At 45.5% G+C, this 72,089-nt stretch overlaps 2 pseudogenes; both read right to left on the bottom strand.

The window, feature by feature from the left end:
* Window positions 1–44,239: 44,239 nt before the first annotated feature.
* On the bottom strand, window positions 44,240–71,885 carry LOC104665587 (annotated as a pseudogene).
* Window positions 66,769–66,899, bottom strand: LOC115893820 (annotated as a pseudogene).
* Window positions 71,886–72,089: the final 204 nt, after the last annotated feature.

The raw sequence follows: 72,089 nt of genomic DNA, 5'->3' as shown, positions 1-72,089 counted from the left end.
GCCTTTGAGAGAAACCGGCTGTGCTGCTGCCCAGTAGCCACTGAGCTGGAGGAATTTGCCATCAGAAGATCCTAGGGAGGCCGCAGTCTCTCTCCAGACTTTTTCTCTCCAGGCAAACTAAACTGTGGGTAACTCGCTTCCAGAGGGCTGTTCCACTCTTCCCTCTCCAAGCTGGAGATCTTTGGTGGGAGTTTCCTATAGCCCTGCTAAAGGCAGGGAGAAGCGGCGAGGGTGTTCTCTTAACCCCATCAACGTACAAAACAGGCCAAGGCTTTGGGGTGTGTGACCTGGAGCCATGTCTCAGAGGGCCCTGGGAGCTCTCCAGGCCTTTCTCCAGCCCCTACATTTGTGTTTAGCTGGAGGCAACCTGAGCCTGCACAGGAAAATAAACAGTTTCGTTGTTTGGGAAGCTTTCATTAATAGTTACAGATTACACTTTCTTTAAAGGCTTTAAAGAAAACAACATGTAATCTGTAACTTTTTCTTTTTTTTTTTTTGAGACGGAGTCTTGCTCTGTTGCCCAGGCTGGAGTGCACTGGAGTGCAGTGGCAAGATCTCGACTCACTGCAACCTCCGCCTCCCCGGTTCAAGTGATTCTCATGCATTGGCCTCCCAGGTAGCTGGGATTACAGGTGTCTGCCACCATGCCTGGCTAATTTTTTTATATTTTTAGTAGAGACAGGGTTTCACCATGTTGGTCAGGCTGGTTTCAAACTCCTGACCTCAGGTGATTGGCCCGCCTTGGCCTCCTAAAGTACTGGGAATATAGGCATGAGCCACCCTGCCTGGCTTATAACTATTAATTAAAGCTTCTTCCAGCATAAAAAAAAAAATCTAATTACACAATATTTTCAAGTTAAAATATTTTTAAATTTAATAATTGTTAATTTTTTTGTTTGTTTTTTTGAGAAAGAGTTTTGCTCTTGTTGCCCAGGCTGGAGTGCAATGGCACGATCTCGGCTCATTGAAACCTCTGCCTCCCTGGTTCAAGCAGTTCTCCTGCCTCAGCCTCCCCAGTAGCGGGGATTACAGGCATGCGCCACTACACCTGGCTTATCTTGTACTTTTAGTAGAGACGGGGTTTCTCCATGTTGGTCAGGCTGGTCTTGAACTCCTGACCTCAGGTGACTGGCCCACCTCGGCCTCCTAAAGTGCTGGGAATACAGGTGTGAACCACCTCGCCCAGCCTAAATTAAAATATTTTTAAATTAAAAAATAATATTTACCCATTGTTTTTGTAAATGACTTCGCAGTAAAAGCCCTTTGATGGGGACTGTTCTGTGCACTATACAAAAGATAAAATTGGCCAGGTGTGGTGGCTCACTTCTATAATCCCAGCACTTTGGCAAGACAAGGCAGGAGGATTACTTGAGCCCAGGAGTTTGAGACCAGCCTGGGCAACATAGGACCTGTCTCTACTAGAAAAAGAAACCAATCAAACAAACAAATTAGCTGGGCATAGTGGCGCACACCTGCAGTCCCAGCCGGCTACTCATGAGGCTGAGGTGGGAGAATTGCTTGAGCCCAGGTGTTCAAGATTGCAGTGAGCCCTGATCGTGACAGAGTGAAGCATGAAAAAAAAAAGCATGAAAAAAAAAGGAAAAGGTATAGTTTTGCTTTCTTTTTTTCCTTTTTTTGAGACAGAGTCTTGCTCTGTCACCAGGCTGGAGTCCAGTGGTGAGGTCTTGGCTCACTGTGGCCTCTGCCTCCCGGGTTTAAGCAATTCTCCTGCCTCAGCCTCCAGAGTAGGTAGGTCTACAGGCACGCGTCACCACGCCCAGCTAATTTTTGTATTTTTTTTTTTTTTTTTTTTTTTTAGTAGAGACGGGGTTTCACCGTGTTAGCCAGGATGGTCTCCATCTCCTGACCTTGTGATCCGCCTGCCTCGGCCTCCCAAAGTGCTGGGATTACAGGCGTGAGCCACAACGCCCGGCCAACCAGGCTATTCTTGAACTCCTGACCTCAAGTGATCCACCCACCTTGAACTCCCAAAGTGCTAGGATTACAGGCATGAGTCACTGTGCCCAGCCTGCTTGCTTTTTATATGAAGGATATATTATTCATATTTTGGTAAGTTAACATTTTATTTTATTGTAGAATCAACATTACATATAATTGGAAAATTGTGGGAAAAATCAGTCATAATGTGATGGGAAGTAATATAACTTTGTCCACTATCTTTTTTCTTTATTTTATATATATATGTAGATACATAGTTTTTTTTTTTCTCAAGACAGGGTCTCACTCTGTCACCCAGGCTGGAGAGAAGTGGCATGATCATAGCTCACTGTAGCCTTGAACTCCTGAGCTCAAGTGATCCACCTACAAAATTATCCCAAGTAAACTAAATAAGAAGGCTTTCCAGCCGGGCGTGGTGGCTCACGCCTGTAATCCCAGCAATTTGGGAGGTCAAGGTGGGCAGATCACCTGAGGTCGGGAGTTTGAGACCAGCCTGACCAACATGGAGAAACCCCATCTCTACTAAAAATACAAAATTAGCCGGGCGTGGTGGTGCATGCCTGTAATCCCAGCTACTTGGGAGGCTGAGGGAGGAGAATCACTTAAACCTGGGAGACAGAGGTTGCAGTGAGCCAAGATCGTGCCATTGCCCTCCAGCCTGGGCTTTCCATGAACTGGACAATTATTGGAAACCAAGTGGATGTGGGGTTGCTAGCTGATTCCGATATGTGCCTAGAATGAGAATACTGATCCAGATTTTTACATTACCCATTCCTCTTGTTTCATCTGAGCTGCAGTCAGAGATCACTGATTGGTTCACAGGAATAAGCAGGTGAGTTTAAATTGCAGAAAAAAAGCTCAAAAACAACTGATAACACTAGAATCTAATAACAGATGTGCCATAGTTTCCGAAACATATTTTTTTCTCTCTCTCCAGTCTCCCATTTTTACTAAAGGAAAATCATGGTAAGAGCAACTTGCTTTATTATATTCGGTCTGATCATTTGTATAAAGTGCAACAAGAATAATTACTTTTCACATAGACTTTTTATAATTGACTTTGATGGAACTTTCTTCCATAAAAAGAATCTCAGATAATACCTTTTTAAAAGCCAAGCCCAGCTATGGGTTTGTACCATCAAATACCTATAGGAGTTGTGTAAATTCCTTTCCTCTTGAGGTCCCGAGATAACTTGGGGCTCCTGGGCCTGTCAGAAAGTGACATTTTTTATTTACCACAGGTCAGAAACCCTGTATAAGGACTGTGCAGACAAGGCACATGGCCAGTTTTCCCAAGGGGGCTTTTATTGCCTCTATAAGTCAAGTTTGATTCGTTAAAGGAAAGCACATCATTCCATTCAAAGCCTTGGTAAAATAACCAGTTTCTCCAATTGTGTGCTGTTGCAAAAAAAAAAACATTCTTATTGCACTTATGCAAATAATCATATTGCCATAAGTTAAGAATGCTCATAAATAGTGTCCAAATTCTGACAAAATCAGGAAGAAAAAAACCAATATGCTCCAAATTTTGTTCACAGGCGTTTACTCAATTGTTAGAAGCTGTCAATAGCTCAAAAGAAAAGTTTTCTTCACTCCGAAGTTGGCCAATTAGTGCTGAAGTCTATTTCCTTTGGGTTGGGGGTCTCCCCAGTACAATCCCTTCATGGTTCACCAAGAAGATGTTACTGGAAAGGGGCCCCAATCCAGACCTCAAGAGAGGGTTCTTGGACCCCACACAAGAAATAATTTAGAGCAAGTCCATAGAGTAAAGTGAAAGAAGTTTATTAAGAAAGTAAAGGGATAGGCTGAGCGCAGTGGCTCACACGTGTAATCCCAGCACTTTGGGAGGCTGAGGCTGGTGGATCATTTGAGGTCAGGAGTTTGAGACCAGCCTGGCCAACATGGTGAAACCCTGTCTCTACCAAAAATACAAAAATTAGCCAGGCGTTGTGGCAGGGACCTGTAATTCCAGCTACTCAGGAGGCTGAGGCAGGAGAATCTCTTGAACTCAGGAGGCGGAGGTTGCATGAGCCAAGATTGCAGCACTGCAATCCAGCCTGGGTGACAGAGCAAGACTCTGTCTCAAAAAAAAAAAAAAAAAAAAAAAAAAAAGTGAGGAATAAAAGAATGGCTACTTCATAGGCAGAGTAGGCAGAACAGCTACATTTTCATTTAGCATGTTCTTAAAAATATTGTTTGGAGATTTTCAGCATGAAATGGCAATATTTAAAATTTCTGCCTCTTACTGTTTCCAAAATGTCAAGATAATAATTAGAGTTAACATGTATTTATTATATTTAATCAACAATTATTATGAAGAACCTACTATGTGCCAGGTTGTGGTCTAGGCTCTGAGGATGTAGCAGTGAAAAAACTAGAAAGGATTCCTATCTTCAAGTCTTCATGGAGCTGACTTACTAGTGGGGAAAAACAGACTATAAACAAAATAAATAAGTAAATTAAATAATACACTAGTTAAATTGGCTGAACGCCATGGCTTATGCCTATAATCACAGCACTTGGGGAGGCTGAGGTGGGCAGATCACTTGGGCTCAGGATTCAAGACCAGCCTGGACAACATGGCAAGACCCTGCCACTAAAAACAATTACAAAAATTAGCCAGGCATGGTGGCGTGCACCTGTAGTCCCAGCTACTCAGGAGGCTGAAGTGGGAGGATGTCTTGAGCCCAGAAGGTGGAGGTTGCAGTGAGCCAAAGTCACTCCACTCCACTGCAGCCTGGGCAACAGAGTGATACCCTGTCTTGAAAGAAAGAAAGAGAGAGAGAGAGAAAGAAAGGAGGAAGGGAGGGAGGGAGGAAGGAAGGAAGGAAAGAGAAAGAAAGAAAGAAAGAAAGAAAGAAAGAAAGAAAGAAAGAAAGAAAGAAAGAAAGAAAGAAAGAAAGAAAGAAAGAAAGAAAGAAAGAAAGAAAGAAAGAAAGGAAAGAAGGAAGGAAGGAAGGAAGGAAGGAGAAAGAAAGAGAAAGAAAGAAAAAGAGAGAGAGAGAAAGAAAGAAAGAAAGAAAGAAAGAATACATTGGTTAAATAGTATACAGATAGGGCACATGTGTTCTTTTTTTTTTAAAAAAAGGTGACCCAGAAACAGAGGATAGAGAGGGCTGGAACTGTCAGGAAAGACCTAACATTTCCAAGGGGACTTTTTGGGGTTTTTGAGACAGGGTCTCGCTCCATTGCCCAGGCTGGAGTGCAGTGGCACAATCTCAACTTGCTGCAGCCTCAACTTACCATGCTCAAGTGATCCTCCCACCTCATACTCTTGAGTAGCTGAGACTACAGCCATGCACCACCATGTCCAGTTACTTTTATTTATTTATTTATTTTTATTTTTTTTATTTTTTTTATTATACTTTAAGTTCTAGGGTACATGTGCATAACGTGCAGGTTTGTTACATATGTATACTTGTGCCATGTTGGTGTGCTGCACCCATCAACTCGTCAGCACCCATCAATTCATCATTTATATCAGGTATAACTCCCAGTGCAATCCCTCCCCCCGTCCAGTTACTTTTTGTAGTTTTTGTAGAGACGTGGTTTCACCATGTTGTCCAGGCTGGTCTCGAACCCTTGGGCTCAAGTGATCCTTCCACCTTGGCCTCCCAAAATGCTGGGATTACAAGCATGAACCACTGCACCCGGCCCAGGGGGACTTTTAAGTGAAGACCTGAAGGTGTTAAGAACATGAGACATGAGGATATCTTGGTGTAAAAGTGTTTCAGGCAGAACAATGAGCAAGTATAAAGATTCTCAGGGGCAGGAACTTGCAAGGAGGCAAGTAGGCAAAGGGTTGTGTAAAGATGACAGCAGAGAAGTTGAGGCCAGAGTATGGAAGACCTTATAGGCTCTGGCAGAGACTTTGACTTTTACTGTAAATTGAGAAGTATTGAAGGGTTCGAGGCAGAAGTAACATAATGCAACTTCTGTGTAAATAGGCTCACTCCGGATGAATGCTATGTTGAGAAGAGGCCATAGGAGAGTATATTTGGAAGCAAGGAAACCAAGAACCTGTTTCATTAAGCCAACTAAGAGGTGATGGTGACTTGGACCAGTGCAGTTAACGGTGCAGTGGTGAGAAAGGGTATTCCAGGTATCTTTTGAAGGTAAAGCCAGGACCTTTGGATGAATGGATAACTCTGAGGACTTTGGCCTGAGCAACTAAAGGAGGGAGTTGCCATTAACTGAGATAGTTAATGAGATAAGGAAGACCTTGGAAAGAGCAGGTTTAAGGGTGGAGATCTTTTTATTTTAATTAATTTTTTCCTGACCACTAGACCACCAGGGATAGGGACAGAGATGGAAAGTTCAGTTTTGGGCTGGGCATGGTGGCTGACACCTGTAATCCCAGCACTTTGAGAGGCCGAGGTGGGAGGATTGCTTGAGCCCAGGCGTTCAAGACCAGTCCTGGGGGACATAGGGAGACCCCCCATCTCTATGAAATATTAAAAAATTAGTCTGGAGTGGTGTTACACATCTGTAGTCCGAGCCACTTGGGAGGCTGAGGTGGGAGGATCACTTGAGTCTGGGAAGTGGAGTCTGCAGAGAGCCATGATTGCGCCACTGCACTCCAGCCTGGGTGACAGAGACCTTGTATCAAAAAAAGAAATACAAGAAAAGTTCAGTTTTGGGAAAGTTAGTCTAAAGATACCTACTAGGTATCCATGTGGACCTGTCCATCAGGCAGGCTGCTATATTCCAATAAAGAGTTCAGAGCAGAGGAATGAACTTAAGATATAAATTTGGAAATGACTGATTTATAAATAGTATTTTTTAAAGCAAGTTGTATTGTATTGTATTGTATTGTATTGTATTGTACTGTACTGTACTGTACTGTACTGTACTGTACTGTATTGTATTGTATTGTATTGTATTGTATTGTATTGTATTGTATTGTATTGTATTGTATTGTATTTTTGAGATGGAGTCTCGCTCTGTTGCCTAGACTGGAGTGCAGTAGTGCAGTCTCGGCTCACTGCAACCTCCGCCTCCCGTGTTCAAGCAATTCTCTGCCTCAGCCTCCCAAGTAGCTGGGATTACAGGTATCTGCCACCACACCCAGCTAATTTTTGTATTTTTAGTAGAGATGGGGTTTCGTCATCTTGGCCAGGCTGGTCTTAAACTCCTGACCTTGTGATCCACCTGCCTCGGCCTTCCAAAGTGCTGGGATTACAGGTGCGAGCTACCATGCCTGGCCCTAAATGGCATTTAAAGCCAAGAAAGTGAGTGTAGGCAGAGAAGGGATTAAGGATTGTGGCCCTGGGCACACCAAGGTTCAGAGGTTAGGGAACTATATGAATTCATTTAATCCTCACAATAATCCTCTGAGGAAATTGCTATTACTGTAGTGTCATCATTTAATTAGTGATGGACCAGGTGCGGTGGCTCACAGCTGTAATCCCAGCACTTTGGGAGGCCGAGGTGGGCAGATCACCTGAGGTCAGGAGTTCAAGACCAGCCTGGCCAACATGGAGAAACCCTGTCTCTACTAAAAATATAAAAATTAGCTGGGCATGGTGGCACGGGCCTGTAGTCCCAGCTACGCCACTGAGGGAGGAGAATTGCTTGAACCCAGGAGGCGGAGGTTTCTGTGAGCCGAGATCGCACCACTGCAATCCAGCATAGCAACAGAGCAAGACTCTGTCTCAAAAAAAAAGTGATGAAGTTGAGGCAAAAAGCAGTTAAATAAATTGCCCAAAGACATGCAGCCAACAAGTAGCAGAACTGGGATCTGAGCCAGCCAGTCTGGCTCAAACCATCATATATTTCACCTCTAGGCTATAATGGGTTGGTTCTGTTAAATGGCACACTTTTCAAGTAGAGAAATTGAGTCTTAGGTTAAATAATTTGTTAATATTGGTGGTTGGTGGCAGAGCTGGGATATAAACTCTCTCACTGCTTCTTTGTTTTGAGAGATCTCTGTGTTTTTGTTTTGTTTTATTTTGTTTTTTTTCGAGACGGAATTTCACTCTTGTTGCCCAGGCTGGAGTGCAATGGCGCCATCTTGGCCTCCCAAAGTGCTGGGATTACAGGCGTGAGCCACCAAGCCCAGCCAGGTCTCTGAGTTTTTAATTACTCTGCGGTATGATCTGTGCAACATTTATTTTTTATTTTCTTTATTTTTGAGACAGAGTTTTACACTTGTTGCCCAGGCTGGAGTGCAATGGTGCAATCTTGGCTCACTGCAACCTCCTCCTCCAGTTCAAGTGAGTCTCCTGCCTCAGTTTCCCGAGTATCTGGGATTACAGGTGCCTGCCACCACGCCCATATAATTTTTGTATTTTTAGTAGTGACGGGGTTTCACCATGTTGGTCAGGCTGGTCTTGAACTCCTGACCTTGTGATCCACCCACCTTGGTCTCCCAAAGTGCTGGGATTACAGGCATGAGCCTCCATGCCCGGCCCACCACTGGTCCTCTTTTAGTACCACCATGATGGTGTCCTGTCCCCAAACTCTCCCCCAACCCTTGTTAACCACAGCAACAAACAAACCTCCTGGGTTCAGAAAGGGAACTGTATGTAAAACTGGCCAAATAAAAGTTATTAGCTTTTCTAGATAATCCCACTAGCCAGTTCTGAGATCTGAGACTAAACTATCCCACACAGAATGGCACAACTAGAACCTTGTGGTTCACAGTGTGGCCCAAAGATCAGCATTGGATCTGTCACTGAGAGCTTGTTAAAACTGTGGAATCCTAGGCTCCACCCTGGTCCTATTGAAGCAGAGCCTGCATTTAAAGATGATCCCCAGGTGATTGTATGCACATTATGGTCTGAAAAACACTAAACTAAAAAAATATGAGCTCAGAAAATCCGTGGCAAGAAATGTGTGTGAGATCTGTAAGAGGAAATCCACACCATTTCCCCAAGAGACAGCACATAGCGTGTTTCTGGATAGGAATATTCAGTGGGGGGAAGATGACAGTTCTCACTCACATGGAATGGATCAAAGTGATTTTTTTTTCTACTGTCATTTTTCTTTTTCTCTACATTTTTCAAAATTGATATATCATAGTTGTACATATTGGTACATATTGTGGGGTGTGTGTGGGTCAAAGTGATTTTTGAAGTTAATTTGAGAGAATAAATTGGCTGGGCATAGTGGCTCACATCTGTAATCTCAGCACTTTGGAAAGCCAAGACAAGAGGATCCCTTGAGGCCAGGAGTTCAAGACCAGCCTAGGCAACATAGCAAGACTCCATTTCTACAAAAAATTGTTAAAAATTTGCTGGGCTTGATGGGTGTACACCTATAGTCCTAGCTTCTCAGGAGGCTGAGTGAGGGGGATTGCTTGAGCCCAGGAGTTTGAGGCTGCAGTGAGCTATGATAGTGCCACTGCACTCCAGCCTAGGTGACAGAGCAAGACCCTGTCTCTAAAAAAATTATAAAATAAACAGACAAGAATAGGATTATGTTTCTTTTGGAAAATAAATATAGCAAGGAAAGATTTTCTCTATTAGAAATTATGTTAAGCTGTGTGTAGTGGCTCACACCTATAATCCCAGCACTTTGGGAGGCCAAGATGGGCAGATCACCTGAAATCAGGAGTTCAAGACTAGACTGGACAATATGATGAAACCCCCGTCTCTACTAAAAATAAAAATAAAAATAAATAAAAATAAAAATAGCCAGGCATGGTGGCGCATGCCTGTAATTCCAACTACTCGGGAGGCTGAGGCAGGAGAATTGCTTGAACCCAGGAGACGGAGGTTGCAGTGAGCTGAGATTGCACCACTGAACTCTAGCCTGGGCAACAGAGCAATACTCCATCTCAAAAAAAAAAAAAAAAAAAGAAAAGAAAAGAAAAGAAATGATGTTAAGAGAAATTCAGGTTCTGGAGAAAGAAAATCTGGGTTTGAATCAGACTTTGCCACTTCCTGAACGTGTTACTGCTATGGACTGCTTGATGTCCCCTCAGATTCACATATTGAGGCCTTCCTCTTCTTCTCCCTGTCTCCTTTCCCCACCCCCTGCCCAGCACAAAGGAAAGGGCACTTCATGAAGACACGGCGAGAAGGTGGCCATCTACCAACCAGGGAGAAAGCCCTTGCCCAAAGCTGAACCCTGCCAGAACCTTGATCTTGGACATTCCAGCCTCCAGAACTGTGAGAAGATATTAATACATTTCTGTTGTACAAGCCACTCGGTCTGTAGTATTTTGTTATGGCAGCCTGAGCAGACTAAGGTTACCATCTTGGGAAAGCTTCCTAACATCTTATGGCCTCTGTTTCTTCCTCCTGTAAAATGGGAGTAAGAATATCATTTATACCATTCTTATGAGTATTAAAGGAAATAGCATATGTCAAACACTCAGCAGAATGCCTGGCCCATAACATTTGTTCAACAAATGGCAATTACAGCGGTAACAACTGCAGCACTGGGCAAAAATCTGTAGAAAGACCAATGGAACAGAACAGATAACCCAGAAACAGACCTCAGCATTTCCATAAGATCCAGGAGTGCAGAGAAAGTCTATGTTTGTATTCGCCATTGTGTCATTTTCCCCATGCCTAACATATGTAGGGCATACAGGAAGTGCTTAAAAAGTATATATTGTATTAGAATTTAATACACATGGCTGGGCATGGTGGCTTACACCTGTAATCCCAGCACTTTAGGAGGCCCAGGTGGGAGAATGACGTGAGCTCAGAAGTCCGAGACGAACCTGGGCAACATCGTGAAACCCCATCTGTACAAAAAATACAAAACTTAGCCAGGCATGGTGGCACGTGCCTGTAGCCCCAGCTTAAGCCTGGGAGGTTGAGGCTTCAGTGGGCTGAGATTGTGCCACTGCACTCTAGCCTGTGCTATAAAGTGAGACTCTGTCTCAAAAAAACCCCCAAAATGTAATACATGCTAAAGAAGGACTCATAAATCAGTGGTGAAAGAGAGGACTAGTCTTTTAATAATACTGGGAAAATTGCTTATAGTTTTGGACTAAAATAACCAGATTTTATTATTTCATTTTATAAAGAGGCTTTTATTTATTTATTTATTTATTTATTTATTTATTTTTTTTTTTTTTTGAGGCGGAGTCTCGCTCTGTCGCCCGGACTGGAGTGCAGTGGCCAGATCTCAGCTCACTGCAAGCTCCGCCTTCCGGGTTTACGCCATTCTCCTGCCTCAGCCTCCAGAGTAGCTGGGACTACAGGCGCCCGCCACCTCGCCCGGCTAGTTTTTGTATTTTTAGTAGAGACGGGGTTTCACCGTGTTAGCCAGGATGGTCTCGATCTCCTGACCTCGTGATCCGCCCGTCTCGGCCTCCCAAAGTGCTGGGATTACAGGCTTGAGCCACCGCGCCCGGACATAAAGAGGCTTTTAAACTTTTTTGGAATATGACCCACAGTAAGAAATATGTGGAACATCTCAGCTGAATGTAAGTTAATAATCAAAACAAAAGTTTATAAAGCAATATTTATCCTTATTATGTCAGATGGACTCTGATCTATTCCATTCCTATATTATTAAAAATAAAATTCCAGAATTCCAGGCTGGGCGTGGTGGCTCACGCCTGTAATCCCTGCACTTTGGGAGGCCGAGGCAGGCGGATCACGAGGTCAGGAGATCGAGACCATCCTGGCCAACACGGTGAAACCCCGTCTCTACTAAAAATACAAAAAAAAAATTAGCCGGGTGCGGTGGTGGGAGCCTGTAGTCCCAGCTATTCGGGAGGCTGAGGCAGGAAAATGGCGTGAACCCGGGAGGCTGAGCTTGCAGTGAGCCGAGATCATGCCACTGCACTCCAGCCTGGGCGACAGAGCGAGACTCTGCCTCAAAAAAAAGAAAAAGAAAAAGAAAATTCCAGTGTCTATCCAGTAAATTGATCTAATAACTCACTAGTGAATAGCTATCAGCAGTTTGAAGAATATTTCTTATACTAAAATTAGTTTTTAATTTAAAAAAAGAAAACATTATATGTAAATAATATGAGATTTTTTTTTGAGACAGAGTCTTGCTCTGTCACCCAGGCTGGAGTGCAGTGGCACCATTGGCTCACTGCAACCTCCGCCTCCCAGGTTCAAGTGGTTCTCCTGCCTCAGCCTCCTGAGTCGCTTGGATTACAGGCATGCGCCACCACACCTGGCTAATTTTTGTATTTTTAGTAGAGACATGGTGTCACCATGTTGGCCAGGCTGGTGTCGAACTCCTGACCTCAAGTGATCTGCCTGCCTCGGCCTCCCAAAGTGCTGGGATTACATGCGTGACCCACTGAGCCGGCCAAATAATATGAGATTTTGAAATGAGAAATGACTTGAGATTTTAAAAATAATGAAAAAATATAACAGAGGAAAACATCAACAAATTTGAGAACACCAGCATTTTAAATACGTTGGGGACCGCATATGGCAAAGGCAGCTATGACAGACAGGATGTGGTCATCACTGGAGAGCAGAGGCCAGTTATTCTTGACATCTCTTTCTTCCTCATATTCGCTCACATGGAACCCAACAGCAAGTCCCGCAGATGCTGCCTCCATTCGTGCACTTTCTCCCTGGCCACAGCCCTGATCTTAGTCCAGACCATCATTCTCTCACTCCGGGACTGCTGTCCCCGCCTCCCAGCTAGTCTCCCTGCTTCCACTGTGCACCCCACAATCCTTTCTCCTCACAACAGCCAGAGTCATCTTTTTTTTCTTTTTTTTTTTTTTTGAGACAGGGTCTCACTATGTTGGCCAGGCTAGTCTCAAACTCCTGGTCTCAAGCGATGCTCCTGCCTCGGCCTCCCAGAGTGCTGAGATTGCAGCCATGAGCTACCATGCCTGGCCAAGAGTAATCTTTTTGAAGTATAAATTACATCACTCTCAGTAATCCAATTAAGAAACTGGCCAATGAAAAATCTTACAAGTGCTGAATCTTCTGTCTGTCTGTATTTATATGTGTTGTGTGTGTGTGTGATGTTTATACATAAAAGAGCTCTGATAAATTGGCAGCAGGGAAGGTGAACCCCTTGGGGGGGTTACAGAATTGAAGAGAGGGACTTGAATGTGACAGGCCAGACCTCTCTGCACTTCCACATTCCAAGGAGAAACTGAGGAGTCCAAGAATTCTAAGTTCCAGCTGGCTTCCTGGTTCTTTTTTTATTTTTTATTTTCCAAGATGGAGTTTTGCTCTTGTCGCCCAGGCTGGAGTGCAGTGGCGTGATCACAGCTCACTGCAACCTCCGCTTCCCAGGTTCAAGGGATTCTCTGGCCTCAGCCTCCCGAGTAGTTGGGATTATAGGCACCCGCCACCACGCCCAGCTAATTTTTGTATTTTTAGTAGAGATGGGGTTTCACCATGTTGGTGACAAGCGGGCACCTGTAATCTCAGCTACTTGGGAGGCTGAGGCAGGAGAATCGTCTGAACCCGGGAGGTGGACATTGAGCGAGATTGTGCCACTGCACTCCAGCCTGGATGACAGAGGGAGACTCCTCACAAAAAAACGAAAAACAAAAACAAAACAAAAAAACAAAAAACAAAAGACAGCACTTTGGAGATTTCCAGGATTTTAGGAGTTGTATGCTGGGAAATGGTGATAAAGACTAAATATGTATTTCAGAATATCACAGGAGGATAAACCATATTTGGTCTAATAGTCTCTTTATAACTTGGAACTATTAGGTATATGGTCTATGAGCCTCCATCTGTATTCTCGCCCAAGCTTTGGCTTTTGGTAGAGACAGGCTTGGCTGAATGGATGGAGGTCTTGGGCCAGGTTCTCCTTCTTGGGGGATCCAGGGGATACACACACACACAGACCCTTGGAGAGCTTGAGCCCCAACTGAAAACTGACCCTGAAGTCTTTGAAGCTTTTATAGGAATGGAGAGGAAATGAAACCTGTCATTGCAAAGCTGAAGTTAATCCATTTTCATTCTAGGAAAACCCCCTGGAAGGGACTTTTAGTTATATAAATGTAGGGCAGAACTCCTCTTCTGAAATGGAGATGCCTGTGGCCCTGAGGCTCCATGGAGCACTCCCTCCTCTGGTCAGCTGATGAAAGGGCCTGTGTTGTAGGCAGAAAGGCGCCTCTTCAGATCAGGTTTCCCTTTAAAAATTTTGATAAGGTCCAGGAATGGTGGCCCACGCTTGTAATCCCAGCACTTTGGGAGGCTGAGGTGGGTGGATCACCTGAGGTCAGGAGTTCGAGACCAGCCTGGCCAACATTGTGAAACCCCGTCTCTACTAAAAATACAAAAAAAATCAGCCAGGCGTGGTAGTGCATGCCTGTAATCCCAGCTACCTGGGAGGCTGAGGCAGGATAATTGCTTGAACCTTGGAGGCAGAGGTTGCAGTGAGCCAAGATCACGCCATTGCACTCCAGCCTGGGCAAGAGTGAGACTCAGTCTTAAAAAAAAAAAAAAAAAAAATTGGCCAGGCGAAGTGACTCACGCCTGTAATCCCTGCACTTTGGGAGGCCGAGGCAGACGGATCATGAGGTCAAGAGATCAAGATCATCCTGGCCTATATGGTGAAACCCTGTCTCTACTAAAAATATAAAAATTAGCTGGGCATGGTAGCGTGCTCCTGTGGTCCCAGCTACTCAGGAGGCTGAGGCAGGAGAATGGCTTGAACCTGGGAGGTGAAAGTTGCAGCGAGCTGAGATCATGCGATTGCACTCCAGCCTGGTGAAACAGTGAGCCTGGTGAAACAGTGAGAAAAAAAAATTGATATGAAATGTAATTTATACAATTAATATTTAATAAATGATTATTATGTGCCGATACTATGATAAGCACTTGATGTGAATTATCTCACCCAGCCTTCATAATACCCAATATTACTTTCATTATATAAATGAAATGAGCAAACTGATGTTCATAGAATTTAAGTAACTTGTGCAGTGGGTGTGCATTTGGCAAGTGACAGAGAAGGGGTTTGTACCTACATCTGACTCCAAAGCCTATTCTCTGCCTCTGTCATCCTCTGGAATTTTTTCAGGTCGTTAATGGAATGAGTGATTTTCCCAGACTGTCAAAAGGGTTTGAACCAGAGCAACTCCATCTTGAATGGAGTAAATGAGACTGGGTAAAATGAGATTCAGATCTACTGAACTACATTCCTAGGAGGCTACATTCTAGTCACAGGAATAGATAGGAGGTCAGCACAAGATACAGGTCATAAAGGCCTTGCTGATAAAACATGTTGCTGGCCGGGCGTGGTGGCTCAAGCCTGTAATCCCAGCACTTTGGGAGGCCGAGACGGGCGGATCACGAGGTCAGGAGATCGAGACCATCCTGGCTAACATGGTGAAACCCCGTCTCTACTAAAAAATACAAAAAAAACTAGCCGGGCGAGGTGGTGGGCACCTGTAGTCCCAGCTACTCTGGAGGCTGAGGCAGGAGAACAGCGTGAACCCAGGAGGCGGAGCTTGCAGTGAGCTGAGATCCGGCCACTGCACTCCAGCCTGGGAGACAGAGCGAGACTCCGTCTCAAAAAAACAAAACAAAACAAAAAAAAACATGTTGCAGTTGGCCGGGTGCAGTGGCTCACCCTGTAATCCCAGGACTTTGGGAAGCCGAGGCGGGCGGATCACAAGGTCAGGAGTTCGACCTGGCCAACTTGGTGAAATCTCTACTAAAGATACAAAAAATTAGTTGGGCGTGGTGGCGTACTCCTGTAATCGCAGCTACTCGGGAGGCTGAGGCAGGAGAATCACTTGAACCCAAGAGACAGAGGTTGCAGTGAGCTGAGATCATGCCATTGCACTCTAGCCTGGGCAACAGGGAGAGACTCCGTCTCAAAAAACCCTAAAACCAAAAAAAACATGTTGCAGTAAAGAAGCCAGCCAAACCCCACCAAAACCAGGATAGTGACAAGAGTGACCTCTGGCTGTCCTCACTGCTCATTATATGCTAATTATAAAACATTAGCATGCTAAAAGACACACCCACCAGCGCCATGACAGTTTACAAATGCCATGGCAGCGTCAGGGAGTTACCCTCTAAAAAGGGGAGGAACCCTCAGTTCTAGGAATTGCCCACCCCTTGTTTAGCATAAATCAAGAAGTAACAGTAAGTATCCTTGGTCGAGCAGCTCAAGCCACTGCTCTGCGTATGGAGTAGACATTCTTTTATTCCTTTGCTTTCTTAATAAACTTGCTTTCACTTTGTGGACTTTCCTCAAATTCTTTCTTGTACGTGGTCCAAGAACCCTCTCTTGGGGTCTGGATCAGGACCCCTTTCTGGTAACAAGATTAGGATGCCATTCTTGACTGACTTAGACTAGAGCAGAGTAGGAGAAATCATCGCCCTCTTGAAGTGTGTGCCAATCGGGGCCATCCTTGCTGATCTTTGGAGGAACTTCTCTCTTGACGCAAGAGGGAAGGGATGGAATCATTTCACAATAAGGCACAAAGACACTGTCTTGGCAACAACCAGGGAGAAGCCATGACCCTTTCGCCCCATGGGCCAGGCCAGGAAGAGTTGAGCCCCAGGTGGCCATGCCAAGTTCCAAAGGGTGATGTTGAGGAAGACTGCAGGTGATGCTGAGATTGAGCCCGAGTGTTTTACAGAAGCAAGCAGACCCCTGGACAGAGGCCTCTTGACAGAGCAAACTGCTAGGGGCAAGCAATGTTCAGAGTCAGAGCAAATGTGAGAATGGCTGGAGCAATACAGAAAATGTAACTACTCCCTCCTCTACCCGACCCTCCTCCAAGTAACCCTCAACCCGTCTGTCCCAGCTCAATGGTTACACTTCTTGACATTATGTTACGAGCTGTTGGTTCATATTTAGCTTGTGGTTGACCTACAAGCTAAATATGAAGGAACTCTGGTGAGTTCCTTCCATCCCATGCTTCTAGTACACGTGCAACTGATTTTTGCTCCCGCCTGTAATCCCAGCACTTTGGGAGGCCGAGGTGGGTGGATCACGAGGTCAGGAAATCGAGACCATCCTGGCTAACACGGTGAAAACCCGTCGCTACTAAAAATGCAAAAAAATTAGCCAGGCATGGTGGCGGGCGCCTGTAGTCCCAGCTACTTGGGAGGCTGAGGCAGGAGAATGGCATGAACCCGGGAGGCGGAGCTTGCAGTGAGCCAAGATCGCGCCACTGCGCTCCAGCCTGGGCGACAGAGCGAGACTCCATCTCAAAAAAAAAATAATAATAATAATAAAATAAAATAAAATAAAATACAGCAAAACGTAAATGCAAGATATTCCACATACAATTTAATTCCGTTTGATTCTGGTCAGCTGAAATAATTAAAAGTTTTAAATCTGTCATCTTTTGTAATAATTCCCTTCCCAGTTTGTATCATCTGCCAAACTGGTAAACATTGATTATTCTGTCCTAGCAGGTAGTGAGAATGCTGAACAGTGTTATGCCCAGACCGTTTATTCCCCGAAAAAGACCACCAGAGTCCAGAGTCAAAGCCAAGCGGCAAGGATCTTTACTGCAAGTTCGAACTTGGTCTCTCTGCTCCACAGCATACAAGAGGGCCCCGAACGATGCATGTGCTCGCTTTTTATAGCCCGATGTAAACAGGATATGTAAGGTTACAGAGGAACAAGGGAATTCTTTTGGTTACAGCATTAGAATTGGTTAACATTTTAAGTTATACATTTAGCAGTTTTTTTATTGGTTCCCGTGCTTTCAGTAAAGCCACTCCACAAATGGTTGTGACCTTATCGGGGACTCTCCAGGTGGTGTTTTTCTAAAGTTGAGACAAATGGAGGAATGTTTGTACTGGGCCCAGGAAGTTGAGACAAATGGAGGAATGTTTGTACTGGGCCCAGGACTGAGATATATGGAGGAATGTTTGTACTGGGCCCAGGACTGAGATATATGGAGGAATGTTTGTACTGGGCCCAGGACTGAGATATATGTTTGATTTCTTACATTCCCCCCTTTCTCAGGTACCTCTGGAGCCAATCTTGGGTCTTATAAGTCTGATTCTGTTTCCGTGTCTACAGGTTGGTATTGGGCTCTGAGGACCATGAGCTGTATGGTGTCAAACCTTTTTCTGACAAACTGCAAAATTCGGTTAATAACACAGGGTCCTACGGTAAACAGAAATAGTAGGCTTAGCAGGGGTCCAAGGAAGGGAGCTAACAGAGAAAACATAGAGGAATTCCACCATTGGTTTGCAGCTGAGGCAAATTGCTGTTTTTTCATTTCTATGCTTAACTTGTGTAACTGTTGGACCCGGTTCTCTACAAGCCCTGATTCATTTATGTAAAAACAACAGTCTTCCTTCAGGAGCATACATGTACCACCTTTTTCAGCAGTGAGTAGGTCTAGGGCCCTCCGGTTCTGCAAGGTTACCTGACCTAGGGATGTGAGCTGTCGCTGAAGGGAGGCAAGGGACTCAGCCGACTCCTCCATAGCAACGGCAAATTGTTGGTACAACTTGTTGCTTTCTATGAGGGTGTGACCTAGGGCTCCCCCTGCCAGTCCGGCCGCAATGAGGGATGTGGTGAGGGAGATTCCCGCAATGAGTGGGAGAAATATGGCTCGTGCAGGTCTCGGTCTAGGGGCTGGGTGAATAGCAGTGCTAGTCCAGTTACCGGTGTACCCCAGGAACTCACCGGCAGTTAGTAGAGTTAACCGGGGGACTAGTGTGACAGGGAGACACAGTAGGTTGGTAACAGAGGGACCAGATAGGGTCTTAGATAATGTTCCATTACACCAAAAGACTATGCCCGGTGGGGCCCTCAGGTTGGTATTAGGGGGCGTTACAGTGATGTTGCAGAGGCTAGAGTTAGTGCCTGAAAAACAGTAGGGAAACTTCTCCTGACTGGGGTTCCGGTACAGTGGCACATTAAGAATAGGGGCATTCGAGAGATTCCGAAGGTTGTTAGTTTGGGTAAAGGATTCCCATGGCAGAGGGACAGCGGTTAGCGGTGGACGCCCTAGGGTGGCACACGGAAAGCAGCCAGACAAGCTGTGAAGTCCTGTAAGGTTAGCAAGTTCTAATCCTTCTTGTAATAATTCTAACCAGGAGAAAGGACGTAAGTCTTGTGTTAGTCTGTCTTCCTGTCGTTGGATATCCCCATGGACCAGGGGCCGTACCTGAACTAGGCCACGCCACAGATAGAGGTGACTGCTAGGCCACGTGGAGGAAGAGGAATAGTATACAGCCCCATGTTGAGGCGTGGTCCAGCGGGAGTTCCAAGGGTCCTTAACTATCCAAGTATAGATGCCGCCTCTACCCTGCTGGTAGAAGTTCCACCCGGATTGCTCATTCCACCCTCTGACTGAGTGCATTTTACAGTAACTGTAGGGGCAGCCTGCGTTTTGGTGTCACCAATAGTGTTTACAATTGTACTTAGTCTGATCAAACTCAAAACATATCATTGGTACCACTGGTTTGGCTATCTGCAAACCAGTAAAATTTAGCAAAATTGGGTCACTGCACCCTGTGGAGGGGCAATCAGCACTGGCCAATAACTTCCTGGGCTTACGAGGTTGCCCAGGGTGGGTTCGGTTTTCATAAAGCCAGAATCTCCAGACAAAGGGGTTAGGAACTGGTTTTGTGTTTGCCCCAGCGGCCACTAGGGCGACTAACGTTAGGGTTAGACTACCTAGCTGCATGTTTGCAGTGAGCTATGCTGCCGGCACAGGGTGAGTTTTAAGGGGTTGTTCTTAGCTCTGTCCACAGTCCACGTGGCCGGTGCTTCAGTCGCTGCCGTGATTGGTCCAAGAAGGTCGGAGGTCGGGTCCACTGGTTTGACGTGGGTGTAGTGGATCCACGACGCGATGCCTTCTACCTTTAGGGCAGTGGGTGTGGTTAGGAGTACCTGGAGTGGTCCCTTCCACCTGGGTTCTAAGGTCTCTTGTCGGTGTCGCTTAACCAGGACCCAGTCCCCCGGCTGGTACGGATGGGGTGTCGGTGGGGGACCGGTCTCATATAGTTCCTTCAGCTTGGGCCAGATTTCTTGATGAATTTTCTGCAAGGCTTGTAGGGAAAATAAGAGTTCAGAGACATTTTCTGTTTCAGATTTGAGCAGATCATCTTTTAGGCTGGGAACCAGGGGTGGGGGTCTGCCATACATGATTTCATAAGGGGTAAGGCCCAGCCTGTAAGGGGTATTACGGGCCCAGAACAGAGCGTAGGGGAGAAGGACCACCCAATTAGCGCCAGTCTCCATAGTCAATTTAGTTAGGGTCTCTTTTAAGGTCCGATTCATCCTTTCTACCTGTCCTGAACTTTGGGGCCTGTAAGCGCAATGTAGTTTCCAATTTGCCCCAAGGAGGGAAGCCAAATCCTGACTCACCTTAGCAACGAAGGCCAGCCCATTATCTGACCCTATCTGGACGGGGAAGCCATACCTGGGGAGGATGTCTTCCAGAATTTTCTTTGCTACAACCTGAGCGGTTTCTCTTTTGGTTGGAAATGCTTCAATCCACCCTGAAAAAGTATCTACAAAGACAAGTAAGTATCGATACCTGTATTTTCCTGGCTTTATCTCAGTAAAATCTATTTCCCAGTAAATACCGAGCCTGGTTCCCCTGAGCCTTGTTCCCGTTGCAGCCTGGGATTGGGGGTAGGCGTTGTTAAGCTGGCAGACTTTGCAATTTGTCACGATGCTGCTGGCCGTCTTGGCTATATGTCTGATTTTGAGCTTGGAGCGTCTGATGAGGTCTATCATCCGCTGGGCACCCAGGTGGGTGGTTCGGTGGATGTGTTCTAACACTTGTTGTCCTAATTTTTCTGGTAGGATGGTTTGGTCATTAGTATCAGTCCACCACCCATTCTGGATCTGTTTCAGGGGAAGTTTGTCGATCCACTGGAGATCTCGTTCCGAATAGTCAGGGAGATATGGCAAGTCCCGGGGGCCTGGATCAGGGAGCTGGAGTGCAAGGAGTTGGTTGGGAGCCTTTGCCACACTCCTTGCAGTGTGGTCTGCCAGAAAGTTGCCTTGAGCAATTGGAGTGGTTGGTTTCTGATGCCCTGGGCAATGTACAATAGCCAATTTTTCTGGTCTCCATAGGGCTGTTAACAGGGCTAGGATCTCTTGCTTGTTTTTTATCTTTTCCTTCAGCCGTTAGTAACCCTCGCTCCCTGTAAATGGCCCCATGTATATGCGCCGTAGCAAAAGCATATCGGCTGTCTGTGTATACTGTCAGTTTCTTCCCTGCCCCTAAGGTAAGAGCTTGAGTGAGAGCTATCAGTTCAGCCTTCTGGGCCAATGTCCCCGGGGGCAGGGGTTCTGCCCAGATTACCTTAGTCTCTGAAGTCACTGCTGCTCCTGCATACCTCTGGCCTTGGTGTATGAAGCTGCTCCCATCAGTGAACCAAACGAGGTCAGCGTCAGGAAGTGGGCGGTCCTGCAGGTCCTCTCGAACTCCGTGCACTTGAGCTAGTATCTCGGTGCAATCATGGAGCAGGGCATCCAGGTCCGGGTTGGGCAGCAGCGAGGCAGTGTTTAAGGTTGTTGGGGGCAGGAAAGTGATCCTGAGAGGGTTTAGTAGTAGTCCTTGGTAGTGGGTGAGCCGGGTGTTACTTATCCATCGATTAGGTGGCTGTTTGAGTACACCCTCGATGGCATGTGGGGTAACGACCTGTAATTCTTGTCCCATGACAAGTTTATCAGCATCTTGTACCATCAGGGCCGTGGCTGCAATCATTCGGAGACAAGGGGGCCACCCGGCAGCCACTGGGTCTAATTTCTTTGACAGGTAGGCAACTGGCCTCCGTCAGGGGCCTAAGTTCTGAGTTAGCACCGCCTTGGCGACACCCTTGCTCTCGTCCACGTATAAGTGGAAGGGCTTGGTGACATCAGGTAGTCCCAGGGCGGGCGCAGAGAGTAGGGCGGTTTTAATCTGTTGAAAAGCCGACTCGGCTTCTTCTGTCCAATTAAATGGCTGTTGTCCCCGTGTTGCCTGATACAAGGGTTTAGCCATCTCTGCGAACCCAGGGATCCATAATCTACAAAATCCCGCTGATCCCAGGAATTCCCTTACTTGTTGGGTGGATTGTGGCCTGGGGATCTGCAGAACAGTTTGCTTCCGGGTGTCTGTTAACCAGCGTTGCCCTCCTCTTAAAAGGTACCCCAGATATGTTACTTCTGGTTTACAGATTTGAGCTTTCTTTGCTGAGGCTCGGTAGCCCAGATCCCCTAGAGCTTGTAAGAGACCCTTGGTCCCTTGGATACAAGCTTCCTGGGTCTCGGCAGCAATCAGGAGGTCATCAACATACTGTAGTAAGGTTATTTCAGGGTGTTTGCGTCAGTACTCACCCAGGTCTTCATGGAGGGCCTCATCGAACAGGGTAGGAGAGTTTTTGAATCCCTGAGGCAGTCTGGTCCATGTCAGTTGGCCACTTATGCCCCTCTCAGGGTCAGTCCACTCGAAGGCGAAGAGCTTTTGGCTCTGAGGGGCTAAAGGCAAACTGAAGAAAGCATCTTTCAAATCTAAAACAGTGTACCATTGATGTTTAGGGTTTAGGGTACTCAGGAGGGTGTACGGGTTAGGCACAGTTGGATGTATGTCCATAACCCTCTTATTGACTTCTCTTAAGTCTTGTACAGGTCTGTACTCTCCACTATTAGGTTTCCGTACCGGCAACAATGGAGTATTCCAGGGCGAGTGACGGGGCGAAGGACCCCTTGGTCGAGGAGCCGGCGTATATGTGGTGCAATTCCTTTCTTGGCCTCTAGGGGCATTGGGTATTGACGTACCCGAACGGGGTCTGCCCCAGGCTTGAGTTCAACAAACAAGGCAGGACGGTGTTTTGCTAGTCCTAAGGCCCCCGTTTCTGCCCAAGCTCCTGGATATTGTTGAAGCCAGGTTTCTATGTCCTGGTCAGGGGCCGCTTGCTCCTGGTGGAGCCGGTACTCATCTTCTAAGGTTATAGTCAGGACCGGCACGGGCTGATTTTGGGAATTGGTCACGATGGGCCCCTCAGGGAGGAAATGGATCTGTGCTCCCATTTTAGTCACCAGGTCTCTCCCTAGTAAGGGACAGGGGCTCTCAGGGATGACCAGGAAAGAATGGGTTACATTCCTGGCTCCGAGCTTTACTGTTCTTCGTGTTGTCCAGGGGTATTTCTTAATTCCTGTGGCCCCTTGTACCCACGAGGACTTGGAGGATAATTTTCCATTAGTTTTAACTAGGACCGAGTGCTGTGCTCCCGTATCGACCAAGAACTGAACTGGAGACCCCTCCACTTGCAAGTTACCCTAGGTTCGGGGAGGGGGTCCGAACCCCGTCTTCCCTAGTCTTCATCTTGAGCGACTAGTACGGGTGTAGACCTAGGGGGTCCCTGTCCTCTGCGTTGTTTCTTTTTAGGGCAGTCCTTTATCCAGTGGCCAGCCTCCTTACAGTAGGCACATTGGTCTTTGCTTAGATTATCATGTCTGGGGGACCGCCTAGGTTGGGCGTCCTCTGGCTGTAGATGCTCTTTTTGTACTACTGCTGCCAGGACCTTGGTCATTTTTTCAGTGGCCTTAAATTGCTTTTCCTCTGGAGTATCTCTATTATTGTAAACTCGCTGGGCTATCTGAAGGAGGTCCTGAATCTGTTTTCCCTCTAAGACTTCTAATTTCTGGAGTTTCTTTTTAATGTCTGGGGCCGCCTGATTTACAAAAGACATTACAACAGCTGCCTGACTTCCTGGGGCCTCTGGGTCTATGGGGGTGTACTGTCTAAAAGCTTCCATTAATCTTTCTAAATAGGTAGCTGGGCTTTCTGTCTTTCCCTGCAGAACAGAGTATACTTTAGCCAAATTAGTGGGCTTGCGAGCAGCTGCCCGGAGACCCGCCATTAGAGTCTGGTGATAAAGGTGTAGCCGTCCCCTACCTTCTGCCGTGTTGTAGTCCCACGCCGGCCTGGTCAGCGGAAAAGTCGCATTTATGAGGTCGGGGTTGGCAGTCGGTTGACCGTCGTCCCCCGGGACCAACTTTCTAGATTCTACCTGGATTCTCTCTCGCTCCTCCGTTGTGAACAAAATTCAGAGGAGCTGCTGACAATCATCCCAAGTGGGCTGGTGGGTGAACATGACACTATCTAGTAAAGCCATTAAATCTTTGGGGTTGTCTGAAAACCGGGCACTCTGAGTCTTCCAGTTATACAGATCACTGGTGGAGAATGGCCAGTACTGGAGCCTGGGGATTCCCGTGTCATCTGGGGGTCCTATTTCCCGAAGGGGTAGAGCCACTGTGGAGTCAGGCGGCTGGAGGGGGGCTAATCCGCAAAGTGCGCCCTCGCGTCTGCCCCGCCAGTCCTTCAGAGTTACTTTCACTTTCAGTGAGCTCAGGTGCGCCGGCCGCCTCCCGTCCGCCTACTTCTTCCTGCGGCTCAGCCCGGGGGGCTGAGGCCTGGGGCCCGGAGAGGTAAGGAGGGGGATCTATGGACAGTGGGTCCCCGCTATCAGGTAAAACAGGATGGGGGGGGCGGTCGGTTGCTTGGATTTTAGCGGCCAAGCAACCAGTGCCTTGCATGGTTCGGGGGCTAGTAGGAAAGGGGACAGCCAAGGGGGTAGGTTCTCAACAAGGTCCTGCCATATGAGAAGATATGGGATTTGATCCGAGTGGCCAGCACGCCCAGGTAGAAAAACCTTGGACTTGACTTTAGTAACGACAGGAAGACAGAATGTCCCTTCAGGTGGCCACCCTACATTAAAGGCGGGCCATTTGGAGCAGCACAGAGTGATTAGCTTTCCCCTCCTGATTTCCACACTAAGATCATGGCCCCTTGCTCTAACATCCTTGAAATTATTTATAAGGAGAGATAGGAGTGTGCTCTGGGTATTACCCATTCTGTAATAGTTTGTAGTCTCCTTCTGCAATAGAATATGGGTTAGAATTCCTGCAAAGGAAAACTGGAGTATCAATAATATCTAGCCGCAAGCACGCTCCAGAAGCCTGGGTCAGAATCAGTTCAGATAGAAATCTAAATCAGGCGAGAGCCAGGGGACGTCTCCCACTGGTCTCCGCTGGCCGTCCTATAGCGCGTCCGCCAGGACTGTGTCAGCTTCAGTTTCAGACCTCGCAAGTCACAGATGCAGGTTCAGAACAGACACAGACAGACAAGACAAACGGAGACGAGCCGTCTCACCTATCTGCAGCTCCTGGTAGATCCATTGACCAGGGGTCTGGTGGGCTTGGGGAATCCCGGACGAGCCCCCAGATGTTATGCCCAGACCGTTTTTTCCCCGAAGAAGACCACCAGAGTCCAGAGTCAAAGCCAAGCGGCAAGGATCTTTACTGCAAGTTCAAACTTGGTCCCTCTGCTCCACAGCATACAAGAGGGCCCCGAACGATGCATGTGCTCGCTTTTTATAGCCCGATGTAAACAGGATATGTAAGGTTACAGAGGAACAAGGGAATTCTTTTGGTTACAGCATTAGAATTGGTTAACATTTTAAGTTATACATTTAGCAGTTTTTTTATTGGTTCCCGCGCTTTCAGTAAAACCACTCCACAAACGGTTGTGACCTTATCGGGGACTCTCCAGGTGGTGTTTTTCTAAAGTTGAGACAAATGGAGGAATTTTGTACTGGGCCCAGGAAGTTGAGACAAATGGAGGAATGTTTGTACTGGGCCCGGGACTGAGATATATGGAGGAATGTTTGTACTGGGCCCAGGACTGAGATATATGGAGGAATGTTTGTACTGGGCCCAGGACTGAGATATATGTTTGATTTCTTACAACAGGACAAAGCAGAGTCCTCTGGCATAACGCTACAACAGGGGTCCCCAAAGTGTGGTCTGGGAATCTCAGAGGTCCCAGAGACCCTTTTAGGGAGTCTGTGAAATCTACACTATTTTCATTTGTTGATTGATTGATTGATTGAGACGGAGTCTCGTTCTGTTGCCCAGGGTGGAGTGCAATGGCATGATTTCGGCTCTTAACACAACCTCCACCTCCCGGGTTCAAGAGATTCTCCTGTCTCAGCCTCCCGAGTACCGAGTAGCTGGGATTACAGGCGCCTGTCACCATGCCTGGCTAATTTTTGTATTTTTGGTAGAGACAGGGTTTCTCCATGTGGGTCAGGCTGGTCTCGAACTACTGACCTGAGGTGATCCACCCGCCTTGGCCTCCCAAAGTGCTGGGATTACAGGCGTGAACCATCGTGCCCGGCCCAAAAATGTTTTTTAAAAAAAGAAAATAGGGGCCGGGCGCTATGGCTCAAGCCTGGGCAAAAATAGTGAAACTCTGTCACCAAAAAAAAAAAAAAAAAATTTGGACCGAGCACAGTGGCTCATGCCTGTAATCCCAGCACTTTGGGAGGCCAAGGCAGGCAGATTCCTTGAGGCCAGGAGTCCAAGACCAGCCTGGCCAACATGGCAAAACCCCGTCTCTACTAAAAATATAAAAATTAGGCCAGGCGTGGTGGCTTGTACCTGTAATCCCAGCTTCTTCGGAGGCTGAGGCAAGAGAATTGCTTAAACCCGGGAGGCGGAGGCTGCAATGAGCTGAGATCGTACCATTGCCCTCCAGCCTGGGTGACAGAGGGAGACTCCATCTTAACAAAATAATTTTTAAAAAATTATCTGTGAACTGTTACAGTGCTTAAATGCCCTTTTCACTCTTGTTCTATCACACACACATACACACACACACACACACACACAAACTGTGGAATATTCCAGATGCTATAGGACAACTGATATCGCACTAGAGTACATGCAGCACCAGTTATGAGAATCCAGCTGTCTTTTATGAAGCCAGAGATGAACAAGGTTTGTAAAAATATAAAACAAAGCCACTCTTTTCTCACCAACTTCTTTTTCCTTTTGGAAAACATAGTTGTGTTTCACAAAAGTGTTTGAGTATGTTTGGGCTACTATAACAAAATACCGTAGACTGAGTAATATATAAACAACTGAAATTTATTTTTCACAATTCTGGAGGCTGGGAAGTCCACAATCTAGGTGTCAGCAATTTTAGTGTCTGGTGCAAGCCTGTTCCTCATACATGGCTCCTTCTTTGTGTCCTCACAAGGTGTGGGGAGCAAGGAAGCTCCTTCAAGACTCTTTTATAAAGGCACTAATCCCTTGATAAGGGTGGAGCCTTCGTGACCTAATCACCTCCCAAAGGCCCTGACTCTTTTTTTTTTGAGACGGAGTCTCGCTCTGTCACCCAGGCTGGAGTGCTGTGGCCGGATCTCAGCTCACTGCAAGCTCCGCCTCCCGGGTTCACGCCATTCTCCTGCCTCAGCCTCCCAGGTAGCTGGGACTACAGGCGCCACCACCTCGCCTGGCTAGTTTTTTTGTATTTTTTAGTAGAGACGGGGTTTCACCGTGTTAGCCAGGATCGTCTCGATCTCCTGACCTCGCGATCCACCCGTCTCGGCCTCCCAAAGTGCTAGGATTACAGGCTTGAGCCACCACCCCCGGCCAGCCCTGACTCTTAATATCATCACCCTGGAGATTAGGTTTCAACATATGAATTTTGGGGAGTATGCCAACATTCAGATTCTAGCAAAAGGTATTTATGTATGTTATTTATGTTAACACACAATGAGTTTATTATTATTTTATTCTATTTTTTGAGATGGAGTCTCACTCTGTTGCCCAGGCTGGAGTGCAGTGGCACCATCCCGGCTCACTGCAACCTCCACCTCCCAGTTGCAAGCGATTCTCCTGCCTCAGCCTCCCAAGTAGCTGGGACTACGGGTGCCCGCCGCCATGCCTGGCTCATTTTTTTATTTCCTAAAAATATTTAAGTGAAAACTTTTTTTTTTTTTTTGAGATGGGTTGGAGTGGCGTGGCGCAATCACAGCTCACCAAAACCTTGAACTCCTGGGCTCAAGTGATTCTCCCACCTCAGCCTCCCAAGCAGCTGGGACTATAGTCATGCAACACCACACCTGTCTAATTAAAAATATATATATATATTTTTGGCCAGGCGCAGTGGCTCACACCTGTAATCCCAGCACTTTGGGAGGCTGAGGTGGGCTGATCATGAGGTCAGGAGTTTGAGACCAGCCTGACAAACATGGTGAAACCCTGTCACTACTAAAAATACAAAAATTAGCTGGACGTGGTGGCAGGCACCTGTTATCCCAACTATTTGGGAGGCTGAGGCAGGAGAATCATTTATACCCAGGAGGCGGAGGTTGCAGTGAGCTGAGATCGTGTCATTGTACTCCAGCCTGGGCGACAAGAGTGAAACTCTGTCTCAAAAAAAAAAAAAAAAAGGCTGGGCGCGGTGGCTCAAGCCTGTAATCCCAGCACTTTGGGAGGCCGAGACGGGTGGATCGCGAGGTCAGGAGATCGAGACCATCCTGGCTAACACGGTGAAACCCCGTCTCTACTAAAAATACAAAAAAAAACTAGCCGGGCGAGGTGGCGGGCGCCTATAGTCCCAGCTACTTGGGAGGCTGAGGCAGGAGAATGGCGTAAACCCGGGAGGCGGAGCTTGCAGTGAGCTGAGATCCGGCCACTGCACTCCAGCCTGGGCGACAGAGCGAGACTCCGCCTCAAAAAAAAAAAAAAATTATTTGTACAGACAGGATCTTGCCGTGTTGCTCAGTCTGGTCTTGAAGTCCTGAGCTCAAGAAATTCTCCTGCCTTGCTTGGCCTTCCAAAAGGCTGGATTATAGGCAGAGCCACTGTACCTGGCCAACCATGGTACTTGGTTTGCAATTGATCTGTGAAATGCTTTCTACTCTATGCCTTTTAGAAAAGACTACCAGATGCAGTTTTCTTTTAGTTGGCAGGGCTGCAGTACACCTTCATGTCGCTACCTCAGGGCTCCATTCACTTTCTAACCTCTGTCATAATCTAGTCTGAGGAGAGGAACATGTGGTGAGGAACTGAGGCATCCTGCCAACAAGCAACAACAACTTGTAGTGTGCGCCTGGAGTCCCAGCTACTTGGGAGACTGAGGTGGGAAGATCACTTGAGCCCGGGAGGTGGAGGCTGCAGTGAGCTATTGTGCTAACGCACTCCAGTCTGGGTGAGAGAGAAAGGTGCTATTTCAAAAAACAAAACACAACAGAAAAAGCGATTAAGTGCCATGGGATGTGTTGATTTGCTTTAGCAATGAAATTATACCTGGAACAGCAGCTGCAATTGGAGTCACCAGGCTTTGGATAACCCATTTTCATTCTCCTATGTCCTTCAGTCTGCTGACAGGCAAACAGGTGATTTGAGCAGGGACCTGGTAGGAACTACCACCTCTGTGTCTTTCAAGACCTTGTTGGTGGCACGATTCTCATCAAGCCTTCCAGAAATGTGATACTGTTTTTTGTTTACTATTTTAGTATGTAGACACAGTTCTAGTGGATTCCACTTGGCCTTTTCTATCAAGATAGCCTTCATTCTATGGGTCAGAGAACCAATATAACAAGTCTACCAGTTGTTGAGTATGTCTACTCGGACACCTACTGAATAGATCCAAACTGCAATGTATACCCATCTGTGCATTCTGGAACCGGGGAAATAATGATGGGGTGAGTTCTGGGAACCACTGCGCTTGCGGTGAGATGGAGCCAAGCCAAAACTTCACAGATCATCTGACTTCCATGAGCCCCTACTCTGACAATAGGACACAGTGGCATTTTGCTTCTCCCAGGATTAGCACCAGTTCAGAGCCAAGGTATACTAACTCCTAAGTATCTGGTCATTTCCCCTTCTCAAAGCACAGTCACCCTGCCTTATGGCTGCAGATCTCTTTGAGGAAATGCTAAGAAGAAGATTTACAGTGTAACTTTTTGACAATGTAGCAAATCCTTCCTCAAAGGATCTTTCCTTCATTCAAGGGGACTGGGCTTGGGGACTGTCTCTAATCTAATAATTGATTGAAGGGCTCTTACTCTTTATTGTCAGAAGTCGGTGGCTCACACCTGTAATCCGAGCACTTTGGGAGGCCAAGGTGGGCGGATCATGAGATCAGGAGTTGGAGACCAGCCTGGCCAACATGGTGAAACCCAGTCTCTACTAAAAAGACAAAAATTAGCTGGGCCTGGTGGTGCGTGCCTGTAATCCCAGCTACTGGGGAGGCTGAGGCAGGAGAATGGTGTGAACCCAGAAAGTGGAGGTTGCAGTGAGCCGAGATCATGTCACTGCACTCCAGCCTGGGTGACAGAGCAAGACTCTGTCTAAAAAAAAAAAGAAGTCAGACTTTTTTTTTTTTTTTTTCCCAGCATAACTAGAGCTTTTCCACTTACACAAATCAAGTAAGACCCTAGTAGGCTGCCTATCCATTCCTGTCCTTGGAACACTATGATCCATTAGCCAATGCCAACGCTCTGCAGGCCAAACTGCTTTGATGCCTGCCTTGGCTCTGCTACCCATAACAGTAACTACACTAACTTTGTTTTGGTTACTAAGTGCCTCCACTTGGCTGTGGACACCCTAATGTCCCATCATTCTCATTGTATTAATTCAGGGATCCCATTTTGATAATTGCATTTCCCATTCTCAAGCCTTGTCTTCAAAGAGTAACCACTACAGAGTACTTCAAGAATGCCAGTGTTAGGCCGGGCGCGGTGGCTCAAGCCTGTAATCCCAGCACTTTGGGAGGCCGAGACGGGCAGATCACGAGGTCAGGAGATCGAGACCATCCTGGCTAACATGGTGAAACCCTGTCTCTACTAAAAATACAAAATCTAGCCGGGCGAGGTGGCGGGCGCCTGTAGTCCCAGCTACTCGGGAGGCTGAGGCAGGAGAATGGCGTGAACCCGGGAGGCGGAGCTTGCAGTGAGCCGAGATTGTGCCACTGCACTCCAGTCTGGGCGACAGAGCGAGACTCCGCCTCAAAAAAAAAAAAAAGAATGCCAGTGTTCTCATGAATGTATTTCTCAAAACCTTGGTGAGGGGAGTCCACCAAACCTTGGAAGATCCTACCAAGGAATATAATTAGCTGATTTTACATTATAAATTCACTCTAGCACCCTGGATACCTTCCTCTTAAGTATTGGGAGTTCTGATATTTTAACTTCATCCATGCAAGCCATCTTTGGGTTTAAGAGCAAACTACTAAAGCCGGGTGCGGTGGCTCATGTCTGTAATCCCAGCATTTTGGGAGGCCGAGGCGGGTGGATCACCTGAGGTCAGGAGTTCAAGACCAGCCTGGTCAACATGGCAAAACCCTGTCTCTACTAAAAATACAAAAATTAGCTGGGTGTGGTGGTAGGTGCCTGTGATCCCAGCTACTTGGGAGGCTGAGGCAGGAGAATCGCCTGAACCTGGGAGACGGAGGTTGCAGTGAGCCGGGGTCTTGCCACTGCCTTCTAGCCTGGGCAACAGAGTGAGACTCTGTCCCAAGGAAAGAAAAAAAAAAAAGAGCGAACTTCTAAAGCCATTCCCAAACAACTTGAACAGATACCTTAAATTCAGGATCTCTGCTTAGTGCCCTTCTTTAAAAATTGTTTTTTACATTTATTTATTTTTATTTTTTTTAGATACAGGGTTTTTCTCTGTTTCTCAGGCTGGAGTGCAATGAATGGCATAATCCTAACTCTCATTGCAGCCTTGACCTCCTGGGCTCAGGCAGTCCTCCCACCTCAGCCTCCTGAGTAGCTGGGACTACAGGTGTGCGCCACAATATAGTCTTGTAGAGATGAGGGTGTCACTATGTTGCTGGTATTAAACTCCTGGTCTCAAGTGTTCCTCCTGCTTCGGCCTCCCAAAGTGCTGGGATTCCAGGCGTGCGCCTGGCTGCTTTGCATTCTTTTATGAGATGGCCAGTCAGGTATGGCCACAAGAGGAGACAGGAGAGGTTCAGGAAAACAGAGTTTATTGTACTCCTCGGTCCTAGGGACAGGAAGCATGCAGGGCCCTGAGGAAAAGACACTGGGTGGTCAAAGGGCAGAAGACAGAATTATGGGGAAGGTATAGGCTACTGCTCTTTGGGGTGGCGCGTTTTGTGGGAAGGGCAAGGTAGGGTGGGGTGAACCTTTAGTATTGACTAGTTTGAATAATTTCAGTGGCTTTGGGGTATAGGTTAGTCCCTAGTTGACTGGGACCTGGCCCTGAGGAGAGAAATTTTGCCTTTAGGGATGTATGGGACAGTTAGAGGGGGTGTGGCTCTGGGACTGGTTCGTTTGCATATCAAATACATGCTTCTGGCTAAGCCCTTTGCTATCTCTATCTCTAAGAACTGGCTAGCCTAGGGAGGGGCAGTCTCTCCTCAGCCAGAAGCCAGAAAGGTTTATTTTATTTTATTTTATTTTGTTTTCTTGTAGAGATGGGGTCTTGCTATGTTGCTCAGGCGGGTCTCAAATCCCTGGCCTCAAGCAATCCTCTTGCCTTAGCCTCCCAACGTGTTGGGATCACAAGCGTGAGCCACCGCACCTGGCTGATAAAGGTTTTTTTAGGGTGTGCATTCTTACTAATAAATTCATCCAGGCCAGGCATGGTGGCTCACCCTGTAATCCCAGCACTTTGGGAGGCCGAGGTGGGTGGATCACCTAAGGTCAGGAATTCGAGAGCAGCCTAGCCAACATGGTGAAACCCCACCTCTACTAAAAATACAAAATTTAGCCGGGCGTGGTGGCAGGCGCCTGTAATCCCATCTGCTCAGGAGGCTGAGGCAGGAGAATCACTTGAACCCAGGAAGCAGAGGTTACACTGAGCCAAGACTGTGCCAGTGCACTCCACCTGGGCAACAGAGAGAAACTCTGTCTTAAAAAAATAATAAATAAATAAATAAATAAATTCATCCAAATCCAAAATTATATTTCTTCCATCCTGACCCAACTCTTTCAAGATCTGTTCCCCTACATATTCCCTGAGTTTCAGTCAGTAAATAAATCAGCATTTAAGGATCTTGGTAAAAGGTAAAGGGAATTGTTTGTACTATTCTTATAATTTTGCTGTAAATATGAAACTCTGTCAAAAGAAAACATGAAGCAATGTATACATTGACAAACTCTCAATATTCTTTTGATTTGTATGGTATTTCCTCATGAGTCACCCTAGGGCCTGCTGTGACTTGAATCTCTGCGCTTACAGATCTAAAAGAGGTGGAAGGGTTAGATTCCTATGAGGAGGTCATCCCAGGTTCTTCAGGTAAGAGAAGATTAACTGCAGATATAGAGGAAGGTCACTTTCTTTGGCTGAGGAGGGTCAGCTGAATTTAGGGTTTAAGGCAGGGGTGTCCAATCTTTTGGCTTCCCTGGGCCACATTGAAAGAATTGTCTTGGGCCACACTTAAAATACACTAACAACAGCTGATGAGCTAGGAAAAAGAAAAAAGAAAAAAAAAAAAAGTCACAAAAAAACTCATAATGATTTTATTGTTGATGTTGTGTTTTTTTGGTTGGTTTTGTTTTGTTTTTGTTTTTGTTGTTTTGAGACGCAGTTTTCTCTTGTCGCCCAGGCTGGAAGGCAGTGGTGCTGTCTCGGCTCACTGCAACCTCAGCTTCCCAGGTTCAAGCAATTCTCCTGCCTCAGCCTCCCAAGTAGCTGGGATCACAGGTGCCTGCTACCACACCTGGCTACTTTTTGTATTTTTAGTGGAGACGGGGTTTCGCCACGTTGGCCAGGTTGGTCTCAAACTCCTGACCTTAGGTGATCCACCTGCCTCGGCCTCCCAAAGTGCATGATTACAGGTGTGACCCACCGCGCCTGGCCAAAGTTCATGTTTTAAGAAAGTTAGGCCGGGCGCGGTGGCTCAAGCCTGTAATCCCAGCACTTTGGGAGGCCGAGACGGGCGGATCATGAGGTCAGGAGATCGAGACCATCCTGGCTAACATGGTGAAACCCCGTCTCTACTAAAAAAATACAAAAAACTAGCCGGGCGAGGTGGCGGGCGCCTGTAGTCCCAGCTACTCGGGAGGCTGAGGCAGGAGAATGGCATAAACCCGGAAGGCAGAGCTTGCAGTGAGCTGAGATCCGGCCACTGCACTCCAGCCTGGGCGACAGAGCAAGACTCCGTCTCAAAAAAAAAAAAAAAGAAAGAAAGTTTATGGTCGGGTGTGGTGGCTCAAGCTTGTAATCCCAGGACTTTGGGAGGCTGAGGCGGGTGGATCACCTGAGGTCAGGAGTTTGAGATCAGCCTGGCCAACATGGTGAAACCCCATATCTACTAAAAATACAAAAAAATTAGCTGGGTGTGGTGGTGCGTGCCTGCAACCCCAGCTACTTAGGAGGCTGAGGCAGGAGAATCACTCACATCTGAGAGGCAGAGGTCTCAGTGAGCCGAGATCGTGATACTGCACTACAGCCTGGGTGACAGAGGGAGATTCTGTCTCAAAAATAAGAAAGTCTATGAATTTGTGTTGGGCCACATTCAAAGTCATCCTGGGCCACATGCAGCCTGCAGGGCCACAGGTTGGTTGAAGGTCTTTGGCCGCATAGGAATCCATCCACATGTCTGTATCCTAAGGCTCACGGTGACTCCTTCCCAATCTATGTCTTATTTTGAACATAAGACACCCTGGTAGGTTATGAATTCACTTTGCATTGAAATTCAGTCTGCTGCAAGTGGACACTTAGGGTTTGGTGATCAGAAATCTTGACCTTGAGGCCACCAGAGATAAGAGGTTTTTTTTTAAAGGCAGTCTTCAAGTTTTTTGGTCCATTTTCCAGATCTTGGGATGGAAATTTAAAGCCTTTAGCTCATTGTTTTCTTTCTCCAAACTTTTCCCATATGTAGAAGCAACCAACATTCCTCATTACATTCCTATTTCTATTAGAATCTTCTACAGCAGCAAATAATTGGCTACCCAAAGCTTTGCCTTCTGTAAGCATTTATCACAAATGATTACATGTAGAGTTTAAGAATTTAAGTTTACTGCTGGCAACAATCATGAATGTACTTAAGTTTAATCAGATCAGAGAACCAGTTTCCAATTCCTATCCTTAATGTTATCTGTCCCCTGAAACCATGGCCAGTACCAGTAAGTGCATCAGTCAGGGAGGCAGAACCTTTATGAATGATGAGATAAGGAATTTATTATGGGAATTATGCTTTACACAATTGTAGAAGAAGCTGGGGAAGTGAAAGACCAAGAGGTTAGTCAGAGAATCAAAAGAGGAGTCACCAATGTGGGGAGGGAAGTGCATCTGGCCACTGACATTGGGCTGTGCTGAGAAGGCTCATGAAGAGCCATCTGGGCAGCCGCCACCTCTGTGGATCCATCACCAAGTGTCTGGTGGTCACTGGTGGTCAACAGGGTCAGGAATCGGCAAGCATTTCTGGACACTGATCAGAGCAAAGCAAGGACAAGCTAGAGCTCACTAACACTTTTGTCACCATATCTAACCACATGACATTTAGAGAATAATACTTGCGGCTGGGCGTGGTGGCTCACGCCTGTAATCCCAGCACTTCGGGAGGCCGAGGCAGGCAGATAACGGGGTCAGTTTGAGACCAGCCTGGCCAATATGGTGAAACCTCGTCTCTACTAAAAACACAAAAATTAGCCAGGTATGCTGGTGCATGCTTGTAGTCCCAGCTACTCAGGAAGCTTCATTTCTGCCTTTTTTTTTTTTTTTTTTTTTTTTTTTTTTTTTTTTTTAGATGAAGTCTCGCTCTGTCTCCCAGGCTGGAGTGCAGTGGCGCGGTCTCGGCTCACTGTGACCTCCACCATCCAGGTTCAAGTGATTCTCCTGCTTCAGCCTCCCGAGTAGTTGGGATTATAAGCACCTGCCACCATGACTGGTTAATTTTTTTGTATTTTTAATAGAGACAGAGTTTCACCATGTTGGCCAGGCTGGTCTCGAACTCCTGACCTCGTGATCCACTGCCTTGGCCTCCCAAAGTGCGGGGATTATAGGTGTGAGCCACCGTGCCCAGCCTCTGCTTTCTAAAGGTCGTGCAAATTCCTCTTTTGGCCAGCTGTAACCTGAAACCATTCAGGGAAAAAGATTCTGGGAAACACTTCCAACTTAACCAAGTTGACATAATACAAAACACAATAATATGCAATATTTGAACCTAGGCTGGATCCTGGATTGTGAGAAAAAAACAACGTATCAAAGAGGTTTTGAGGAAAATGGGATGATTTTTAAATTACAAATCAGCTATTAGATAATTAAAAGGGAGGCCGAGTGCAGGGGCTCACACCCATAATCCTAGCACTTTGGGAGGCTGAGGTGGGCAGATCACTTAAGGTAGGGAGTTCAGAACCAGCCTGGCCAATGCGGTGAAACCCTGTCTCTCCTAAAAATACAAAAATTAGCCAGGCATGGTGGTGCATGCCTGTAATCCCAGCTACTTGGGAGGCTGAGGCAGGAGAATCACTTGAACCCGGGAGGCGGAGGTTGCAGTGAGCCAAGATCATGCCACTGCACTCCAGCCTGGGTGACAGAACAAGACTCGGTCTCAAGAAAAAAAGGTGGTGGGGAGGATTAAAGTTATTTTTGTTTGATAATGGCATTCTTAGGAGTTGGGGTTTAAACATTTAGGGGTGAATCTTCAAATGGTTTTGCATTTATTTATTTGTATTACATATTAAGTGAATATAACAAAATGTTCAATCATTGAATCTAGGTGGTGGATCTGCAGATGTTTCAACTTTTCAGTTATGTTTGACTTTTTTTTTTTTTTTTTTTTTTTTTTTGAGACGGGTCCCGCTCTGTCGCCCAGGCTGGAGTGTAGTGGCCGGATCTCAGCTCACTGCAAGCTCCGCCTCCCGGGTTTATGCCATTCTCCTGCCTCAGCCTCCTGAGCAGCTGGGACCACAGGTGCCCGCCACCTCGCCCGGCTAGTTTTTTGTATTTTTTAGTAGAGATGGGGTTTCACCATGTTAGCCAGGATGGTCTCGATCTCCTGACCTCATGATCCGCCCGTCTCGGCCTCCCAAAGTGCTGGGATTACAGGCTTGAGCCACTGCGCCCGGCCGACATTTTTTAATAATAAAGAAACAGGGAAAATAAAAGACTTCTCTTGATTCTTACCTTCGCTGGAAGGCTTTCCTCCCCACTCCTGTTACTGCTTTAAAGTCTGTGCTGTCCATCCTTTTTCTTTCCAAGGTATAGCTCTGAGGCATATATCATACTGTACTTTATTTTCTTGTTTTCTGGTCTCTTCTCTCTGTAAACTTTGAAGTCCTTAAAGGGCAACATGCTCTCTTTCATCTGTTTTTTTTTTTTTTTTTTTTTGAGACGGAGTCTCGCTCTGTTGCCCAGGCTGGAGTGCAGTGGCCAGATCTCAGCTCACTGCAAGCTCCGCCTCCAGGGTTTACGCCATTCTCCTGCCTCAGCCTCCCGAGTAGCTGGGACTACAGGCGCCCACCACCTCGCCCGGCTAGTTTTTTGTATTCTTTAGTAGAGATGGGGTTTCACCGTGTTAGCCAGGATGGTCTCCATCTCCCGACCTCGTGATCTGCCCATCTCGGCCTCCCAAAGTGCTGGGATTACAGGCTTGAGCCACCGCGCCCGGCCTGCTCTCTTTCATCTGTAACTGTCCAGCATTTATTCCTGTACCTGGCACAGGATTGGGTGATCCATTCATCCTCGTTCAGTCAAGAACAGAAGAAAGTCTAATTTAGGAATTTTCTTCAGGGCTACCAATTCAAGTGACTCTAAGAAGAGCAATGGTTTGGGGTTTTAAATTTTTGTTTCACATTATAGAAGTGATGCTTGCAAATTACAATAATTTAAAAACAAACTAAAAAATAAAGTAATTTCATTCCTGTCATTTACACACTTGTCAGAGTTGAGTTTAGCAAGTATCCTTCCAGAACAATTTCTATGCAATTATAAACACACACACGCACACACATACACGTGTACTACTATAAATGTCATCTGGAAACTTACTTTTTAAAAATCTAATAATATATTATGGAGCTTACCATATTTGTGTATAAATAGATCTGCATCATTCTTTACACAGGCTATGTAGTAATTGTATGGCTGTGCATTGATTTTATTTCACTACCGCATTTGAATAAGCATGTGGGTACAGAAGCAGTCTCTACATGAAATGACTACCCCAGACAAAAAGGGATTTGGCAACCAGTAGCCCAGACAAAAAGGGATTTAGCCTTGAACTGTGGGTACAAAGTCAGAGTAAACTGGCAAGGAAAGGAATTTACCAGAAGTCTCAGCTTACAGAGTCCTGGTCTATTCAAGGAACAAAATAGAGATCATGGAAGAGAAAGAACCAAGTATGAAACTGAATGGAGCCGAGTGACAAGTGTGAGACCTGTAAGCACCTAATTTGTGTATGCCGAGTTACCGTCCCACTGTATGAGCATAGTCCCTGCACCCTCAGGCAGCCAAGACACTACACAGCCTCTAGGAACAAGTGAAAGTGATAAGTGTATGGGCCCTGGTTCATCTGGGACGAGAAAGTCCCACTGGCTTCCCAGTGACAACAGAAAGTTACCCAAGCAAGTGTGGATGAAATCCTGCTAATGTTTCTAGAGCCAGCCAGTCTCATCACGGGTGCCCCGACCGCTTTCGCTTTCCCCAGTCATTTCTTACGCACGAAAACATGCCCCTTTTGCTGGCAAGCCCTCCCTCCTTTCTGAGAGTCCTCACCCACCCCAACTATCCAAACTCATTTCCCTCTTAGTTTCTTTTCTTTCTTTCTTTCTTTCTTTCTTCCTTTTTTTTTTTTTCCCCCCCCAGACAGAGTCTCTGTCACCCAGGCTGGGATGCAGTGGCGTGATCTCAGGTCTCTGTAACCTCCACCTCCCGGTTTGAAGCGATTCTCCTGCCTCAGCCTCCCGAGTAGTTAGGATTACAGGCGCATCCCACCAAACCTGGCTAACTTTTGTATTTTTGGTAGAGATGCGGTTTCACCATGTTAGCCAGGCTGGTCTCGAATTCCTGGCCTCAAGTGATCTACCCTCCTTGGCCTCTGAAAGTGCTGAGATTACAACCATGAGCCACCACGCCCGGCCTTATTTCCATCTTAGTTTCTTTTTCTTTTTCTTTTCAACACGGAGTTTCGCTCTTTTTGCCCAGGCTGGAGTGCAATGGTGCGATCTCAGCTGACCGCAACCTCCGCCTCCCGGGTTCAAGCGATTTTCCTGCCTCCGCCTCCTGAGTAGCTGGGATTACAGGCATGAGCTACCACCCTGGCTAATTTTGTATTTTTAGTAGAGACGGGGTTTCTCCATGTTGGTCAGGCTGGTCTTGAACTCCCGACCTCAGGCGATCCACCCGCCTTGGCCTCCCAAAATGCTGGGATTACAGGCGTGAGCCACTGCGTCCGGCTCCCTATTGGTTTCTAATACCCATCCTGTTAACTCAAACTGGTACTGTGTCAACAAAATGATGATGGAGCGCATTGAGACTATTAAAATGGGTTGTATAATCATTGCCTGCCTGTATCAAAACATCTCATGTATCCCATAAATATATACACCCACTAAGTACCCACAAAAATTAAGATGAAAAATTTATTTAAACAATTAAAACTTTTTTTAAAAAAAGAGTCGTGATATCCTGGTGGTGTTGCTCACTCCAAAACACGGCATGAACCCATCCCTGTCAATTCGTCTTCACTGCCATGTCACAAATATGTGCTCATGGCCCTGTCTGCTGCTAAGCACAAGCATTTCTGCAAGTAAAATAAATAGTAATGAGTTTATATGCACAGTTTGCTTTATATAAATCCAATGAGTGGTGATCCAAGAAGTAACAAATTTTGGTAAATACTAAAACTGGGAATTTCAATCTGGAATTCTGTATCGCGTTAGGAAAGCTCAATGTTGATTATTTGAATGCTATTCAATAATGTTCATTGGCAGTTTTTCGTGTTTGAATATTCGCTCTGGGTTACAGTCATCTGTAAATACTTTAGCAGAAGAAATGCAAAAGAAGAGATAATGCTGTTATAAAATACCAGTGAAATCAGAACTAATCTATAATCTGAATTTGCAAAAATATTATCAACTTCAACAGTAAAACCAAAATCAGGGCAAGCATTATAAAAGTAAATGAGCTTGTATGAAGCATCATGTACTCTAATCCCTAATTTAAAGACGCTTCTGGATGTATTTTTAGCAATTCAACTGACATCAATTCAAATGAAAGGGATTTCTCTTACATCTGGACTATCTGTCAGGAATCAAATATCAAGACTATTAGACAAGGCAACTAATGCTTTGCATGTTTATGTTTTTCTTTTTCTTTTCTTTCTTTCTTTTTTTTTTTTGAGATGGAGTTTCAGTCTTGTTGCTAGGCTGATGCAATGGCACGATCTAGGCTTACCACAAACTCCGCCTCCCGGGTTCAAGCGATTCTCCTGCCTCATCTTCCCAAGTAGCTGGGAATACAGGCATGCACCACCACCCCTGGCTAATTTTGTATTTTTAGTAGAGATGGGGTTTGTCCATGTTGGTCAGGCTGGTCTTGAACTCCCGACCTCCGGTGATCCATCCGCCTTAGCCTCCCAAAGTGCTGGGATTACAGGCGTAAGCCACCGCGCCCGGCCTGCATGTTTATGTTTTTTATTTTAAGAATGTTAACTATTTTGGCTGGGCATAGTGACTTATGCCTGTAATCCCAGCACTTTGGGAGGGAGGTTGAGGCGGGAGAATCGCTTGAACCCAGGAGGCAGAGGTTGCAGTGAGCTGAGATCGCACCACTGCACTCCAGCCTGGGTGACAGAGAGAGAGACCATGTCTCAAAAAAATTTAAAAATTAAAAAAAGTCTTTTTCTTTGAAGATCTTGCATACTAACATTTAAAACATTAAATCAAGTGTTATGAAAATACAGAATAGTTTTTAATATCAAGAATTTCTGAGAATTCCTGGGAATTTCTATTTTATTCCCAAATCCTAAAAATTGGCCATAAAATGATAATTTTGAAGCTATTGATGGGAATTTTGGGTGCTATAATATAATTGTATCTATTCTCATATATGCTTAAAAGTTTTTTTTTTTTGAGTCGGAGTCTCACTCTGTTGCCCAGGCTGGAGGGCAGTGGCACGATTTCGCCTCACTGCAACCTCTGCCTCCCTGCTTCAAGTGATTCTCGTGCCTCAGCCTCCTGAGTAGCTGGGATTACAGGTGCCGCTGACACATCGGCTAATTTTTGTGTTTTTAGTAGAGACAGGATTTCACCATGTTGGCTAGCTGGTTTTGAACTCCTGACCTCAAGTGATTTGCCCACCTTGGCCTCCTGAAGTGCTGGGATTACAGGCATGAGCCACCGTGCCTGGCCTATGTTTAAATTTTTCCAAACCAAAACTGGATAATTTGGGCTACATTCCTGCACAAACTACTTTGATGACTTTCTAGCACCCTCAGGATGAAAGCCAACCTTTTTGTGCCCTTTAAAGCTTGCATAATTTTGACCTGTTCACCCTCCAGCTCCAACTCTCACTCTCCTACTACTTCCCAGTGACATCAGCCTGCTCTCAGTTCCTCAAACTCATTACTTTACTGACTCAAGGTCTTTGCCCATGCTGTTTACTCTGCTCAGAATACCTTTCAGGGCCAGCACTTTGGGAGGCCGAGATAGGTGGATCACATGAGGCTAGGAGCTTGAGACCAGCCTGGCCAACATGGTGAAACCCTGTCTCTACTAAAAATACAAAAATTAGCTGGGCATGGTGGACCAGGCCTGTAATCCCAGCTACTCAGAAGGCTGAGGCAGGAGAATCGCTTGAAGCTGGGAGGTAGAGGTTGCAGTGAGCCGAGATCAAGCCACTGCACTCCAGCCTGGGCGGCAGAGCGAGACAACATTGCAAAAAAAACCCAAAACAACAACAAAAAAAAACTCATGGTCGCGTGCAGTGGCTTATGCCTGTAATCCCAGCACTTTGGGTGGCCTAGGCGGGTGGATCACAACGTCAGGAGTTTGAGACCAGCCTGGCCAATATGGTGAAACCCTGTTTTTACTAAAAATACAAAAATTAGCCAGGCGTGGTGACTTGTGCCTATAATCCCAGCAACTTGGGAGGCTGAGGTAGGAGAATCACTTGAACCCTGGAGGTGGAGTTTGCAGTGAGCCAAAATCGTGCCACTGTACTCCAGACTGGGCGACAGAGCAAGACTCTGTCTCAAAAAAAAAAAAGAAAAAAGAGAATACTCTTTCTGCTCTATTACCCTGGCTAACTCTTACTTATCTTTATTTTATTTTATTATTTATTTATTTATTGAGATGGAGTCTCGCTCTGTCGCCCAGGCTGGAGTGCAGTGGTGCGATCTTGGTTCACTGTACCCTCCAACTCCCGAGTTCAAGACATTCTTTTGCCTCAGCCTCCTGAGTAGCTGGGACTACAGGAATGCATCACCACACCCAGCTTTTTTTTTTTTTTTTTTGGATTTTTAGTAGAGATCGAGTTTCACCATATTGACCAGGCCAGTCTTGAACTCCTGACCTCATGATCCACCTGCCTCAGCCTCTCAAAGTACTGGGATTACAGGCTTGAGCCACCATGCCGGGCCTCTTACTTATCTTTAAATATGAGTTCCTCTTAAAGGTTTTCCTTAGACCAAGCTCCTCCCTGCTGCCAAATCTAAATCAGGTCTTCCTGTGAAATTCTCCCACCATCCTGCCATCCTTCATATCACTTCTCACAGTTTATAGTGATATATTTATTCATGCGCCTTTTGGTTTAACGACTGTTCCTCACTACATGGTAAGGGCAGGGGGCATGTCCTTTTGGTTCACCCCTATTGTATCTATCTACACTCTTAGCACAATGCTTGGTACGAAATTGGCCCTCGGTAAACAATCCAACTGTCCAAGGAAGACATATACTTTGACAAGAAGGAAATCAAGTTCAGCAGAATTGCTCTTAGTGAATATGTGAGAGCTCTCAGAACCACCAATTCTTTTTTGTATTGCCCACAAATCCCATTCTAGAATTTCACCTAAGATCAACATTGAGCTTGCTATTTATCATTTCTGGAATCTACCTCTCTCATTCTTCTTATTCTTTTTTTCTGAGATAGGGTTTCACTATGTCACCCAGGCTGGAGTACAGTGGTACGAACATGGCTTACTGCAGCCTTGACCTCCAGGTTCAAGCAATCCTCGTGCCTCAGCCTCCCATGTAGCTGGGACCACAGATGCACGCCACCACACCTGGCTTTTTTTTTTTTTTTTTTTTTTTTTGGTAAAGAAGGGGTTTTGCCATACTGCCCAGGCTGGTCTCGAATTCCTTGGCTCAAGCAATCCGCCCACCTCAGCCTCCCGAAGTGCTGGGGTTACAGTGTGTGCCATTGTGCCTGGCCCCTTTCTTCTTTTTTGTTTTATTTTGTTTTGTTTTTTTCAGATAGAGTCTCACTCTGTCGCCCAGGTTGGAGTGCAGTGGCGTGATCTTGGCTCACTGCAACCTCTGCCTCCTGGGCTTAAGCAATTCTTGTGCCTCAGCCTCCCAAGTAGCTGGGATTACAGGTACATGCCACCACGCCTAGCTAATTTTTGTATTTTTAGTGGAGACCAGATTTCATCATGTTAGTCAGGCTGGTCTCGATCTCCTGACCTCAAATGATCCACCCGCCTCGGCCTCCCAAAGTGCTGGGATTACAGGCATGAGCCACCGCGCCTGGCCCCTTTCTCCTTCTCCTTCTCCTTCTCCTTCTCCTTCTCCTTCTCCTTCTCCTTCTTCTTTTCTTCTTTTTTGGATTGGAGACAGAGTCTAGTTCTGTCGCCCAGGCTGGAGTGCAGTGGCATGATCTTGGCTCACTGCAACCTTTGCCTCCCGGGTTCAAGCAATTCTTCTGCCTCAGTCCCCGAGTACCTGGGATTACAGGTACCCGCCACAACGCCCGGCTAATTTTTTGTATTTTTAGTAGAGACGGGGTTTCATCGTGTTAGCCAGGATGGTCTCGATCTCCTGACCTTGTGATCCGCCCACCTTGGCCTCCCAAAGTGCTGGGATTACACAGCGCCCGGCCCGGCCCCTTTCTTCTTAACAACCTTAATTAAATAGAAAACTGATCCTTTAAGGCTGGCAATGGAGGGAAAAGGCAGCTCAGCAGAATTAACAGGCATAGCAGTCAATTGCTATGTGTGGAACTGATTTGCCTAGAATTCCATGTGTTTTTTTGTTTGTTTGTTTTTTCCTTTTTTCTTTTTTTCTTTTTGGCTTGTCAAGTGAAACAGTAGGGAGTGGAGAAGGAACAAAGAAATCTGTGACTGGTTGTGATAAATTAGTTGTAAACACCACTGCACTCGGACCATCCCGAAGTTTTTTTTTTTTTTTGAGACGGAGTCTAGCTCTGTTGCCCAGGCTGGAGAGCAGTGGCGCGATCTCGGCTCACTGCAAGCTCCACCTCCCGGGTTCACACCATTCTCCTGCCTCAGTCTCCTGAGTAGCTGGGACTACAGGCGGCCACCACCACGCCCGGCTAATTTTTTGTATTTTTAGTGGAGACGGGGTTTCACCATGTTAGCCAGGATGGTCTCGATCTCCTGACCTCGTGATCCACCGCCTCGGCCTCCCAAAGTGCTGGGATTACAGGCGTGAGCCACCGCGCCCAGCACAAAATGGGGAACATTTTTTAAAAGGGAGTTTGGAATCCATCAGAGTTCTATTAATCATCTCCCCCTTCATCCTCCTCTCCTTTGTCAGTATCTTCCAACCCTTCATCATCATCATCATCTTCTTTTTCTTTATCATCTGTATCAGGAACCAAGTAGAACTGTAGTGGTTTGGCCAAATATCATCTTTGATGACCTCTCCTAACTCCCCAGCACCTGCATCAGAATGATCAGTGAACCAGGTAAAAAAACCTCTCCGATTCCTCACTCTGGCTTTATTCTGTGTCTGACTTGAATGCTTTGTCAAATTCCCTGCAGATTTTCAGTTGATTGCAGTGGACTTTGAAGATGGATCACCACTCTCATTCAGGTGAAATTTTTTGGAGATAACTTTATTTTCATAGTAAGAATTTTCATCAAAATAAAAATCTAATCTGTAACCTAATAAATATATTCAAATTCTGTCAATTCAACTCTGGTCAAATAATGCAGTGCCTCTTTATCCTCCTCCCCCAGCAGTGCAAACACTTGTGGATGGTTGACAAATAGTTACCCCAAAATTTGGGATTTTGGCAATCAACTCTGATCTCTTTGGGAAAAATAGTTGGCGGAGTTTGCTATATTTCTTTTCTAGTTTCAAAATCTCCTCACTGGCTTGTTCATTAAGTCTATTTCATTTTGTACTTCATCAATACATTCAATTGCTTCCTGCTGGTTGTTTTCTGTCTTCTTCTGCAAGCCCAGAGAGGTAGATGTCTTCCCTGGTCTCAGAGCATGAGGCAGTCTTGGTTTCTTCTTTTGAGGCAGTAGTGGAGACTGGCATTTCAGGGCCATGCTGCTAGAAAAGTCCAACAACCAGATCACAAATCTCATTGCTCAACAGGATGAAGCTCAGAAAACCACCTACAGATTTTTTTAAAGTGGCATGGATAGAATGAAAGTGAAAGGAGTCCTTCCAGAACCCTTAATAAAATCAAGCCTGTTTCCAAGAAGATAAACTCTATAAGGTAAGGACTTCATCTGCCTATTCACGACAGCTCCTAACAGGCCCCAAATATTTGTTTAAGGTTGAGTGTTGACTCCTCTAGGGTTGGCCATGGAGAGAGATCCCTGGTGCACAGCACAAAGTGCGGAAGTAAGGTTACAAGGTGAATCGTGGGCAAAAAAAGTCTTGGTGAAGGTTTGGGTTTGGGGTGTTTTCATTGTTATTGTTACAAATTTTGGTTTTGAATTTGGTTAAATGTTTTTTATGCATCTAAGATAATCATATGGTTTTTCTCCTTTATTCTACTAACATGGTGAATTACGTTAATTGCTTTTCAAATGTTAAACCCATCTTGCATTCCTAGAACAAACTCAGTTTAGAAGGCTGTATTATCCTTTTTACATATTGCTGAGTTCAATTTGCTAATATTTTGTTAACAATTAACTCACCAGGGCCTAAGATTTTAAATTTCAAATCCAGTTTATTTAATTGATATAGGACTATTCAGGTATTTTATTTTCTCTTGAGTCAGTGTGGTCATTTGTGTCTTTCCAGGAATTTATTCATTTCATTTATGTTGTTAAATTTATATTCATAAAAAGTTGTTCATAATGTTCTACTGTCTTTTCAATGTCTGTAGAAACAATAAAGAAGTGCCCTCTTTCACTTGGACCAAAAACTAAATCTTGGGATAAGAGTCAAAACTTGGGGCTGCCAGGCACGGTGGCTGACACCTATAATCTCAGTACCTTGGGAGGCTAAGGCGGGAGAATTGCTTGACCCCAGGAGTTTGAGACCATCCTGGGCAACATAGTGAGACCCCCATCTCTTTAAAAAGTAAAAAGTTAGCCAGGCATGGTGTTGCAATACTGTCATTCCAGCTACTTAGGAGCTGGAAGTGGGAAGATCATTTGGGCCCAGGAGTTCCAGGCTGCAGTGAGACCTGATCCTGCCACTACACTCCAGCCTGGGTGACAAAGCAAGACTCTGTCTCTTAAAAATAAATAAATTAAATATAAACTACAGGGCCTGGGCACAGTGGCTCACGCCTGTAATCCCAGCACTTTGGGAGGCCGAGGCGGGCAGATCACGAGGTCAGGAGATCGAGATCATCCTGCCTAACACGGTGAAACCCCATCTCTACTAAAAATACAAAAAAATTAGCTGGGCATGGTGGCGAGGGCCTGTAGTCCCAGCTACTTGGGAGGCTGAGGCAGGGGAATGAAGTCAACACAGGTGGTGGAGCTTGCAGTGAGTCGAGATCACGCCACTGCAGTCTAGCCTGGGCGACAGAGCAAGACTCCATCTCAAAAAAAAAAAAAAAAAGCCAGGCGCGGTGGCTCACGCCTGTAATCCCAGCACTTTGGGAGGCCGAGGCGGGCGGATCAGGAGGTCAGGAGATCGAGACCATCCTGGCTAACACGGTGAAACCCCGTCTCTACTAAAAATACAAAAAATTAGCGGGGCGTGGTGGTGCGTGCCTGTAGTCCCAGCTACTCGGGAGGCTGAGGCAGGAGAATGGCGTGAACCCAGGAGGCGGAGCTTGCAGTGAGCCGAGATGGTGCCACTGCACTCCAGCCTGGGCGACAGAGCTAGACTCCGTCTCAAAAAAAAAAAAAAAAAGTATCGCATTCCTGGGAGCAAGTTGCAGTCTTTTTGTTTTTTCCCTCTTGTGACCAGTCACACTGTTTCTGAGGTTTCTTTTCTTTATACCATGGGTGTTATTTTGAGGGGATGCACCTTGAGCAGAACAGAGTGGGACAAGAGTCTCTATCTCTTTCCATCCCAAATTCATTTTTATCCCTTCTTGTCTGAACAAAAACTGTATGGAATCAACACCACAAAGCTCCATGGGAGAAAAGAAAAACCTACTCCCTTCGCTCTGCTGGAAGCTGGAGGGTGCTAGGCCCCTGTACAGTTATGCATAGAATTCTTGCTTTTTTCCCCCTTTCTCTGTGTGTTGGGCTCAGAGAGTTCACTGTGTCTCTATGTGAACATGAACAGTTAGCATTTACCAACATGTATCCATCTACTTTCTCTTGTTTTAAAAAAAGGAAAAAAAGGCCAGGAGAAGGGAGTTAAATGTGAATTGAAACTGGGCACGGTAGCTCACATCTGTAATCCTGGCACTTTGGGAGGCTAAGGTGGGGGGATCACTTGAGGTCAGGAGTTTGAGACCAGCCTGGCCAACACGGTGAAACCCTGTCTCTACTAAAAATACAAAAATTAGCCAGGCATGGTGGCGGATCCTTGTAATCACCGCTACTCAGGAGGCTGAGGCAAGAGAATCGTTTAAACCTGGGAGGTGGAGGTGGCAGTAAGCCAAGATCGTGCCACTGCACTCCAGCCTGGGGAAAAGAGCAAGACTGTACCTTAAAAAAAAAAAAAAAGAAAAAAGGGAAGAAAAAAACATTAAAAAATGGGATTATAGAAAATCAGCAAAGGGAGAATTTGAGATACTTCGGTGGGTTAAGTAGGCATTTTGACAACATGGCTTCTCCTTTGGCATATTTAATGGACATCATTAAGATAACACTTTTTTTTTTTTGAGACGGAGTTTCACTGTGTTACCCAGGCTGGAGTGCAGTGGCGTGATATCGGCTCACAGCAAACTACATCTCTTGGGTTCAAGTGATTCTCCTGCCTCAACCTCCTGAGTAGGTGGGATTACAGGCATGCGCCACCATGCCAGGCGAATTTTTGATTTTTTGTTTGTTTGTTTGTTTGTTTTTTTGAGGCGGAGTCTCACTCTGTTGCCAGGCTAGAGTGCAGTGACGCAAACTTGGCTCACTGCAACCTCTGCCTCCCAGGTTCAAGCGATTCTCCTGCCTCAGCCTCCCGAGTAGCTGGGACTACAGGTGCATGCCACACCCAGCTAATTTTTGTATTTTTAGTACAGATGGGGTTTCACCATGTTGGCCAAGCTGGTCTCGAACTCCTGACCTCAGATAATCCACTCAGCTCGGCCTCCCAAAGTGCTAGGATTACAAGCGTGAGCCACCCACGTCTGGCCAATATAACACTTTTAAAATAAAGTTTTACATTGATTTATTTATTTAGAGATGGAGTCTCACTCCGTCGCCCAGGCTGGAGTGCAGGGACTTGATCTCAGTTCACTCCAACCTCCATCTCCCGAGTTAAAGCTATTCTTCTACCTCAGCCTCCTGAGTAGCTGGGACTATAGGCATGCGCCACCATGCCTGGCTAATTTTTGTATTTTTAGTAGAGACAGGGTTTCACCATATTGGCCAGGCTGGTCTCAAACTCCGGACCTCGTGATCCACCTGCCTAGGCCTCCCAAAGTGCTGGGATTACAGGCGTGAGCCACAGTACCTGGCCTATTTATTTGTTTTTTTGGTACAAGATTTTGCTCTGTCACCTAGGCTAGAGTGCAATAAGGCAGTCACAGCTCACTGAAGCCTTAACCTCCCAGGCTCAATCGATCCTCCAACCTCAGCCTCCCGACTAGCTGGGAGTACAGGTGTGCGCCACCATGCCTGGCTAAGGTTTGTATTTTTTGTAGAGACGGAGTTTCACCATGTTGCCCAGGCTGATCTCAAACCTCTGAACTGAAACCATCTACCTGCTGGGGCCTCCCAAAGGGCTGGGATTACAGAAGGTAGCCACAACCCCTGGCCCAGATGCTCAGTTTTAAACATTAAAAATGTACAAGTTGCTTTGTAGCCAGGTGCAGTGGCTCATACCTGTAATCCCAGCACTTTGGGAGGCTGAGGAGGGTGGATTACCTGAGGTCAGGAGTTTGGGACCAGCCTAGCCAACATGGTGAAATTTTGTCTCTACTAAAAATAAATTTAAAAAAAAATTGGCCGGGCGCGGTGGCTGAAGCCTGTAATCCGAGCACTTTGGGAGGCCGAGACGGGCGGATCACGAGGTCAGGAGATTGAGACCATCCTGGCTAACATGGTGAAACGCTGTCTGTACTAAAAACACACAAAAAAAAAAAAAAAAAAAAAAAAAACAACTAGGCGGGCAACGTGGCGGGCACCTGTAGTCCCAGCTACTCAGGGAGGCTGAGGCAGGAGAATGGCGTGAACCCGGGAGGCGGAGCTTGCAGTGAGCTGAGATCTGGCCACTGCACTCCAGCCTGGGTGGCAGAGCGAAACTCCGTCTCAAAAAAAAAAAAAAAAAAAATTAGCCAGGTGTGGTGGCGTGTGCCTGTAGTCCCAGCGACTGGGGAGGCTGAGGCAGGAGAATCACTTAAACCTGGGAGGCAGAGGCTGCAGTGAGCTGAGATCATGCCACTGCACTCCAGCCAGGGCAACAGAGTGAGACTGTCTCAAAAACAAAAACAAAACAAAACAAAACAAAAAAATGTACAAGTTGCTTTGGTACAATAAAACTAAACATATACAAATGCACAAAATAAATAAATCCATGTGTGGGGGCTGGGCGAGGTGGCTCATGCTTGTAATCCCAGCACTTTGGGAGGCCAAGGTGGGTGGATCATGAGGTCAAGAGATCGAGACCATCCTGGCCAAAATGGTGAAACCCTGTCTCTACTAAAAATACAAAAATTGGCTGGGCGTGGTGGCCCGTGCCTGTAGTCCCAGCTACTCGGGAGGCTGAGGCAGGAGAATTGCTTGAACCTAGGAGGCAGAGGTTGCAGTGAGCCGGGATCATGCCACTGCTCTCCAGCCTGGTAACAGAGCGAGACTCCATCTCAAAAAGAAAAAAAATATCCATGTGTGCTTGTGTCCAAAACTTCTCTTCCCTCACCCAATTCTCCATAATTTCTCACAAATTAGTTTAAATAATTACTACACCTACAAGTTCTTTCAGTGCCCTAGGAGGTAATTTATCTGGGCCCAAGAGTCTTGAACTCCTTGAAATATACAGAGGCCCACTTACTATCTTTCCCATATTTTGGGCTTTAATTTACATTTAATTCCCTTCTTCTGGCTCCATATGCCCAAGCACTAGATTAATATCTACCTGCTCTAAACAATGAAATCCAGCCTCATTGAAATAGAATTCACATATTATTTAAGTGTTTTTTTTTTTTTCCCTGAGACAGAATCTCACTCTGTCTCCCAGGCTGGAGTGCAGTGGCACGATCAAAACTCACTGCAACCTCAAGCCTCAACCTCCTGGGCTCAAGCAATCCTCTCGCCTCCTTCCAAGTTGCTGGAACTTCAGTTGCATATACTATCACGCCCAGCTAGTTTTGTTTTTTCAGTAGAGATGGAGTCTCACTATTTTGCCTAGGCTGGTCTCAAACTCCTGGGCTCAAATAGTCCTCCCATCTCAGCCTCCCCAAGTGCTAGGATTACAGGCATGAGACACTGTGCCTGGTATTCACACATCATTTAAAGAATACACATATTCGGCCAGGTCTGGTGGCTCACACCTGTAATCCCAGCACTTTGGGAGGCAAGCGGATCATGAAGTCAGGAGATCGAGCCCATCCTGATTAACATGGTGAAACCCCGTCTCTACTAAAAATACAAAAAATTAGCCAGGTGTGGTGGTGGGCACCTGTAGTCCCGGCTACTCGGGAGGCTGAGGCAGGAGAATGGCATAAACCTGGGAGGCGGAGCTTGCAGTGAGCCGAGGTCATGCCGCTGCACTCCAACCTGGGAGACAGAGCGAGACTACGTCTCAAAGAAAAAAAAAAAAGCAATACAGATATTCAAGTGTACGGTTCAATCTTTTTTTTTTTTTTTTTTTTTGAGATGGAGTCTTGCTCTGTTGCCCAGGCTGGAGTGCAGTGGCACGATCTCGGCTCACTGCAAACTCCGCCTTTCGGATTCAAGTGATTCTCCCACCTCAGCCTCCCAAGCAGCTGGGATTACAGGCACCCGCCATCATGCCTGGGTACTTTTTGTGTTTTTAGTAGAGACGGAGTTTCACCATGTTGGCCAGGTTGGTCTTGAACTGCTGACCTCAGGTGATCCGCCCACCTCAGCTTCCCAAAGTGCTGGGATTACAGGTATGAGACACTGTGCCCAATGATCATTAGCTTTTTTTTTTTTTTTTTTTTGAGACGATGTCTCACTCTGTTGTCCAGGCTGGAGTGCAGTGGTGAGATCTCAGCTCACTGCAACCTCCAGCTCCTGGTTCAAGTAATTCTCCTACCTCAGCCTCCTGAGTAGCTGAGGCTTCAGGTGTGCACCACAACACTCAGCTAATTTTTTGGTAGAGACAGGATTTCACCATGTTGATGAGGTTGGTCTTGAACTCCTCAGGTGATCCGCCCTCCTCAGCCTCCCAGAGTGCTGGGATTACAGATGTGAGCCACCGTGCCTCAATCATTTTTAGTATATTTACAGGCCTGTGCAACTATCTCTACAATCTAATTTTAGAACATTTTCATGCTCCATTAGCAATCAATCCTAAACACTTTTAAAGTGTTTAAAGGACAGTGTTCTTCATTACTGTCCTTAGTTGTTTCTCTTTTTAGTCTAAAGAGGGCTTCGGCCTCCTGAGAATTGCTCCTGTGACTGACCGGTACACACATGCTCTGCTATTTGTCTTTGAGCTTGCCCTTCTGTTTTCTTTCTTTATTTTCTTTTTGATTGATTTATTTATTTAATTAATTATTATTTTCTGAGACACAGTCTCACTCTGTCACCCAGGCTGGAATGCAGTGGTATGATCTTGGCTCACCCCAACCTTTACCTCCTGGGCTCAAGCGATCCTCCCACCTCAGCCTCCCACATAGCTGGGATTACAGGCGTGCGCCACCACACTTGGCTAATTTTTGTGTTCTTAGTAGAGATGGGGTTTCACCATGTTGGCCAGGCTGGTCTCCAACTCCTGACCTCAGGTGATCTGCCTGCCTTGGCTTCCCAAAGTACTGGGATTGCAGGAGTAAGTCACCATGCCCAGCCCCTCTTTTGGATTAAAAAAAGTGTTTTTGTTTGTTTGTTTGTTTGTTTGCTTGCTTGCTTGCTTTTTAGTAGAGACAAGGTTTCACCGTGTTGCCCAGCTGGTCTCAAACTCCTGGGCTGAAGTGATCTCCCTGCCTTGGCCTCCCAAAGTATTTTTAAAAAAATTTTTTTTTTTCTTTTTTTTTTTTTGAGATGGAGTTTCATTCTTGTTGCCCAGACTGGAGTGCAATGGCACAATCTCAGCTCACTGCAACCTCAACCTCCCAGGTTCAAGCGATTCTCCTGCCTCAGCCTCCCCAGTAGCTGGGATCACAAGCATGTGCCACCACGCCTGGCTAATTTTGTATTTTTAGTAGAGATGGGGCTTCTCCATGTTGGTCAGGCTGGTCTCGAACTCCTGACCTCAGGTGATCCGCCCACCTTGGCCTCCTAAAGTGCTGGAATTACAGGCATGAGCCACTGTGCCCGGCCTAAAAAAATTTTTTTTATAGCGACAGGGTCTTCATATGTTGCCCAGGCTGTTCTCAAAGTCCTGGCTTCAAGTGATCCTCTCATCTTAGCCTCCAAAAACTCTGGGATTACAGGAATGAGCCGCCATGCCAGGCCTGCCCTTCTGTGTTCTTCTTTTTTACTATATATATTTTTTCAATTTATTTATTTATTTAAAAAATGTAGAGACAGGGTGTCACTCTGTTGCCCGGGCTAGGGCTATGGACGTGTGCCACCACACTCAGCTAAATTTTTTTTTTTTTTTTTTTTTTTTTTTGAGACGGAGTCTAGCTCTGTCGCCCAGGCTGGAGTGCAGTTGCACGATCTCGGCTCACTGCAAGCTCTGCCTCCTGGTTTCACGCCATTCTCCTGCCTCAGCCTCCCGAGTAGCTGGGACTACAGGTGCCCGCCACCAGGCCCGGCTAATTTTTTGTGTTTTTAGTAGAGATGGGGTTTCACCATGCTAGCAAGAATGGTCTCGATCTCCTGACCTCGTGATTCGCCCATCTCAGCCTCCCAAAGTGCTGAGATTACAGGTGTGAGTCACTGCGCCCGGCCATTTTTTGTATTCTTTATAGAGACACGTCATGTTGCCCAGGCTAGTCTCAAACTCCTGGACTCAAGTAATCTGCCTGCCTCGACCTCCCAAAGTGCTGGGATTACATGTATGAGCCACTGCACCCAGCCGTGAGCCACCTGTTTTATCCTTGCCCTTAGGACCGTAGTGGATGGGCATAGTGGGTGTTGTCTCCACAATATCTATTTCACTCTCCCTCAATTATGTAGCAGCATGTATAGTTGGAGCTCCAACTGCTGGGGGAGGAGGTTTTGACTGTATCGCACCTGAAGTCTTTATTTCCTCTGTACTTTTCAGTTGAATGACCCAATACATTTCCTTTATTCTTTAAGGCCATTTGTGGTGTGTTTTTGTTAAATTGATATGGCATCCTACTTAGGAGTCATTCATTTGTTATTTTTTAACAGCTTAATTGAGATGTAGTTTACATACCATGCAATGCACCCATTTAAAGTACTCATACAGGCTGGGTATGGTGGCTCATGCCTATAATCCCAGCACTCTGAAAGGCAGAAGTGGGACAATCACTTGAGCCCCGGAGTTGGAGACCAGACTGTGCAACACAAAGAGACCTCATTTCTCAACAAAATTAGCCAGGTATGGTGGCGCACGCCTGTGTCTCTGCTACTTGGGAGGCTGAGGTGGGAGAATCCCTTGAGTCCAGGAGGTTGAAGCTTCAGTGAGTTGTGATCGTGCCACTGCACTCCAGCCTGTATGTGCCTGGGTGACAAAGTGAGACCCTGTCACAAAAACAAAACAAAAACAAAACAAAAAAAAACAAAAAAAAAGGAAAACAAAAACAAAACAAAACAACAACAAAAACAAAAAACCCCAAACAACCCAAGGTGGGGATATACAAAATGGTTTTTGGTTTATTTACAGAGCTGTGCAACCAGCGAAGCAGGCAGATCACTTGAGCCCAGAAGTTTGAGACCAGCCTGGGCAACATGATGAAACATTGTCTCTACTAAAAAAAATCACTACGATTAATTTTAGGATATTTTCGTCACCCCAAAAAGGAGCCCTATATTCATTAGCAGTCACTTTCCATTTCTACCCATGTTGAACTCCTGACTTCAAGAACTGTAAGATAATAAAGTGGTATTGTTTTAAGCCACTACGTTTGTTACGGCAGCAATATTTATATATCTTCTTTGGAGAAATTTCTATTCAACTCATTGCCCATTTTTCTTTCTTTCTTTCTTTCTTTTTTTTTTTTTTTTTTTTTTTGTTCTTTTTGTTTTTTGAGACAGAGTTTTGCTCTTGTTGCTCAGGCTGGAGTGCAATGGCAATCCCGGATCACCGCAACCTCCACCTCCCGGGTTCAAACAATTCTCCTACCTCAGCCTCCCAAGTAGCTGGGATTACAGGCATGCGCCACCATGCCCGGCTAATTTTGTATTTTTAGTAGAGATAGGGTTTCACCAGGTTGGTCAGGCTGATCTCAAACTCCCAGCCTCAGGTGATCTGCCCGCTTTGGCCTCCCAAAGTGCTGGGATTACAGGCCTGAGTCACTGAGACTGGCCTTTTGCCCATTGTTCAATTGGATTATTTGTCTTTTTATTGTTGAGTTGTTAGAGCTCTATTTATTTTGGATACAAGTCCCTTATCAGATACATGATTTGCAAATATTTTCTCACATTCTGTGAGTTTTTTCACTTTCTTGATTCTGTGTTTTGAAGCACAAAAGTACTTAATTTTGATGATGTCCTATTTGTCTATTTTTGTTGTTGTTTGGGCTTTTGGTCATATCTAAGAAGACTTTCTCTGACCTAAGGCCATCAAGATTTATTCTTGTTTTCTAAAAATTTTATAGTTTTAGCTTTTACATTTAGGTCTATAATCCAGCTCAGTTAGTTTCTGTATGTGGTGTAAAGAAGGGGTCCAACTTTCTTCTTTTGCATGTAGATATCCAGTTGTCCCAGCACAATTTATTGAAAAGATGATTCTTTCCTCACTGAATTGTCTTAGAACCCTTTTTGAAAATCAGTTGATCATAAAGCTAACAGTTTATTTCTGAACTTTCTGCCATTGATCTATGTGTCTATCCTTATGCCAGTACCATACAGCCTTGATTACTGTAGCTGCTTGTGATTTTTCAATAAAATTTAAAACATTTTTTAAAATTTTGCCGCATGTGGTGGTTCATGCCTATAATCCCAGTAGTTTGGGAGGTTGAGGCGGGCAGATAATTTGAGGTCAGGAGTTCAAGATCAGCCTGACCAACATGGTGAAACCTTCTGTCTACTAAAAATACAAAAATTAGCTGAGTGCAGTGATGTGCACCTGTAATCCCAGCTACTAGGGAGGCTGAGGCAGGAGAATTGTTTGAACCCCAGGAGGCAGAGTTTGCAGTGAGCCGAGATTGCACCACTGTACTCCAGCCTGGGTGACAAAGCAAGACTCTGTCAAATAAATAAATAAATAAATAAATAAATAAATAAATAAAATTTTTTGTAGAGACAGAGTCTCACTATGCTACCCAGGCTCATTTCAAACTCCTGAGCTCAAGCAATCCTCCTGCCTCGACCTCCTAAAGTGCTGAGATTATAGGCATGAGCCACTGTGCCCTGCCTAAATACAAGTTTTTATTCTAAAGACAGTATGTCGGCCGGGCGCGGTGGCTCAAGCCTGTAATCCCAGCACTTTGGGAGGCCGAGGCGGGTGGATCACGAGGTCAGGAGATCGAGACCATCCTGGCTAACACGGTGAAGCCCCGTCTCTACTAAAAAAATATAAAAAACTAGCCAGGTGAGGTGGCGGGCGCCTGTAGTCCCAGCTACTCGGGAGGCTGAGGCAGGAGAATGGCGTAAACCCGGGAGGTGGAGTTTGCAGTGACCTGAGATCTGGCCACTGCACTCCAGCCTGGGTGACAGAGCGAGACTCCTTCTCAAAAAAAAAAAAAAAAAAAAAAAAAGACAATATGTCATTATTACAGAAAAATAAGGGGAAAAGGGAAGAAGAAAAAAATTACGAATTATTTCAAGACAACCATTGTTAATGAATTAATATATTTTATCCCTTTCTTGTTTCTATGTTTTATTTTTTAGCATAACTGAGATTAGAATGTACAGTCAGCTCTTTGTATCGGTGAGTTCTGCATCCTGGGATTCAACCAGCTACAGACTGAAAATGTTTGAGAAAGGAAAAGATGGCTGCATTTGTACTGAACATGCGCAGGTTGTTTTTGTCCAGCCACTATTTCCTAAACAATACAGTAAAACTACTATTCACACAGCATTTACATTGCATCAGGTATTGTCAGTAACATAGAGATGTATATGGGAGGATGTGAGTAGGTTGCATGCAAATACTACATTATTTTATATTAGGAACTTGTGGCCGGGTGTGGTGGCTCACGCCTGTAATCCCAGCACTTTGGGAGGCTGAGGTGGGCGGATCAACTGAGGTCAGCAGTTTGAGACCAGCCTGGCCAACATGGTGAAACCCCGTCTCTGCCAAAAATACAAAAATTAACTGGGTGTGGTGGCACACGCCTTGTAATCCCAGCTATTCGGGAGGCTGAGGCAGGAGAATCACTTGAACCCAGGAGGCAGAGGTTGCAGTGAGCCGAGACCCAGCCAGCCTGGGCCACAAGAATGAAACTCCGTCTCAAAACAACAACAACAACAATAACAACAAAAGAAGGAACTTGTGCATTGTGGATTTTGGTATCTGCGGGGACAGGGGGAGTCCTAGAACCAATCTTCCACAGATACTGAGGGATGACTGTAAATACAATTATGTATTTTACACTTTTTAATTAACATTGTAATAGGCTAAGCGCGGTGACTCACAACACTCTGTGAGGCTCAGGTGGGCGGACCACATGAGGCCAGGAGTTCAAGACCAGCTTGGCAAACGTGGCAAAACCCCATCTCTACTAAAAATATTAAAAATTTAGCTGGGTGTGTTGGCACACGCCTGTAATCCCGGTAGGGAGGCTGAGGCACAAAAATCGTTTGAACCTGGGAGGCCAAGATTGTACCACGGCACCCCAGCCTGGATTGTAAAAAAGCATTTTCTCATGGTACTAGAAAACAAAGCATCTTTCCTAATGGTTGCATTAGTGTTCTACTGTGAGAATATATTATCATTTATTTAACCAGTCTCATATTTTTTCATACCTAAGTTATTCCCATTTTTTAAAATAAATAACACTGCATCATTGTGATAAATTTTTGTATATGTTTTGGATAACTTCCTCAGGATAATTTAAGCAGGAATATGATTGACGTGTCTCATCAGATGGTTTCCCTAAAAGTGGTATCAATCAATGTAGCCCACTACTAGCAGGGCATAAAGACAGCCACCATACTGCATGCTTGCCAGTACTGGGTATTTTTCCACCACCCCCAACCCTTTTTTTTTTTTTTTGATGGAGTCTTACTCTGTCGCCCAGGCTGGAGTGCAGTGGTGCAATCTTGGCTCACTGCAACCTCCGCCTCCCAGGTTCATGCAATTCTCTGCTTCAGCCTCCCAAGTAGCTGGGATTGCAGGTGCCTGCCACCATGCCCAGCTAATTTTTGTATTTTTAGTAAAGACGGAGTTTCACTATGTTGGCCAGGCTGGTCTCGAACTCCTGACCTCATGATCCACCTACCTTGGCCTCCCAAAGTGCTGAGATTACAGGCGTGAGACACTGCGCCCAGCCACACATTTTTAACTTTTGCAAATTTTACAGATGAAACGGTACCTGGTTTTTAAAATTTGCATTTCTTTTGTTATTAGTGAAGTTGAACATTTTCCCACGTGTCTTTTAGCCCAATATAGTTCCTCTTTTGTGAACTGTTCAACTTCATTTATCTTTCAGCTGGGTCCTTGATTGATTTTTGACTAATTTCCTTGGACCCTACCTTTCCTATAACTTCCCAACTCTCTTTTTTTTTTTTTGAGACAGAGTCTCACTCTGTCGCCCGGGCTGGAGTGCAGTGGCCGGATCTCAGCTCACTGCAAGCTCTGCCTCTGGGGTTTACGCCATTCTCCTGCCTCAGCCTCCGGAGTAGCTGGGACTACAGGCGCCCGCCACTTCGCCCCGCTAGTTTTTTGTATTTTTTTTAGTAGAGACGGGGTTTCACTGTGTTAGCCAGGATGTTCTCGATCTCCTGACCTCGTGATCCGCCCGTCTCGGCCTCCCAAAGTGCTGGGATTACAGGCTTGAGCCACCGCGCCCGGCAACTTCCCAACTCTTAACACATGGGAGTAATTCACTCAGGACATAAAGAAAGGAGCTTTCTAAAGAATGAGAATATTCAAAAACATATACACATCTGAAATGGGACTTTTCTTCAGAAAGTGTAGAGATGAACAAATGGGATCAGAGTAAAACTATCACCTCTGACAGGAACATTAGCCCTCTCTGACCTGCTCCAATAGCCAGAAAAGTTGGCAAATGTATCCCTTCCTGGGCAAAGCACTTGAGAATTTCTGTATTTAAAAATCTGCAATTCTGGCTGGGCACAGTGGCTCACACCTGTAATCCTAGCACTTTGGGAGGCCAAGACAGGAAGATTGCTTTTGTCCAGGAATTCAACACTAGCCTGGGCAACATGGCAAAGCCCTGTCTCTACAAAATATAAAAAAAATTAGCTGGCCGGGCGCGGTGGCTCAAGCCTGTAATCCCAGCACTTTGGGAGGCTGAGACGGGCGGATCACGAGGTCAGGAGATCGAGACCATCCTGGCTAACACAGTGAAACCCCGTCTCTACTAAAAATACAAAAACTAGCTGGGCGAGGTGGCGGGCGCCGGTAGTCCCAGCTACTTGGGAGGCTGAGGCAGCAGAATGGTGTAAACCCGGGAGGCGGAGCTTGCAGTGAGCTGAGATCCGGCCACTGCACTCCAGCCTGGGCAACAGAGCGAGACTCTGCCTCAAAAAAAAAAAAAAAAAAATAAGCTGAGCATAGTGGCGCATACCTGTGGTCCCAGCTACTCTGGAGGCTGAGGTAGGAGGATCGCTTGAGTCCAGCAGGTTGATGCTACAGTGAGCTGTGATTGTGCCACAGCACTCAGTCTGGGCAGCAGTGAGACCTTGACACACACACACACACACACACACACGCCCCTCTGAGTTCAAGTTCCCCATGTCTTACATATAACCTTCAACATCAGCTCCTTAGGACCATGATAAAGATCTAAGTGGTCTTGTATTTGGAAAAGACAAGAGAAGGAGGGGCCACTGTAAACGGGGAATGAGAAGCCATTATCTGTTTATGCCCAAGGCTAAATTGATTGACTGATTGAGTTTTCATGTCATAAGTTTATTGACAAACACATCTAGTATGCTATATGAGTTCAAGAGTTTGATCCGTTTTTCAAAGGGATTGCATCTCTTGAAACACTCTTCATGTCTGTTAAATGGATGAACTAAAACATTCTTATTTCTTAAGCAGTTGGTGTTTAAAGAAAGTTGCCACAGATCCAGATCCTAAGTACAAAATCATCATAGTTAGTAACTGCCACGTGTTTTTCATTGAAAATGGCAAATTCTTCCCTGGGCCCTCCACATAGTGGCTCCTGCGGACCACAGATATTGTCAACCATCTAATGCTCTGTCCCCACATGGAGCTCTTGGAAGCTCCACCAAAGTTGTAGAGACCCAAGCCAGAAGCAGTTGTGGCACCATACCAAGTCCTCCTTTGTTCAGGACCTTGTTCCCCTGTGTCTGAAAGAGTAAATGTAAACGGTATTAACACAGGTATGGGGTAGATATGAACAAGAACTAGCCAACTTTCAGGAGTTTGAACTTCTACACAGACAATTGTAAAGATCTATGTAGGACTCTTCAATTATTTTGTAGGAAGAAATTGATAATTCCTTGATAACTGGAAATGCCTTATCCTTTTTTTTTTTTTTTTTTTTTTTTTGAGACAGGAGTCTCGCTCTATCGCCCAGGCTGGAGTGCAGTGGCCGGATCTCAGCTCACTGCAAGCTCCGCCTCCCGGGTTTACGCCATTCTCTCGCCTCAGCCTCCCAAGTAGCTGGGACTACAGGCGCCCGCCATCTCGCCCAGCTAATTTTTTTGTATTTTTTTTTAGTAGAGACGGGGTTTCACCGTGTTAGCCAGGATGGTCTCGATCTCCTGACCTCGTGATCCGCCCGTCTCAGCCTCCCAAAGTGCTGGGATTACAGGCTTGAGCCACTGCGCCTGGCCTTTTTTTTTTTTTAGATGGAGTGTCACTCTGTCACCCAGGCTGGAGTGCAGTGGCACGATCTTGGCTCACTGCAGCATCTGCCTCCCGGGTTCAAGCAATTCTCCTGCCTCAGCCTCCCGAGTAGCTGGGAATACAGGTGCGTGCCACCACGCCCAGCTAAGTTTTTGTATTTTTAGTAGAGACGGAGTTTCACCATGTTGGCCATGCTGGTCTTGAACTCCTGACCTCAGATGATTCGCCTGACTTGGCCTCCCAAAGTGCTGGGATTACAGGCATGAGCCACTGCATCTGGCCAATATCCTCTATCTTTAGTAAGCATGTCCAAGCAAGGGATGGCTAACTAATCTGAATTCCAGGCAGTCCATGGAAGGTGATGTAAGGTGAAAAAGTATGATTTTACAGGGCCAGGCATCATCACATCACCAAGCTATTTGTGAATTAGATAAGCCTATTCGCATGAGGAGACTCTGAGCATGAGTGGGAATCCCGCAAAAGTCAAGCTACAAGGTTGAAGTTAGAGGGGGAATACCAAACCGGAACCTGACATTTCATACTGCTTCCCTGACAGGTCCTTTCAAAGAAACAAGAACTGAAATACAGCCTGAACTGGCATGCAAAACAGGCAGCTATTTCAGTCTGAATCATGAGCAGGGGCCACAGTAGGCCATCTGAAACTGAGGGGCAAAGGAAAACTGAACACCAAGGCCTGAGGTGCTTATGACAAATAATTGTAACTGTCCAGGCAACTAGTCCGTTCCAAGCATTAGCTGTGCTGGGAGCTGAGCCATGAAGCAGAATTTTAGATTTTCTTTCTGGCTAGAGCCGTGCAACAATGATCCTTCCCCTCCATCCCTCCCCTCTTCCCCAGTATTCCTGCAGTCCCCTTGCCTGTCACAGGACTGCTGGGCAGCGGCCTCTTAGCATGGCTTTCCTTTGACTGCGGTGTTGCCACATCACCTGGTGCTCGGCCCTCCTGCCCCCGCCCCAGCACAGGGTCATAACAGCCTGCAGTGTTGCCAAGGAGCTGGCACTGTCCAGACCCAGTGCGCAGGGATGGGCCTGAGGTGGCCGGCCACGTCATCTGTCATCCAGGGTGTTTATGCACCCTGCAGTCCAGCAATGCAAGGATCTGCCAAGGATCTTCAGGTTTATTATGCTTTCTTTGGCCTTCAAGAACTAGATGGCTGGCCAGGCGCGGTGGCTCACGCCTGTAATCGCAGCACTTTGGGAGGCCGAGGCGGGCAGATCACAAGGTCAGGAGTTTGAGACCAGCCTGGCCAATATAGTGAAACCCCGTCTCTACTAAAAAAAACACAAACATTAGCTGGGTGTGGTGGTGGGTGCCTGTAGTTCCAGCTACTGAGGAGACTGAGGCAGGAGAATCGCTTGACCCAGGAGATGGAGGTTGCAGTGAGCTGAGATCGTGCCACTCCACTCCAGCCTGGGCAACAGAGTGAGACTCCATCTCAACATAAATAAATAAATAAATAAATAAATAAATAAATAAATAAATAAGTAAATACATAAATGAAATGAAAAACCTGGATGGCTGTCATTAAAACAAGTCACGGAAAGCTCCAATGGAAATAATTTTCAGGCTTCCCTCTTGAAATACCTTTTTTTCCTTTTTCCTGCTAATTCATTTTCCTCTCTCCCTCATCTCCCCTTCTGAAGAGGCTTCCTTCACCCTAAGACCTACTCATGCAGGTTCCTAGTCCTCTGTTCTGTATATCAGAAAAGAAGTTTTCTTTCAAGACCCAGTTGCCTTCTAATCAGGGAAGCTGAAGGAGTGCTTAGAGAAAGTAAATACATTGTAATATTATCTTAAGTTATACAAATGTCTTCGGTACCTAGTAGGCACCAAATGTATTTAGCTTAATTGAAATCAGACGCAAAAATACATGTCCTTGAGAGCCAAAGAAAATTTAATTTTTAAATTATTTATGCACACATAATTCTTAAAATCTCAGGCTCTAGACAGACCTAAGTTTAAATTGAGGCTTTAACAATTACTGGTTGTGACCTTCAGCAACTCACCTCATTTCTCTGAACTGCCTCATTTATAAAATGAAGATTATGATAACAAGCCCCTTAGGGCTTTGAGACGATTAAATGTGATACTCTATGTAAATGAGCCACTTATTCACACTTGTAAACAGTTAAGCCACATGCATCATTCTGAGTGTGTGTACGTATTCTTTCATAAATTATCTCTGTTTTTTTTTGAGACAGAGTCTCGCTCTGTCACCCAGGCTCATCACAGCTTACTGCAGCCTTGACCTCTCAGGCTCAAGAAATCATCCCGCCTCAGCCTCCTGAGTAGCTGGGAAGTGCAGGTGCATGACACCACACACGGCTACATTTTTTATTTTTAATGGAGATGAGGTCTCGCCATGTTGCCCAGGCTGGTCTCAAACTCCTGGCCTCAAGTGATCCTCCCATCTCAGCCTCCCAAAGTGCTGGGATTACAGGCATGAGCCGCTGCGCTTGGCCTAGGTCTACTTTTTGACCAGGATCTCTATAAGGGCAGTGCCAGGCTGACTGCCTGAGGGAGTGAGGTTGTCCAGCCTACTGATCCTGTATGTATAATCCCCAGAGAGCTCCAATATAGTCTCATGGTACTTGGGGTAGACTCAGGAGAAAGGCCTGGATCATTGAATTTGAAACACAGGATTAGTATCTGCATAATGAACCAACCATGCTACATCAGGTCATGATAGATAATTGCTAAGTTTTAGGAAACTGATTCATTTATTTATTCATTCATTTATCCAAACATTTATTGAGCATCTGTTTTGTCTGAGGCTATAATGTTGAAGAATGTACAAGGTCTCTTTCCTCTTAAGTTTTCAGTTTAATTGTTTAACCTAAATAAATAATGAGGCAATTTAATTCATATTTGTTGGAAAACAATTCAGTTCAACTATGTAAAGGAACACTGTATTTTATTAAAACAATTAGAATCCCCAAAGCTTAGCTCTTGAAAGACAGTATCTTACAGGAAGAACTGGCTGGCCAGTCTTGAATCTATCCCAGTTTCCTCTTCCCTCAGGTTTCCTGTGTCTTTGCTCTTCTCTTTCCATCCCTTTGGTCTAAGCATAGATTTTAAAACTTTTGTTTGTAGATGAAATGAGTTGAAGTCCTCAACAAAATATTTTGCTAAATATAAGGGAAAACAAAAGGACGTTTTTGCAAGCAGTATGAAACAATGGTATGACTTTAGAAAATTGTTTGGCAGTATTAAAACTGACCATAATCATGTACTATTTGTAATAGTCAAATATTAGAGACAATCTCTTTTGGTTTGTTTGTTTATTTTTTGAGACAGAGTCTAGCTCTGTCACCCAGGCTGGAGTGCAATGGCACGATCTCGGCTCACTGCAACTTCCACCTCCCGAGTTCAAGCCATCCCCCTGCCTCAGCCTCCTGAGTAGCTGGGATTACAAGCATGCACCACCATGCCCAGCTAATTTTTGTATTTTTAGTGGAGACGGGATTTCACCATGTTGGCCAGGCTGGTTTTGAACTCCTGGCCTCAAGTGATCCACCCGCCTCGGCCTCCCAAAGTGCTGGGATTACAGGCGTGAGCCACTGTGCCCGGCCATTGGAGACAATCTCTATCTCCACATGCAATAGAATGGATAAGCTAGGTTATTTCACTCAATGGAATAGCACAACAAGAATGAACAAACTACAACTACATGCAACAAATTACCAACATAATGTTGAGCAAAAGAAGTCAGAAAGGAAAATACACTGTATAATTCTATTTATCTAAAGTTCCAAAATAGTCAAGACTAATCTACGGTGTTTGAAGTCAAGATTTTTTTTTTTTTTTTTTTTTTTTTTTTTTTTTGAGACAGAGTCTTGCTCTGTCACCCAGGCTGGAGTGCAATGGCACGATCTCAGTTCACTGCAACCTCCGCCTCCCGGGTTCAAGCGATTGTCCTACCTCAGCCTCCTGAGTAGCTGGGACTACCGGCGCGTGTCACCATGCCCAGCTAATGTTTTTGTATTTTTTAGTAGAGATGGGGTTTCACTGTGTTAGCCAGGATGGTCTTGTTCTCCTGACCTTGTGATCCGCCCGCCTCAGCCTCCCAAAGTGCTGGGATTACAGGCGTGAGCCACCACACCTGGCCCAAGATACTTATATCTATCTCCCAACTAAGGGATTTTTCAGTCCCCAGAACACTGGTAGAATTATGGTATTTATATCCAGTGAATAAGCATATCTTTTGGGTAAGATCCCAGCTCCTATATTTAAAGTGTCTGTGTTCTCAGTATAAACCCAATAACAAAATAATACTTCAACGAAACAATCATTATCGCATTAATACAGTAAATTCTCCCCCTTTACAATAGAAGTTCCATGGGTGCTGGGATTTTGTCTTAATCACTGCTTTATTTTATTTTACTCATGGGTACCATAGGACATCTAGACCACATAGCACCTAGAACAGTCCTTGGCACATAATAGGCACTGAATAAAAATTGCTTGGATGTGATAACTATATTCAAACAGAAGAGCATAGCACAGAGGATAACAGTATGTGTTCTGGAACAAGATTGCTTTGGTTCAAATCCCAACTCTGCCACTTTCTAGCTATGAGACACTGGACATGTTACGTAATCTATCCATGCCTCAGTTTCCTCATGTGTAAAACAGAAAAACTACTAGTATCTTCCTCTTACAGTTGCTATGAGGTTTAAGGAACACTTGTAAAGATAACATATGGAATTATTTGGTGACTACCATGCCAAAAGAGGGCTTGCCCTATCTCTTAGAAACATAGGAATTTGGTGTCTTCTGATCATCTGTGTGACATACAATAGAATAAATCATTTTAAAAACTAATATACATTAAAGAAATGAAATGACGAAAACTTTAAAATTATTAAAATTGAAGAGTCCAGCAAGATTTTCTGTAGGTAAAGACAAGCTTATTCTAAAATTTATACAGAAAGTCAAAGGAGCTAGAATACGGGAGGCCGAGACGGGCGGATCACAAGGTCAGGAGATTGAGACCATCCTGGCTAACACAGTGAAACCCCGTATCTACTAAAAAAAATACAAAAAACTAGCCAGGCATGGTGGCGGGCGCCTGTAGTCCCAGCTACCCAGAGGCTGAGGCAGGAGAAAGGCGTAAACCCGGGAGGCGGAGCTTGCAGTGAGCTGAGATCTGGCCACTGCACTCCAGCCTGGGCGACAGAGTGAGACTCCGTCTCAAAAAAAAAAAAAAAAAAAAAGGAGCTAGAATAGCTAAACAATTTGGAAACAGAAGAATAATCTGGAAGGAATCATTCTGTCTGATGTTAAGATTTACTGTATTGCTATAGACTCACTGTAAAGCTATAGTAATCAAAACAGTATGAAGTAGTGACAGATACACAGGTCAATGGAACAGGCCAGAAATTGATTTTTGACAAAGGAGCAAAAGCAATTCAATGGAGGAAGAATAGTCTTTTCAATGAATAGCCCTGTAGAAATTGGACATCCATAGGCAAAAGAAAATAAAAAGAAGCTTGACCTAAATGTCACATCTGTTTTTTTTTTTGAGACCGAGTTTTGCTCTTGTTGCCCAGGCTGGAGTACAGTGGTGAAATCTCGGCTCACTGCAACCTCCACCTCCTGGGTTCGAGTGATTCTCCTGCCTCAGCCTCCTGAGTAGCTGGGATTACAGGTGCACGCCACCACGCCGGCTAATTTTTTGTATTTTTGGAGGAGACGGGGTTTCACCATGTTGGCCAGGGTAGTCTCAAACTCCTGACCTCAGGTAATCTACCCTCCGTGGCCTCCCAAAGTGCTGGGATTACAGGCGTGAGCCACTGTGCCCAGCCTAACCTTCACATCTTACACAAAAACTAATTCAAAATGGATTGTGAATTTAAATATAGCATGTGAAAAAAGTTAATCACTGTATGATGCCATTTATATGACATTCTTTTTAAAAAATTTTAATTTGATTTAACTTAATTTGGCCTGGTGCGGTGGCTCATGCCTATAATCCCCGCATTTTGGGAGTCTGAGGTGGGCAGATCGCTTAAGCTAAGTTCGAGACCAGCCTGGTCAGCATGGTGAAACCCAGAGTCTACAAAAAGTACAAAAATTAGCTGGGCAGGATAGCATGCACCTATATTCCCAGCTACTCAGGAGGCTGGGGCGGATCACTTGATCCCAGGAAGTGAGGCTTCAGTGAGGCAAGATGGCGCCACTGCACCCCAGCCTGGGCAACAGAGTGAGACCGTCTCAACAAAAATAATTATTTTTATTCGTTTATTTATTTTTGGAGACAGAGTCTCGCTTTGTCACCCAGGCTAGAGTGTAGTGGCACTACCTTGACTCACTGTAACTTCTGCCTCCCGGGTTCAAGCGATTCAGCGATTCTCATGCCTCCGTCTCCTGAGTAGCTGGGATTACAGGGGTATGCCACCATGTCCTGCTAAGTTTTTGTATTTTTAGTAGGGATGAGGTTTTGCCATGTTGACCAGGCTGGTCTTGAACTCTTGAGCTCAGGCAATTCACCTGCCTCGGCCTCCCAACGTGCTAGGATTACAGGTGTGAGCCACAATACGCAGCCCTGATTTTTTTTTTTTTCAATTAGCAATAATCGCGCCTCGGATAAACCTCATTGGCTACGATACTGCCACTGCGCAAAGCTGCCCTGATTTTTTTTAACTTAATTTTATTTTTTGTAGAGATGGGGTCTCCTTATGTTGCTCAGGCTGGTCCTGATAAACATTATTCTCTTTTAAATTATTATCATTATTATTATAACAGGAGAATTATTCAGTCACACACTGCCTGGCATAGAGTAGGCAATCAATAAATATTTGTTGAATGAATAAATGATAGGTATGGGGAAAAGATGGAAGAGTGACAGATTTTCTTTTTTTTCTTTATCTTTCTTTCTTTTTTTTTCTGAGACAGGGTCTCATTCTGTCACCCAAGCTGGAGTGCAGTGGCACAATCTTAGCTCATTGCAGTCTCCACCTCGCCGGCTCAAGTGATCTCCCACCTTAGCCTCTTGAGTATCTGGGTTCACAGGTGCACACCACCATGCCTGGCTAGTTTTTGTATTTTTTTGTAGAGATGGAGTTTTCCCATGTTGTCCAGGCTGGTGTCAAACTCTTGGGCTCAAGCAATTTTCCTGCCTGGGCCTCCCAAAGTGCTGGGATTACAGGTGTGAGCCACCCTGCCATGTTGAACTCATGTTCTAATGAGGGAAACAGACTTAAGGCCTTAGGGCTTTGAGCTGAGGTTTTGAGGATAAGCAGATGGACAAGAAGGATGAAGAATATACTGGGAAATGAGAATATAAAGATTAATTGAGGCTGGGCATGGTGGCTTACGCCTATAATCCCAGCACTTTGGGAGGCCAAGGCAGCAGGATTGCTTGAGCCCAGGAGTTCAAGACCAGCCTGGGCAACACAGTGAGACTCTGTCTCAAAAAAGAAAAAAAAAAAGCAATTAAAAAAACAAAAAAGATTGATTGAGGAGGCTTCTGAATACATGTAAAGAGTGTGGTCCTGGCTGAGCGTGATGGCTCATGCCTGTAATCCTAGCACTTTGGGAAGCCCAGGTGAGCCCAGGAGCCTGGGCAACATAGTGATAGACACACACACACACACACACACACACACTTATACATACAGAAAAAGAGACCTCTCTCTATATAGAATCTTTATATATATTATATATATATAAAGTCTCTCTCTCTCTATCTATATATATATGTATGTATGTATGTATAAAGACTCACAATATTTGTGAGCAAATTTCCTAAAGTATAGTCCTCCTCTTGCAATGCAGATGTCACACAGTGTCTATCTGTTCCAGCTGCCTGGACCATTTCCAGGGCTGTCTTCCTCTTCTCTTCAGCCACTGAGGTCTTCAATCCAGATGTTTTTCTCTCCAGTTTCTGGTCCTCTTCCACCTCAGGGGTGGTTTCCAGATCCTCAGGTGGTACTGGTGGATGGGGGCTCTGCCCCATGTTGAGATGCTTGTGGGAGAAGCAGGAAAAAAGGAATGACCAATGCAGAGATAGTTCTCAACTTCCCCAGACAAATAGGTGTCTTGCAGAGGGGGGAAAAAAAAGATTTAAAGTGTTAAATCTAAAAACCAGTGATTTCTATAAGGATTAACTCAAAGAAACTCTGCAACTAACTCTCCTAAGGTCCAGTTAAGGATGTTAATAATTTGGGAATTTGTATTTCTCTTCATTTCTCCACCGGGCCTATTTCCTATTAGAAGTTACTTTGGTTGCCATGAAAACAAACAAATACAACCAGTTTCCTCTAGTTGGACTACTGAATTCCACGCTTAGCAGAACCTCTCTGGTTCCTCTCTCATGACCACTCCCTACTACACTTCAGTGAACCTTTGCCTCTTCACATTAAGCTACCTGCTCCTCCATCTTTCTCTCCTAGGCTGCCTCTCCTGGTATGATTGCACCCTTGAATGTGTGGATAACTATGGGTGTTTGCCTCCCAACTTAACACATTCCGTGTGCAAACTGATCTCCCACTAGTGGGTTGACTCCTGCAAAGCCACATTCTTTATGGAGCTCTATTAGTTGGTCATTGGAATTAGGAATACCTTGGATATTACCATTTTATTTCCTATTAAACAGCTATATAAGGAAATAGTAATCATTTTTTTGTGAGTAGGAATCTAAATAGCACAGAGATTCAAGGAAGTTGTGAGATGTATACAAATCAGTACAAAATGGTGATCCAAAACCATGAGTTACCTAGGCAAAATTAAGAATCAGGTTACTGCCTGGCTGTGGTGATTCATGCCTACCCAAAATGCCCCAGCACTCTGAGGGGCTGAGGCAGGTGGATTGCTTGAGTCCAGGAGTTTGAGATGAGCCTAGGCAGCATGACAAAACCCTGTCTTTACAAAAAATACAAAAAGTAGCCAGGCATGGTGGTGTGCACCTGTGGTCCCAGCTACCTAGGAGGCTGAGGGTGGAGGATCACCTGAGCCTGGGGAGGTCGAGGTTGCAATGAACTGAGATGGTGCCACAGCACTCCAGGCTGGGCGACCTAGAAAGATCCTGTCTCAGAAGAAAATAAAAGAATCAGTTTACTGTACAGCCCAAATATGAAGAAAAGGGATTCAGGCAAGTAATCAAAGCGTGGGAAGTTAATAAATGAACTATGAATTAATTATTCTCTCCCTTGCCTTCTCCTCCCTTCTCTTTTCTTCTCCCTACTATATAGTCATAACTTGGGGAAGGATGTGATTGCACATGGCATAAAGTGCAGTGACATTGCTAATGGGATGAGAAGCAGATCAGCTGGGGAGGACACTGGGCTTTCTGAGGAAAAGCTCCTGAAATGTCCTGAAGTAACAGGTGGATCTAATGTCAGAGCTGTTTGTAAAATGGAAAAAGGGTGAAATGTGTCATCTTCTGGGATAAGTGCTGTCAGTATGATAATCCACATTTTACGCACCTGTTTGTGCTTTTTACTGCTGGGAGCACTTTCCACCAACACACAACTTACTAATGAGGAAATTGCAAAAGAGAACCCAAGAGATTAAACACAGATCTGCAATGAAGGATGTGTTTACATCCTACATGTGAGTAAAGTGAGTATATTTTTAGGGTAGCAAGTTCTGGCCAAGCAAGCTGAACATGTAAACATGAGAATTGCCCTACTTTAAGGGACCCACCCAATTCAATGTTCTGTTTTGGAGTGTGGAACTGAAAATGTAATTAGTATATAGCGCTTAATGTATAAATGATCAATTTAGTTTTCACTTTTGCTGTCCTGTAATAAACCTACATCATCTTCTGAAGGAGATTAACTGTCCACTAGGACAGGGTCCCTGTTAAATCACTGGCTACCTGGCAACTTTGGAAAAAGTCATTCTGGACAGACAAGTTAAACACACAGACAAGGATGACTTCTCCAGATGTGAATTTTAAAATGTATATTACACTTCTCAGTCTCACACCTGTAATCCCAGCACTTTGGCTGAGGTTGGAGGATCACTTGAACTCAGGAGTTTGAGACAAGTCTGAGCAACATAGCAAGACTCAGTCTCCACAAAAAATTTAAAAATTAGTTGGATGTTGTGGCACATACCTGTAGTCAGAGCTACCCGGGAGGCTGAGGTGGGAGGATTGCTTGAGCCCAGGTAGGTTGAGGCTGCAATGAGCCATGACTGCACCATTGCACTCCAGCCTGGGTGACACAGTGCGACCCTGTCTCAAAACAAACAAACAAACAAACAAACAAAAACAACCAAAAAAACCCAAAACCAAAACAAAAAACCCCCAAACCTTTTCTAAATAGATCATGATGATAATGATGTTACATAATAAAGTTTGTAGAACTATTTTTCTCTACACCAAATGTCCCAGAATGCTGCACTTCTATGTGGAATTTGTATAGTTTTTTCTGTCAGTCTCCCTGTTATCCACTTCTACTTCTCTTTGCTGTAAGGGTAGAGTTTACTTAATACAGACTCTCTTTCCTTCTAATATAGGGTCGAATCTGCTATGGACAGGTGATAATTGTTACATTTGCACACTTTACCAATTACAAAGTGCTCATCAGACCTTTGCAGGTGATATCATTGTCTTTGGATCACAGTCCTGGGGCTGGGGACTTGACCTTGCCTGGCCAATCAGAATATTCCATCTCCCTTACCAATGATTGGTTCTGGGATGAACACATGACCCAAGCTGGGCCTGTTAGAATCACCCTGGGAGTTTCATCAGAGTGATCAGGAAAGTGGCTATCTTGATATTCTCCTGATGGTTTTGTTTTTGTTTTTGTTTCTGTGTGTTTTGAGACAGGATCCCGCTCTATTGCCCAGGCTGGAGTGCCGTAGTGGCATGATCACAGCTCACTGCAGCCTCAACCTCCTGGGCTCAAGGGATCCTCCCACCTCAGCCTCCCTAGTAGCTGGGACTACAGTCACAAGCCACCCCACCTGGCTAATTTTTAAATTTTTTTGTAGTTTTGGTAGAGATGGGGTCTCACCGTGTTGCCCAGGCTGGTCTGGAACTCCTGAGCTCAAGCAATCCTCCTGCCTCAGCCTCCCAGAGTGTTGGGATTATAGGTGCGAGCCACCATACCTGGCCCTGATGTTATCTTAGGCATAAACAAACAGGTAAACCTGAGCTTCCAGAGTCCCTCTTGCTGCCACACAAAGAGCCTAAATACAGGAAAACAGCCAAAAGAGAGACAAACTTGACAACAGCATTTGAAAACCTAGATACTGGACTTTTTAGTTTGCACAAACTCCTTCACCCACCCCACCACACATATCAACATTTTGTTTATATATATATATATATATTTTTTTTTTAATACACTTTTTTTTTTTTGAGAGACAGTCTCACTCTGTCACCCAGGCTGGAGTCCAGTGGCGCTATCTTGGCTCACTGTAACCTCCACTACTAGGTTCAAGCCATTCTTATGCCTCAGCCTCCCAGGTAGCTGGGATCACATGTGTGTGCCACCATGCCTGGTTAATTTTTGTATTTTTAGTAGAGACGAGGTTTGACCATTGTATTATTCCGTTCTCACACTGCTGTGAAGAAATACCCTTTATAAAGGAAAGAGGTTTAATTGACTTACAGTTCCACATTGCTTGGGAGGCCTCAGGAAACTTACAATCATGGCAGAAGGCAAAGGAGGAGCAGGCACCTCCTTCACAGGGTGGCAGGATGGAGTGAGTACAAGCAGGGGAAATGCCAGACACTTATAAAACCATCAGACCTCATGAGACTCACTATCGCGAGAACAGCATGGGGAACTTGCCCCATGATCTAATTGCCTCCAACTGGTCCTGCCTTTGACACATGGGGATTATGGGGATTACAATTCAA

The sequence above is a fragment of the Rhinopithecus roxellana genome, chromosome 15, assembly GCF_007565055.1.
Source record: "Rhinopithecus roxellana isolate Shanxi Qingling chromosome 15, ASM756505v1, whole genome shotgun sequence".
Lineage (NCBI taxonomy): Eukaryota > Metazoa > Chordata > Mammalia > Primates > Cercopithecidae > Rhinopithecus > Rhinopithecus roxellana.
The sequence above is the reverse complement of the archived record's forward strand: the minus strand, read 5'-3'. Positions and strand labels throughout refer to the sequence as shown.